The sequence below is a fragment of the Melozone crissalis genome, unplaced genomic scaffold, assembly GCF_028551555.1.
Source record: "Melozone crissalis strain CALT ecotype California unplaced genomic scaffold, PUWL_Pcris_2 ptg000007l_1, whole genome shotgun sequence".
Taxonomy (NCBI): Eukaryota; Metazoa; Chordata; class Aves; order Passeriformes; family Passerellidae; genus Melozone; species Melozone crissalis.
In genome coordinates this window covers 9,439,036-9,511,124 of record NW_026535785.1, presented here as the reverse complement: position 1 = coordinate 9,511,124, position 72,089 = coordinate 9,439,036, and the positions used below count along the sequence as shown (strand labels likewise).

Genomic DNA, 72,089 nt, shown 5'->3' with positions numbered 1-72,089 from the left:
TTGGAAGACACTTTATTCCAATTCTATCTCTATTGTGATTCAAGTGTGTAGAGTAAAACATGCCCCTTGTTCTTGTTTATTTATTTTCTGTGCCCAAGTAATGCCAGCTAGATTGATGCATGTTTCTGCCAAGAGAAAACTCTTATATTAAACCTGGTTATAATAAACTACAAACTCAAATCCATCAATCATAGTTTGTATAATCCCAAAGAGGGCACTTCCATCCTTTCCAGCAGTTTCCACAGCAGCAATAATTTAATTTACTATCAGCCCAAGAAAATGCCCAGATTCAGCTGTATGAGAATACCTGGATTTGTCCTGTGAAGGCATTCAGAGGATCTGCAGAAAATTCCGTTTGGCCATTCCCCAAGCAGCCAATCTGCCCTGAATGGGTCACAGAGATGAATAAGATGAGGGCAAAGGAAATGCAGGAAAACCTCTTGCATGAATATCCATTGGAATTCAACATGCAATTTTGGGCTTCCAAACGTCTGCATACATGAAAGTTGGGAGCTTCGGGCTCAAAGACTGAACAAAGGCCCTGAAGGGAGAATCTCCCTTCTACCAATGGCATATGTTACAGTCCTATAGAATAATTTAGGACCACCAAAGACAAAGCACATATCAACTCCCAGAAAATGTCTCCTGGTCTATACAAGCACCAGGTTATTGACATATAACTGTGTTAAACAAGCAGATGAAATTTTATCAGTTTTTGATAGAGTAATTTATTTCAGTGGGTTTTCCCCCTTTTTCATTTAATCTGGAACAGCACTATTAGAATTTTAAAATAAAGCTTTCCTTTCCCCATCTTAGGAATATTAGACTGCATTCTCTAAGAAGAAAGCCTCAACCATCTATAAATGAGGTTTACGATGGGCAATGCAATATATTTTCTACAAATAGTCCTTTTCTTGTCAAATATGTATCAAGATTTATTACCTAAACATTATTAATTGTTCCCAAGTCAACCGATGAAGATGTTTAAAGGGTTTAGAAACAGAAAGAAAATTTACTCCTGCTATACATGGGCAAAGAATTTCAAGCCTCTGACCTGGCAGGCAAATCTGAAGCCCAAGAACAACTGAAACCTGTAAAAGTGACCAATCTCTTCTGGATAAACTAAACTTGTAATCAGATATGAAGACAACTGAACCACTAAGGGTTGCCCTGAGCTGCAGAATGGAATTACAGCCCCAAAAAGGAGCACTGGCAGTAATCCTGCCTTGGAAATCAGATGCTGTCACAAGCCCTTGTGGGGCACAGCTGGCATGGCAAGGAGGAAGAAAAGCAAAAACTTGGGGTGCTGCTAAACCCAGCTCACAACTCTTTATCACTTGATGTGCAAGGTACACAGACTGTGACTTCTGCCTCCTGAGACAGCATCACAGCTGTGTAAGAAACATCCACATGGCAAAAATAACACCAGACACAGCCCTGCTTGAGCTCATGCATCTTTTTCTCCATGTTTTGCCAGGCTACACGTTATTTCTTACACAGCAAGTTATTTTTAAAAGTTGCAGCTGCACCACAGAGCAGGATTCCCAAAAGAAAAATCATTGCTGAAAAGTTGGTGTTTGTGCTAGGGGTAAAGCTGTTAGGCACATGCTTCTGGTGCATAACATGACAACAAACAAAGCCTGCTCTATATATTTTCTGGCTCACAGACAAATACCATGCAATTAAATGTCAAATTAACTTGTGCAGCAGCTGCTAATAGTTTTCACATATTTGGAAAATAGAACATTGGTTGTCTACTACAAATTATTTAAGGCTGACTCATTTTCAAGATTCCTAAGCACCATAGGGTTCCACAGCTTTTTGTGACACTGGCTGGCTTTCATGAAAATAACAACCACGAAATTTTAGGAGTAATGATAATAAACAAGCCTGACATGACCTACTGGGGCTTTTTATTACAGAAACTATTTAGACAATATCTCGAGGCAAAGAGATTTTGAGCAACAAAATTTAAGTACTTTTACCCTTAGTCCACTCCTTTCTAACATATCCAAGCCATACCAAAATCAGGTGGTAAATAAAACTCAAATACCTAACAGTAAAAAGATTTTTGATTTTTTTTAACATGACGTAAGTATTATGCAATTTTTAGTCCACATCATCACAGTCCAACATGTTACTAGAAGGAACATTCAGGCTCATGGTATAGCTTTAGGCAATCCTGCCATGTCTTGTTCTTCACCTATAAATCAAAAGTTGTGATATTTAATTTCTTAACAGAAATCAGCATATTCATAGAAGTTCTATGAAACCTCCAAAGCAAAAAAAAAACCAAAAAAACAGTGAATTTAACACAATTTCTTAGCTTTTCTGATAAATATACTGTACATTGCTGCTATTCTTGATTCATTTCTGTTGCACCCTTCTACTTGGGTAACACTGCCCTTCTCTCACATACAATTGAAGGTTACAAACTTAGATTTGCAAATATATGGAAAATATTATTAACCTACATAACAAGTTTAAGCCCATTCAAACTCTGAATATTAAAAAGGAAAAGGATGTACACACTTGATATCTCTGAACTGAGAGGTGTTTAGCCAAGAATCAGTGTACATCACCCCACCCAGGTCTAACATTCCCACAGCACAGCTTCCCCTTGTGTGCACAAGTCTCAATTGCTTGGTATGGTCCCTTGGTGGGCCTGAAACAGGGGAGAGTAATTTATTTAAAAGATACCTCTATAAATAATTTTTTCCCAGTGATTCAGAGATCTCACTAAAGGTATAAATGAGGTACAAAAAGTATGTGTACAAATAAATAATTCTTTTTTTGAAAATTACCATAGAGACACACAGCTTACTGTTGACCAGAATGACAGCTCCTGTGGAAGTAAACAGAGCTGAGAAGACAAGAATATAATAGACCACTGGATTTAAAAACTAAAGTCATGTTAATCTACCTCCTTAATAAAACTCATTAGTGACACCGACATTAATTTTGTGCTGAATGTTCCTGCAGACTGTTGTAATTCAATGAAGTCACCTCATGGGTGAATTTGCCTCTCAGTCACACTGAGCTTCTCAATCCCTGATAAAGCTTATCTGCCAGTGTGGAGCTCACCAGGAGGACTGGCTCAATAAGGAGATATCTCCCAACTTAAACTATGGGAACAACTTTCCTGGCCTCAGAACATGTCCCCACAAACCTCATTGTCAGAGCGCTGAAAAATTAAGTGGGTGTCAGAGCTCCCATGAGTTCTGACATTTTAAGTGCCCCTTGCAATTCAGCAGATAATTTTGTGTTCAAACACAAAAAGTTTTTTACAAGCTTCAACTCCTACCTTCCAGTTCTTCACTATGCCTTTTCTGCCAACTCTGATGGTCACCTATACATCTGTGTGCTCAAGATTATTCTTATATTTTACTAGTGCCTTTCTCTTGGTGGATTACTCAAAAACCCTCCTCTACCCAGCACTACTGACATCCTTAACAGGCTGGGAACAGTGAATCTTCAGGAAAATAGACCAGGATCATCCTATTCAAAGTTAAAATTGACACCTCTAATAATGCAAAATGTAAAATCCCAAAGCACCAGGAAGACATTTTACCATCATCTCAGAAGTTTAATGTGGTTGGCTTTAGACCAGTTAAGTTCCTCATATTTAAGGAAGGTTTGTGACTGGCTTCCAAGACAAGACCTCATTCAGGTGGGAAAGCTTCCACTTCAGTCTATTTTAAAACTATTAGAGCAAAAGGAACATTTTCTAAAAGCAAAACCATAGGTATTCCTGCTGGCTCCAGGTGAAATGATTCCCCAAACAAACGTGACTTCAAAACAATGTTTTGATTAACTCTGGCAATTAGTACCAAACAGATCACAACTGGGCTGCCTGCTCACTCAACCACTGCCCACTGCCAGGGCAGAGAGTGTTTAGACAAACACCAGACACCCAGCAGTGCAGTCAGCAGAAGATGGTGATGAGAGGACATCGGCACGCAATGAGATCTTTTCAGATTTCTGAGATCTTGCTAAGGGAATTTCCTCCCATCTCCCAAGATATTGAAGTCTTCACAACTAAATACGTATTTCATATGAGACAAATTCTCATATGTTGCAGTATCAAGAAAAGAAGCCACAGCATCAGTCACAAAAATAAAATAATTCATTTTGAAAAGAACTTGAACAATATATCCATAAAGGCAAACAAAATCTAATCAAGTGATTTGCAGACCCATAATGTTTTTAAATGGAAAGTCTGTATCCTTCAAATATTTTATAATATTTTTTGAATGAAGAAAGGATTTTAAAACAAACAAGGCTAATTTTAATGTGGAGATAAGCACTCTGCACCAAACAAATTAGATGGCTATAAAAATGCACATAAAACTAAGCAAAAACCTTCCTACTTCAGACTGATTATATTCAAACCGAAGTAAAAAAATTAATAATGCAAAAAGATGTGGCTTTAAAGAAGACAGAAGTGTGCTGAAAATGAAAATGCCTTTTCAATATTCAGTTCCTTCATACCAAAATCTCCTCAGTTCTATGAGTCTTTATGAGCAGAACTTTGGCTCCAGAGGGCTTGGTCTGATTCAGGCTTTTTGAAAATGTAAGAGGAGTCCATTACAGCTGCTGTGCTCACTTTCTGGCTGAAGGATTAAGCTGGCTCTCCCTTTTCCCTGTCATCAGTAGGTTATGTTGCTGTTAATGCCACCAGGAACTTTGCTTCAAGAAGATCTTGTTGCTCTCCTAGATTTTATAACCAAAGACAAAAAGGATCCACCATAGCAGTAGCAATAATCTTCCAACACTGAGTCCCTACTGAAAAGTGCCTCACATTGAAGACATGGCCATAAAAGGACACCCTTTGAGCCCCTCTGCATTGCTGAGAAGTCACTGCTCTATTTGCAGCATCCTGCAGGAAGATAATTGCTCATTAAAAACAAGAAAGCTGGAGAGCAAGTTTATCTACCAATTCCAAAAGTCATCATGGGGCACACAAGGCCAGTTTATACTCTTATGTCATGAGTCTCACAGCATTAATCTCTCCATGACACAGACTGGAGCTGCTGGGAAAACCTGCAGGCACCACAGTGTCCCCAGCAGCATTTCAAGGCCACTCACAGCTCAATCACTCAGTGTGTGCAAAAGCTCCACAGAAGTTATTTAAGTCCATGTATATCTGTTCCCTTTATAAGCACAAACTCACACCTACAGTGCATCACAGCTTCCCAGCAGCTTGGAAAGGTGAGAATAGCATCAGCAAGGGGGAACAGAAGGAATAGGCTCAGTTACAGCTTTTTCCTGGGGAGATGGTTGTGAATGACCCTCCTCTCCTGACATTGCACCCACAGACAGCCCCTTGCTCATCCCTGAGTGTCTCTGCCAGCTCCTCTTCCCCTGAGCTGTGTGCAGGGGCCATGTCACAAGCTCTTATTTTGCTTTAAGAAAGAGGCAGACTAATTGAGTTTGCCAGAAAGACACACACAAGTTACACAGCTTTCACTTCAGGGATCTTATGGCCAGTTTCATACCCCTTCAAACAGAACTAGAATTATGACATGGCACGAGAATGTATCTATAGACTTCTGAGATAATTTTAGAGCCAGAGGCCATCATGTTTACAGTTGCATGGAAGGAAAGAGAAGGAACAAACCCTGCTTCCCTTCTCTTCTGAAGAAATTAAAGGATGGATGTCAAGACTTACGCTGATTTCACTTGGGGAGGTAACTCCCCTTCAGTGTGATTCTCCCCTGCACATCCAGCTGGCCACATCACTCACTGACACTCATCTAATGCCCACACAGATCTTCCCAACAATATCTCCTCTGAACATGAGACATTGGTGCCCCACTTCAGTTCTCACCTCACTTTCCTCAGCCCTTTCAATATCTGTGTGTAAACACCAGCTATTTGTCTACTGCTGTACTAATCTTGCTTTCCCATTCAGATCTCCCCATTACATTTTTCTTCCCATCCACCATACTCTATCACACACAAACCCTTCTGTTTGGCCAATCACTTTTAGCACCCTTGTGATGCAAAGCCCTGAAACATTCAGCTTCCATAGGTGCAGCTTCTACTTCCTCTGCCTCCAGACAACAATTCAGGAAACAGAACACATCTCCAATGAGATCATTTAGCAGGACCTACAGGAAATATCTCATTTTGATCCCAGTTATGTAAATGGGAATGCTATATAAATGTTCCTTTGGTGACCAAAACCCCCAAATGTTTAGAGATGTGAACATGTTTCATAACGAACTATTTATATCAGAGGGTTGTAAATTCTTTTTTATTATAAGTATTGGGAATCAGCTACATGCCCATTTCTAACAGTACTCCCTATCCCAACAACAGCAAAGAAACTATGCCAAGACAAAGGATTTTAAACTCCTATCTTGTAACTTACCAGACAAAACCAAGAAGTCTTGAGGACACAGATATTCATCTATGCATCAAAGTTGGGTAAATGCTGCTTTAAATTCATCATCACAGCTGAGTCAGAGATAATAGCCTTTCATGTGGTGTCTTAACTCACAAAAGATTATTTGAAGAACTATGCCCATAAATGTGCACATATATCTTATTAATGCCAACTGAAATTATACTTGTGGAATACAGATCTTTGAATCCTTAACCTTGAATCAAAACTACAAGTCATATCATTTATAAGATCAGTTTTTATAAAATATGAATGCACTTAATTTGGCAGAACAGGAAAAAAAGAAATAAAACACCAAACTGAGTTTTGGCAATGTCTTTCATTGTACATAACAGCTCTCTACATCAGGATAAGACCACAGTAAAGTAAGGCAAATTATTTCTTGCCCTCTTCATACATAATCCTCTCATATTGCACCTGGTATTTTACAGGGGCAAAATCATCAATCATTATTAATTTTATTACCTTTATTAATTTTATTACCTTTATTAATTTTATTTTATTCTGCCATAGCCAATGAATTTAGATTCAGTAGAATGTTTGGCCCTGATGATAGGAAAGAAATAAAGATCTCAAAACAAATGGTTGGTACTGCTCAGACCAGCCCAGCCTTCAGAAGCACATTGCTCCCATTTTCCTTAGAGCTCCTCTAGCTGGAAGTGGCAGAAGAGGAACCAGGCTTCCATGGCACTGAATGGAATGTTCAACATTTTGGGTTACAAGAGGTTATCTTGGGTCTGAGTAGGAAAACACACACAGCTGCTGCCCCTCAGTGTCTCCTCCCATTTGCTTGCAGCACCCAAAAGTAAAATTGAAATGTTTATTTCATCATTCACACACCTTTTCTTTCAAGTCATTTGTGCAATGTTTAAGATATGCAGTAAAAGGACACCCAGGGAATAGAAACCAGAACAAATCCTTCTGTCCATGGAAACAGAGACAGGTTTGGCACAGGCCCCTGAGTGAATAGTTTTCACCTCATGGGGTAAAACATCACCTTAAATTTCATGAGGGATTTCCTTCTAAAGACTGAAATACTGCAAGATCCAATATAAACCTATTTGTTGAGCATAGCTAAAGAACCTTACTCATCTCTGCAGGTACAGAAGCCAGAAAACCCCCACCACATATTTCACTTTAGTGAAGCAAATGAGGTCATTTGACAGTGTCCCAGTAAGGACTCCCAACGCCTTAGCAAGCTCTGAATAAAACTCTAAATTATAACAAAAGTGATAGAATCTCCAGAAAAACTTTTTTTTTTAAAGTCACATTTAAGAAAAACCACAAATGCTTAAACTTAAATTTAGCATTCTGGAAGTTATGAGTGGAATCTAATTGGCATTTTATACTAGTTCTACATCAATGGACTTTAATAGGAACTCTTAAATTAAAGACAGATTTGCCATTATCAGCTTTTGTCCTGCTGCAATGATAAATTTTTGGATTAAAAACCCCTCAACACTATAGCATAGGGTCACAAAACACTTTTATAAATAGCAGTAATAGCTTATGTTGTTTCTTTCATGAAGAAAGCCAAGAATAGCAACACCCAAAATATACCATGCATCCACAGAAATTCCTCATCCTACAGAAAAAGCTGCAAGCCAGCAGAATTTCATGGAGAATAAGTATATTTTGGCAAGCCATGCTATGCAGTTTTCTTCAGCCAAAAGGCATTCACATGTACTTGTTTCACTTCACCCTGTGAAACTGGGGATGGGGATTCCTTTTACTGTGCACATGGTGCAGATGTGAAACTTTGTCAATGGATCCTCACACCAGACATTTCACTTAGTTCAGCTAAAACAAGCACACAGGAAATACTGCAGAAGCTGTAGTAGAAGTATATGCAAACCCAGCATATGCATTGGAAGTGAGACTGGCACCAAATTAATTATTTTTGTCTCCCTAACAGAAGGATTATCTAATACAAGATCATAATACAGAAAAACTTTCAACATGAGCCCTTCATTAGTGCTCATAAAACACTGAACATCTGAGTATAGATTAAATTCTCAACAGGGAAACCACAACTGCCATCTTTTAAAATAGTTTGAGAGGACTCTACAGTCTCAATAAGCATCATTAATTTCTCCCTATTACTGATGTCAAGATGCATTTTAAAGATCATTAAAAAAAGGTTTTCATCCCCATTACATTTTCAGGGAGGAAAAAAAATTTTAAAAAATTACCTCTTGCTCAGGAGTCCTATCTGCCCAGAACAAAAAGCAAATGCAAGCAGTAGGAAATAAGTGCCCATCATTGGCTGAACTCATCTCACAGAGTATAACCAAAAATTAAGAGCTCTGTTTCCCCAATAGCTCTAGTCCTAAAAGAGGATGCCACTTCTCAGAGATGACCAGATTACCAATAATTTGCTAGAAGAATTTAAGTGAGGCATTTACAACAAATAAAGCTCAAATGGTCACTATTAAAATGTCAGAACTTCTTCAGTAAACAACAAAGCCATTGACATTTTAAATGCCAACTATTTTGTATTTTCAACCCTATAAGCAAAGCCCTTTATAATTTCAAAGGCATTGTCCATTTTATAAAATTTATTTCTGGAGTTTCTTTTTAATTTTCATCAGTTCATTCAGCACAACATTATGTCCTACTTAATTCAGGCACGTATGTCCCAAACATAGATTATTTCATTTCACTTTTATGGTAGGCAGAACAAATCACTGCAAAGCCTTTTTGGTACCTTTTCTTACACTGTCACTGGCTGCCTTCCTTCTATGTAGACCACATCATTGCTAATGCAGAGCATTCCAACTGTGCATGACTAACACCAGGATGCTAATAATCACACCAATTCCTGCTGCAGTGATATTTCCAAAGGATTCATTCCAAACTCAGCCTCTGTTTTCCTTCAGATTGTTTTAATGAGGAACAGAGGACAATGCTGATTATGCTGGGATGGAATGAACAGGACTAGTAAAGAAGCTTGTTATCTCTGCATCCTTGCTCAGTCTTCATAGACCACATTGTTAAATACCTTAAAATACCCTAAAAAGTGACAGTGACTGTAGTTGGTCACTACTAAAAAAACAGATGTTCTCCTATTGGCTGCATTGGCTTTGATTTTAGCTGTCACTTCTGTAATCATCCAAGTGTGGAGCTTAAATACTAAAATTATTTAAACAGCTTAAAAATTTGATGTTTTAAGAATTTTGTTTCTGCAACAGGGAAAGTTTTGTAGTGGCTTTGTTACAGTTGAATCAATGTTGCTGTTAAGAGCCTTCCTTCATAGAGAATACTTTATCAGAAGATGAACATTTCCATGGAGCCAAACATGAAGTACTCATGTTCACCACCTAGGCTTCACCCACAGTAGGAGGACAACTGTTTGAAACTTTTAAACTCACAATGCTGACTAGCAGCAGAAAACTGAGAATTTATCAGTTCATTGATATTTCAAGGCCTTCCCAGAAGCAGAACTTCAATCCCACCCTTGATTTTAATGCCCAGTGAGCAGAGTCCACATTAACATACTGAGACTGAGTCCCAAAGAGGTCAGCATATATTGCTAATGAATAAAACCTCCAATTTTAGCAATCCACCCTACACCTCATGTACATTTTCACATCCTGTTATTTTCTGAAGCATATGCTCATTTCCAGTCTTTTGTAATAGTGCTGGATTGTATTCAATGTGTGGAAGGCCATAAATTATGCTTCAAATGTTTCACCTCTCGGAGCTGAGAGATCTCCAGCTGGAAGAAGGAAAACTCACAAACTTTTTGTGGTCACCAGAAACAGACCTGCTGTGTTTCGGCAGACTGCATTCAAAAGACCGCAGAATCACAGAATGCTTTGGGTTAGAAGGGACCTTTGAAGCTCATCTGGTTCCAAGACCCCTGCAATGAGCAGGAATATCTTCAACTACATCAGGTTCCTCAGAGCCCCATGCAACCTGACTTTGAGTTTTCCCAACTACAGCTTCTCTTAATCTATAGAGACCCCTTGATACAGGTCAGCAAGCATCCATATCTCCCTCCTGTGACATGCAGCAATGATTAATTCCCACAGAGCCTTCTCTAGAAAGATTTTGTCCTGTTGTAGATTTTGATGTCAATTTTACATCTTCTGAAAAGTCTCCAAGGAATTATCATTGAATCTCTTTAGGGCCAACTGATTCCCATTTCAGAGAAATGTAGAGACACACAGAGGATTCTGTAACTTTTTTTCATGATCCTTTAGACAAAACTTGAACTTCAGTTATCTGGAAGAACCTCATTAGCATCTTGTGTTATATGTCAAGCAAGGGACCAGTAGGGACACCTTCATTAATTGCAACAAAAACCATCCCAGTTGCCACCACCCCTGGTTATCGTGCAAATCTGGAGTTCCAAATTAAATACAACACAAATCTCAAATGGAGACCAAACATGCACAGCCTGACCACATTTGGAACTGCATCTGACAAGGTCTGAAGTGAGTGAAAGGGTAAGTTCTCCAGCTTACAGTGCTGGACTGGCACCAAAGCCAGGAAACCCTTCCAGATCTCACCATCCCCTTGTGACCTTCACAGGACCATACAAGGAGAGCTTTCCAGTAGGCCAGACTCCATAGAGGAGCTCCCATTGTAAGAGGACAGATTTTCAAGGGATGATAAATACTATTAAATGCTGGCTCAAAATCTCTGGTGGTTCATCTGCATGCATAAAATGAAATATCATCTCCCTGTTAAAATATGATCTCCCTGCCAGGCCTAGTTTGTCAGATTGCTTCATGCTGTAAACTTTAGATGTTCTCATTATGCATTTGGAGCTTTGCATAGCACAGTGGAACTAAGATTTATTAGGGCTTCTGGCCATAATACACAGAATGATTCCAAATAAACTCCCTTTCCCCCTTCTAGTGGTTCTCTTACTTCACTCGCTGACAATACAACCCCAGGAGAGAGGTAACAGACAAAGGAGAACAAACACAAAAATATTTGCCTTACTCTTTCAAAGCAGTAACCAGTGTCCCACTGTTTTCATAATCTTTGCTATGTCAAAGGCCACTTATGTTTAACTAATTAAAAATAAAGCCAAGAAAGAGCAAACCAGCAGGGTAAAAGAAAAAGAGAAAAATAAAATAGATTTAGGAAGTACAAATAAAAAGGACTAAATGTGAAAAAGAAAGGGCTAACATGACTCAACAGCAGAACTCCCAGATGGTCTAAAGAGACATTTTTGGATAGAAACATATGAATGAAATCACATTAAACAAATATTACCCTTGACATTTTTCACTCATCATTTTACACCTTTTCCTGGAATTTTCCATAGCAGCTGCAATTCAGTCAGTAGCTCAAGCATACCAGCAATTTGAAAAAAAGCTTAAATTTTTTTTGGAAGTAAAATATATTCCTAGTAAGAGTAACTAATTACCCAATTTATTGTTTTTAGCAATGTTATTTCTAAGCAAACATTACTTCAAGGTGCCCAGATATGAATTTCAAATAAGAATTTAAAACAAAACCTCAGAAAACTCAAAAAAGTTTGATATTTAAAGAACAACCAATTCCTTAGCTGGACCATGATGAGTATTAGAAAATCTATTGCTGCCAACAAAAACTTCTGATACCACTTGAGAGAGAGCAGAGAATGCAAGAGATTCATTTATTCCAATAGACAAACTGCTTTCCAGTGAAATGTTGCAAGTGAAGTCAGCAAAGCAAATAATGTCATAGACCAGTGCAAGGGCCTGCAATAGGAATACATAAAGAGAACTAACACTACTTGAAAGAACACTCTGCAGCAAAAGATGCCCACACTTCTCCTAAATCAAGATATCCCAGCAGTACGAGCTGTGGCAAAAGCTGCCACAGACATCACACAGACAGTCAGCGGATTTTTTTTCTTCCCACTAACTTCTGTCACCTTTTTTTTTTTTTCTGTAATAGGATTTCTGTTTTCTTGTAACCATGTAATTCACATGATCCCTGACCACACTGCAGTTCAGACACGGACTTTCCTCTAAACCAGACTTCTGCACCGAGCTCCACAGACAGGAAAAACTTTAACTCCACTTCCACAGGGAGTTAAAGCATTTGCTTGGACTGAGAGCACAAGCGCCACCCTTTGGAGGCTTTGCTGTGCTTTCTTGCTGTCGCTGCAGCCACAACAAGGATAACCTTATTCAGTGCCTCGGAGCAAATGAAGAACTGCCCTGTGGGCGTTTCCGTCAGTGCCCAGCAGGGACCCCAGGCCACGTTCCAGCGTTTGTTACTCCTGCCGAGGCAGTTGCAGGCCATTGTCTCACACATCCTCCACAGATGCAGCTACCCGGCAATTTCAGGGGTTTTAACTCTGATGACTTTACTAATCTGGCTTCAAGGGTGCTTCCAGAAAACAAGCCTCAGTGGAAAACTACAGCAGCAGGGACATGGAGGGTGGGAAACTGCAGCCCGTGAGGGGGATGGAACCACAGCAGCATTTCACAATCTGCTCTTCTAAATTATCGAAGTTACCACATCAACACAGCAGGAATTTAGGAAAAAATTAATCCAAGCCACTAAAAGCAGCTTCCACAATACTTCTGATTCATCTGGTTGCTGCATCACATATCACAGTTGAGACGGCCACAACACATAGAATATCACCACACAATTTCAGAGGGCCTTAAGCATTCCAACAAACAGAGCAACACCTTACCTCATCAGAAGACTTCAGGCATCTGCCCACACAGAGTAACAACAGGTCACTTCAAAAAGCTGCAAACATCCACCATTCTTGTCCTTTAGCCCAACCTTTTATCCCCTCATGTTAATGTGCCACACCTGTGTGCCCCTCATGGTTCATGCAGTGCACCTGTGTGCCCCTCACTGTTAATGCCCTGCACCTGTGTGCCCCTCACTGTTCATGCATTTCACCTGTGTGCCCCTCACAGTTCATGCCCTGCCCCTGTGTGCCCCTCACAGTTCATGCCCTGCCCCTGTGTGCCCTCTGCTCCCTTTGGTGGTTGCTCAGTGCCCCTGGGCACTCCATGGCTCATTGCTGTCAGTGCTGCTCACCTGCTGCTCACAGCTGGAACCCATTACCAATTACCACTCCCAATTACCACCTACATCTGGTCACTCCAGAAATCACTTTAAAGCACCGACAATAGCACATTGCCATGTAGACTAACTATTTAATGTAAGTTTTTCACAGCTTGTGTTTGAAGCCACAAAATATTTGAAATATTTTCAAAATATTTGAAATTAGCATATCTGGAATTCTTCTGCCATAATAAGATAGGTAAAGGTTTTAGGCTCAATTATTCAAATGTGGTGAAACTTCCAAACACTAGTATTGTAGGGGGACATAGTATGGGTAAATAAAGGTAATGTAGAATGTAATCTTATCCCCCAATGAGTTGCAGCTGGGCCCTATTACTAAAGATTAGGAGCAGGCCAGATGATAACAGGCAACACCTGTAGCAAATAAGAACAACTGATGTGAAAAGAGTGGATTGATGGGAACTGAAGTTAGAGGAGTCAGAAAGCTGCTGCAAGGACCAGAAGCAGTCACTGCTCAGAGGAACTGCCTATGAGAAACATTGAGGAGGTATGAAACTCTGAGGACATGGAATCCTTGCACCATAATGATAATAGAACTCTTGAGATATATGTATAAGACAACATAGTATTAGCCAAATAAAGATCTGATGACATAAGTCTGTGCATTGTCACAACACAGAACACATGGGGGCACCCATGTACAACGTGACACAAAATGTTCTCCTCAAAGGAGCTGCTTTGGTAACAGGACTTGAGTCCTTCCATCTCCCTTCCTGAGAAAAACACAATTGCTTTGTTCCATTTTATAATTTTATGCTCTCTTCAAAGGCTTTATGGTTAAGTAGAGCCACTACAAGAAGTTTTTCTATAAGCCATAATATTGTCACAATGTCATACTCAAAAGTTTTTAGATCCAGGTTTAAAAGCAACTTAAATAGTCAAGAAAAAAAGAGCTAAGACTGTCAATAGCAATGCCTTTAAATTCATCTGTTCACCTGTTTTCATAGCTGTAGCCCATTCCCAATTACTACAAACTATGTGTACCTACACATGTGAACAACTGAAACTGGGAAAAGTCTGCATTTGCTGGGGGCTTTTGTGTTTAGTCTCAAAACATATTTTGTGATAAAATATGACAAGTGTTCTCAAAGAATGAACACTGCAATAAAAATTGAGGTTGCATTTATTCCCACACAGATACCTTTCATTTGGTTGTTCTTTGGAAAAGCTTTTTAAGAAAGTCTGCAGCCAGCAGAGCCACAGCTACACACGAGCTGTCAGAGAAATTAAATCTCTGTGTTCAAGGGGCACCATGTAGCACCTACACATGGATAATCCTTTCTACAGTGTCACGAGGATATTTGCACTGACTTGCTCAAGCAAGCTACACCCAAACTCAAACATTGCTGACATGCTGGCAACTCCTTCCTCTCTTCTGAAACCATGGAACGGTTTTGCTTTCACCTGTCACAGAAGGAAATACTTTGTCTGTCCAATAAGCAGCAGAAACAACATGAGCACTCTGGGCAAGGCCTGTAGACATGCACCACATTCAGGAGTGCATGGTTTACCACTTTTATTAACCTTGAGATTAGCTTTCTAATTGCTGGGAAATTTCACAGAGGAAGTGTAGCTTTGTTGGGTTCCTCTAGAATTTACATTCAATTCACAAGATCTAGTCCATAGAAGTGTTTTCAATAGAGATTAAATTCCCTTTAGCTCACCCTGAATAGAGAATATGACATTGTAAGAGGAAGCAATACCAAATCATAACTGATACATTCTGCCGTTTCCCCTTTTCTTGCAGGCACATTGAAAAGCTGAGTCTTCTACTTCTGAAGCAGATCTTCCCCTGTGCTTTTCATCTGCTCTGCTTCAGCTGAAGGAATTGAGCTCCATTTTCTTTTAATCACATGCACAAAGGACAAACAAGACTGTTTATACAGTTTACTCACTGTTTGAAAAGCAATTGAAGCTTGTTTGTTGTTGTAGTGGGGTTTTTTTGTTTTGTTTTTTTAGTTTGTTGTTTGTAGTTTTTGTTTTTTAAGACAAACCAGAACTTGAGTATTTAACCAGAAGTTGCTGCCTTTTACTTCCTAAGTGTGCACGTGGTCTAACAAGGGAACAGATTATGCAATAACTGTTTGGAAGTCAGTCAAGCAAAGGACTGCTGGTTACTACATTATCAAATGATAGGGCCTGTTGTAGGAATTGAAAGCAGCAATTTCCTGTTCTAGATTTCTTTCCTTCTAGATGTGCTTTGTGAGTTAAATCATCTTTAACTCAGCAGATACTTCTTGTGATCCTGGCTGCTCGAGAAGTCACAAAAGAGTCAACTGGGATAGCACATCTCTAAGCAGCAGCTGTCAGCTGAAGGCGCTGTTAGCAGCATCCACAGGTGTTTTTGTTTGAAAGACAGGTGTCTGCCAAGGAAGGGAGGAACTTCCCTTGCAGAAGAAAATATGACCCCCCCCCCCCCCCCCTTCCCTCTGCATTATTATAACTTCAAAATTACAGGGCTTTCAGGAAAAGATATGGGAAAAAGAAGCACAGTTTTTGCTTGTGTATATGTATATATGTATATATGTATATGTATAACAAGGCAAACAAACAGAACCAGAAACCCAGTAACAGCCTTCTCTGGGCCCCTGGCACCTGCCCCTTTGGTGTAATAATATAAAATATAAGATGGACTCATAGACTGTTACTGCCTGCTTTGTTTTCAGTTGTAAAACAAGCAGTATCAAGTAACAAGCAAGATCATGTATTTGTGCTGCCAAGTGAAGTTCCTAATCATGGTGAGGAGTTCAAACAAGAAAAACTCCAACGTCTTCCTTTGATTTAACAGTGATACCTGTGTGCTGCTAGTGTTTCTTTTTGTTTGTTTGTTTGTTTGTTTGTTTGTTTTGTGGTACAAATAACCTGTGAAGAATACCCCAGTTTTCATCCAAGTTCCATTTTAGTGTAGTAACTCAGACTCACAGTACTGTATTTGGCATAATTTCTGATTTTAAGCTGATCATCAAGTGTTCATTTTAAAACCCAACATTTAACTGAAAAGTTGACCCAGACCAGGATGATGACACCTGAGTTTTGTATCCTGAGGAGTTCAACAATTTCTGTGAACCATCCCCAGGAAATGTATAGATGCCACAGAGCAGGTACCTGAATGCAGTAGGTTTGCAGTTGGAATCTCCTTGTATGTGTTTGACATGGCTTTGATGATGCCAGCATACCAAATGACTTGGTCATCTGGGGGTGAATTGTGTCTAACTCTTTAGTTACAAAGGTGAGATCAATTTCCTGGCTAATTTTAGTATCTTAAAGCAAAAGAAATGTCAGCATCAATAGAAGGTCAACCTTGCAAAAACATGTGAACTTTTTCCTTTGTGCATCTTATCTGTAGGACTATTGACTTCTAAATTTTTTGTTTTCTAAGTTGCCTTCTCTGCTTCTTAGAAGATTTGTCACTGTATACCAAATTTAAAGACATTATTGAGTTTCCCCAAAAATACTGACAGGCAAGTTGGAGTACCCAGGATTTGATTGTGGGCATATGGTTAGTAATGACATTCTAATTAGATTTTGATACTTAAGCCTGGTGTGAGGAGGGTCAGTCTCTTAATCGTGTTAGACTTTGAAGAGATTATGAGTGACTTTTCCCTCCTTACAGACTCTGCACTAAAAGCTGCCTCTCTTTAACTGGATTGCAGCACTAAATGTAACTTGATAAAACATTGGCACTTTGCTGTATTAGTTAAAAAATCATACAGGAAAATTTAGTCATTTCATAACCCCACAAGACTGAATTCTATATGAAAAGACACCCCACACATAATCCTGCTGAAATAAACTTGGCATAATCACAGATGTCCAGCTGAACAACTGCTGTGAATTCTAACAGGATTTGTTCTCTCTGCAGCCTTCACTGACAGGGGTGGATTAACACAGAAATAAGACTGCCTCTAACTTCAGTCTCCCAACAAGTTTTCTGTAACCTGTTCCTTCTGTGTAGATGAGAAATAATAGTAAAGTAATAGGAAGTAACATCTCTGTTACTTCCACTGTCATTTTTGTTCTCACTTGGTGCAAAACTGGGGCAAAACAAAGGCCAGTTTTCTTATTAGAGGAAAGCTAAAGGGGAGGGGAAAATGGGGAGACATAAATGCAATGCTTTAGAGTGCACATGGTCTAGAACTTATGACTTGGTATTCTTATATAACTTACATCACAATACCTATCCTTCCTCCTTTTCCTCTCCAAAAGTACTCATCTTTGCAGACACATTTCAAGTAACTAGATCTGAAAGTCAGAAGGTTTTGTGCATGAGACAGCAGAAGATGCAAAAATCAGAATTAGACTTCACCACTTAAGGCTGTACTGAGTTCCAAGACAACATTATCCACTCTCAGTGTGCTTTCTTGGGATGTATGGCCTGACTGTACAGACACTGAAGTAAAATACTTCTGTTTTGTCCCATGATGTGAGGCCTATGCCAGTTTTCATTAATTGCTGACACAACAGGTGGCAGAAAGAATAAACTAGTTGAAGGATGGGTTCTGTCTCCAAACACAAGTAAATCAGGCCTGTTTGAAGTAGCTGATTTTAAAATTTGAGAATTATAAAAAAAAAACCAACTGCATTATAGAAATTATGTACTACTGTGGTACTAACATACCTGCTAAGATTTGCTCACAGCAGTCTTACACAGCTTTAACTTTAGTATGCTAAAAACTGGGCATGAGAGATAAATAGAATCACCTGAGACAGGCTAGAAAAAAGCCAGTCTCTCTCTCTCTCTCTGCTTTTTGTTTTCAGTTTTTTCATTTAGTTCACTGACCACATTTTAGTTCACTGACCACTTCAACAGGCTCTTTTGAGGTGAGAAATATCTCCATAAATGCAAGCAATTTGTTGAAAATGGTAACGAGTAGAGCCCAACTAAGCACATTGTTATGAAAAACAGAGCTGAATCCACTCTGACAGGAGTTGTGCTACTTTAAAGTCCATAAACAATAAGCAGGGCCACACTTCACCCCAGCACAGCTGGCCTCTGAGGAGGCTGATTGTACTTGTCCTTGAAAGAAAAAGAGCAGATAAGCAACAAAGAGTTATATTGTGGGGACAGCTTGTGTGGATCCTGGTGAAGGACATGAAAGCAGCCAAATAAAAATACATTCAGTCCTGATTGCAGCCAGCTTAGTTTTACATTTACATATTCCACTTACATCTATAATTTTCAGGTAATAAATTTCTTTTTTTTTAAGCCTCAGCTATTGATTTCTTATTAACCAGTTTGGGGACAGTGGGCTGTTCGTATAAGAGAAAGCAAATCAAAATTTTAATCATAACTGTAAATTTAAAAGCAGGATCAAATTAATTGCTACATTTAGCAAATTGTTTCAGACATGTAACAGGAAAATCCTATGTCTTTGGATAAGTAGAGGAGGCAAGTTTGACAAATATTGCATTTATATGACTTGCTACCTTGTTACCTGTAAAAAGTCTCAAATTTAGAATTTTAAACTGTGATTTTTATAATCCTTGTTGATTGCAGATTGAGAGTGGGTCTTCTGTAGAAGTAAACACATAACCCAAGCAAAACTGAACTCTCAAAAACCAATTATAGGAAACTGAGGAGCAATAACAAAGTTGTCCATAATCTTCTTGACTTTGGATTCTTTCTTATTTCTACAAACTATTTTATATTCACGTGCTCTGCTGGCTACTGGCTTTTCCTCTTGTTTACACACAGTGCAGAGGACTGAGTTGTCAGAGAGGAACTGCTCATCTTTAGCACTGATAACACCAAATACATCATAAGCATTTGTGATATAAAGCACAGTCTGAACAATACAGGCACTCTTGCATGAAGGCACATGGAAATCAGCATTTGTTGAGGGAGGTTGACCTCAACTATTAAATAATAAAAGTTTGCTGAAGAGAAGAGCTTTTCAAATGTACTGCTTTTTGAAACTCAGATGTCTGGGTTGTGTTGGACTTTCAGTCAGATTCACTGCCCTGTCCTCCTGCAGACATACCAAGGACAGGCCAATCCCATCTTACAAAATACAAAGCTGGTGTTTTCCTTGAATCCTCCCTCTGAGCGTGATCCATCCCCTGCACTGTGACAGCTGTGGTTCAAATCTCTCCAATACCTGGCTGTGTTTGAACCATGGAGAGTTCTTTATGTCTGGAGGTGTATGGACAATATTGGCTTCTCCTAGCAGTAGTATTTTATTGGCAAGAGAAGAATTTGCATTAAAAGGACATGCCCCAGCTTGGAGCTGGCAGGCAAAACATGTACTGGATTGTCTCTTTGGTTCTTAAAAAGCATCGGTTTATGAGAACTGACATTGCCAGACATTTAAGTTCTGCCTCACATGCAGTGCTGCAGTTTAAATAGGCAAAACTTGACCCTGGAGCCAAGAAGCATGGCCTCACACATTGCTACATGGCTGGAGAGCTGCTTGTGCCAGCACAAAACAGGCAGGGATTTAGAGGAAGAGATGTGCCCTCAATGATGCTGTTCCCAGCAGCAAGAGCCCTACCTGCACTATTGCAAGAGTGGAGAGGGAATTTTGGACAGATGTTGCAGGCTCCATTTTAGTCAGCTGTCCACTAGCAGGGTGTATTCTGTTCTGAGAGCTTGGAGTACAGACTGTCACTCCGATGGGGAATTTTCTCCCAAAACCCACCACCCGCTGTGGGTCTGCCTGTGCTGTCTGACACGGGAAATCCAGAGAAAAGGGAGCCACTCCCCAGGGAAAGGCAGCACTTGTTGTTAGCAGCATCTCCCTGTAGAGGCCCTACCTGACCCGAGCCAGCGGCTCTGCAGGGGGATCATTACTCCAGGACGGAATGAGAACCTGCGACATCCCGAGCACAGCACGAGGCACTTTTCCCTTCCCAGGGGAACCACCGAAGAAGCAAACACTGTTACGGATGACGCAGATGAGAAAATGGGAAACGGGGACGGGGGAGGAGGAAAGTGGAAGTGGAACTTTTTTAACCTCGCACGTTTCGTTTGCTATCAGCGCACGAGAGCGCAGGGGGGCTATCCGCACACGCGGGGGATCCGCACACGGGGCTATCCGCACACGCGGGGGATCCGCACACGCGGGGATTCGCACACGGAGGGATCCGCACACGCGGGGCTATGTCCACACACGGGGGGCTACATCCGCACACGGGGGTAATCCGCACACGGGGGGCTATATCCGCACCCCGGGTTTATCCGCACACGGGGGACTGTATGCGCACCCCGGGTTTATCCGCACACACGGGGCTATACCCGCACCCCGGGTTTATCCGCACACGGGGGGAATCCGCACACGGGGAACTGTATGCGCACCCCGGGGATCCGCACACGGGGGGTCCCGGCCGGAGCCGCTCCGGGGAGCGCCACGGGTGGCGGCCAGCGCCCCCTGGCGGGCACGGCGGGCACGGCAGAGCCGCTCCCCGGGGAAAGCGCGGGGAAAGCGCTGGAAAGGGATTCCTGACACTGCAATGAGATCTGTCACACTGCAAAGGGACCTCTGACACTGCAATGGGATCCCTGACACTGCAGTGGGATCTGTCACACTGTGAAGAGATCTCTCACACTGCACAGCGATCTGTCACACTGTAAAGGGACCTCTGACACTGCAATGGGATCCCTGACACTGCAGTGGGATCTGTCACTCTGCAAAGGGATCCCTGATACTGCAGTGGGATCTCTGACACTGCAATGGGATCCCTGACACTGCAATGGAATCTGTCACACTGCACAGCAATCTCTCCCACTGCAGAGCGATCTCTGACACTGCACAGCGATCTCTCACACTGCACAGTGATCTCTCACACCACAGTGATCTCACACTACAAAGGGATCTCTCACACTGCACAGTGATCTCCGTGCTTCCACAGGAATGTCTGTAATGACTCACTAACTATTAAAGCTGCACCCTTCATGTTTTAAGTACAACTCCCTATACCAAAGGGTGAAGAGTTTAAATCAGCTCTGTCACACAGTATTTTAGTTGCTATATTCTCATCTCCTTAACAGAAAAGGTCCTAGCATAGGAACAAAAATGGAAGATGACCATTCAGGTGTCCTCACAGACAATGACTCAGACAGAAATTACCTTTTTTCCAGGGATCTCTTCTTACACAAACTTTTCCATGCTGTTTTGTTTCCAGCGCTGTGAACAAAGTCTCAGAGGAGCTTATTATGAACCTGCTGGATGTAATGAAGGCTTACGTAACTGGAACCTATAAAATCCTTAGGGTCCCTACACTGCTGAATTAGTGTGGAGGTTTTTAGTCCCCAACAGGGACTAATCACCTCTGAAAATCCAATCTACTGTATTTGTAAAGAGATTCACTTGGTTGCTTTGATGTTAAAACACAATGAGCCACAAACAGATTACTTGGGTCAGGTAACAGATGGCACTGAAATCCTTTTGTGAGGTGAAGTCATCATCCAATTGCATAAAATTTCATAAGGAAAAGGTGTATGTATTTCTCAGAGTGCTTGAATGAGATCACATTTGGTAAAAGTCTGAGGGACAAAAGATTTTCTATTATTACTCCTATTAAAAAATGTTTGCAAATAGGTATTAACTCAAAATTGCTGTACACTTGCACTCCATTACTCAGTGCTCTGAAGAGATAAAAATAATCTGTATAAATAGCACAGTAGTTGCAAATAAGAAAGTTTTATTCTTTTCATCAGTTTGAAGGCATGATATTAATTTTGGCTTTCAAAATCAAAAAGCAAAGACCTGTTAAAATAAGAAACTAGCCAACAGAGAGCACACCCCAGAGGTATTTCCTGGCTGTTGTCTCAAAGGGATCCTAGCACAGATGAATACCATCCTGATCCCTTCAGGTATATTTACAGAGAGAACAAACAGGCTTTAACTATTAAACTCCTATGAACAGCATTTTTATGAAGTTATTCAAGATAAAAGCCTCAATGGTTTCTCAGATTTGCATCTCTCAGACAAATGGTGATGCTGTGATCAGTGGAACACCCAGGAGTGCCACCACAGCAGAACAGCACACCACCTAGCCAGAGCCCATGGGACAGAACTGGCTCAATCCCTTCCTTTTATTCCAGTTCTCTGGGATGTCAGCTCACACCTGGCCCTGGTTTGGATCACCACTCTCCCAGACACAGAAATCTGGAGGGTACAGCAGTTTGTGTGTGTTCAATAGCTTACAGGAGCAGAGCTCTGTGTGGCTGGGGGTGCTGGCAATGACCCAGAGGTTTCACTCCTCACACACACACACCCAACTGCTCTCAAGGCTGAGCTGGCAGCTCCCCCATGCAGGATTTGTGCCATCTGGGTGAGCACCCAGCCCCCTGGCCCTCACCTGCTGGGTGCAGCAGTGCCAGTGTCGGACCAGGGCAGGGCAGGGGCTCCTACTGCACACCCCACCCCACCCCACACACAGAAAAGAGAGCAGCTTCAAAGTGTATGCAACATTTTATTGAAAAAATACGAATGTTCTGTACATAAAGTACAACTTAATGGGCTTGATAAAATCTCCAGAGACTTATTGGTTAATATAGATCTTCTTTTCTTCTTTTCCCTCTAAGGGCATAAAGCATACAATGAAGCAGCAGGTCCCTGTACTTGTGCAAGTGCAATCCCATGGCTGTGTGTGCAGCTCAGCACCTGGCTCTACACGGGACTCCAACATGCCCAAAGTACTTTTGATGGATGGTCTGCAAGGAATTTAAAGCATGGAAGAACTGCACAGGACTGGTCCTTCAATCCACTGGTGATTCAGAATTTATTGTGAGAACTCTGTTCTCCTAAACAGTCTGCATCTGCATATCCAATATTTCTGACAAATAAATACAAAAATAAATAGGGATCTGGCCTCACAGAACCTGAAGTCTCAGAAGCAACAAAACTTTTAGCAAGCTACATACATCATTTCAACTATGTCAACATAATTTATTTAAATCTCTATCAATAAATGTATTAAAAGTATAAATTCTTACCCAATACTGAGAGTTTAGTTCTGGAAATAAACCCAGAAAAGGAAAGCTTTTTCAGTCCTCTCTTACTTCAGTGTGCTCTTAGAAAATGCTTTATAGCTGAACTTCAGCAGAAACTAGCTGCTATATAATGCACTTCTATCCCCCAAACCTAATATAAAAAGCTTTTTAAATCTTTTTACAGTAACTGGCTTTCATGTCCTAACTTTACATACAGTTACTAAAAATACTGCACATAGCTGTGCTGACTAAAAATAGGTTTAGTGTTAAAACTACATGCACAAATGCTGGGGTACCAAAGCAGAAACTGAACAATGTGGCAGCTTCACAATTTATGTTGCTAATTGGATGGTGTAACAAATACTGCAATCCCAAAAGATATGTATGTTGCAAATGGAAAAACAATGAACAGGTCTGGACGAGGAGAAAGTTAGGCAAAAAAACCTTTTTTCTTCTCTGTTTAAAACTGGAATGTCCGAAATGGCCAAGAAGGAAAATGTAGCCCAGGGGTAGAAGCTTCTAAATCAGGAGTAAATGGTGATGACTTCTCTGCCACCACCTCTCACAAGCAGTACCCTCTCCAGACCCTCAGTCAAGACCTCGAGAAACTCCATGTCTGTTTCAGTAAAGTCAAGGACAAAAAGCACCAAAACCAAAATACACAGGATTTAGACCAGGGCCAGCTCACAGCCCTCAGCTCTGGTCTCACTTAGTGCAGGTACCCCTCTAAGGACCAAAATACTGTGAGTTTCTGGCACTTTTTCCTATAAGCAATTACTACCTTACAGCCACAAGCCAGTGCCCTCCACTCAGGGAAAGCTTTGTCACATATCCCAGCTCAACAGCACTGGTGGCCAAATTAATTCAAGAGAACAGATTAAAGAAAAACCTTCTGTGTGGCCTAGGCCTTGTCTGAAAGGATACAATTTTCATCTCCATCAGTATTCTTTGGAGGACCAGGCATGTTGAGGAGCACAAGTCTGGCATCATGGGATCTATTTACAATGACTTCATTGAGCTTCACTGCTGTGTGCATCCTTCGGACATTGGACTGGTTCCTGTAGGAGAAGCACATTCAGACTCACTGTTAGAAACATGCCTCTGAGCACTGAATTATTAAAAAGGTCCTTTAAAAGCATACTCAAATCTCCTAAATACCCTATTAAATGCCAGCTCAACACAGTGATTTCCTTCCAAGTTTATGATCAAGATACATAAGACATTTCCCAGACCTACTAAGGTACAGCGAGTCCGCTGGTTTTAAGATCTCTGGAGTCAAATCCAGTTTAGAAAATTACACTGCTCTTCAAAAAGCATTCTTGATAAAGATGATTTAGTGTTGCATAAGAAATTAGAACACAGTTGCACAAGGGGATGTGCTCTTCAACCAGGCACAGTCGTGACTGCAGGGCCTTCCATGTGGGCAGCACTGCAAGGAGCCCTCACCCTGGCAGCACAGGCACCTCTCCAGCCCCAGCAGCACCAAACTCTGTCAAGGGCCTGCAAACCAGCACCAAACTCTCTCAGTGACCTGGGAACCAGCACCAAACTCTCTCAGGGGCTTAGGAGCCAGCACCAAGCTCCCTCAGGGGCCTGGGAGCCAGCACCAAACTCTCTCAGGGGCCTGGGAGCCAGCACCAAACTCTCTCAATGGCCTGGGAGCCAGCACCAAATTCTCTCAGGGGCCTGGGAGCCAGCACCAAACTCTCTCAGGGGCCTGGGAGCCAGCACCAAACTCTCTCAATGGCCTGGGAGCCAGCACCAAGCTCTCTCAGGGGCCTGGGAGCCAGCACCAAACTCTCTCAATGGCCTGGGAGCCAGCACCAAACTCTCTCAATGGCCTGGGAGCCAGCACCAAACTCTCTCAGGGGCCTGGGAGCCAGCACCAAACTCTCTCAGGGGCCTGGGAGCCAGCACCAAACTCTCAGGGGACTGGGAGCCAGCACCAAACTCTCTCAATGGCTTGGGAGCCAGCACCAAACTCTCTCAGGGGCCTGGGAGCCAGCACCAAACTCTCTCAGGGGCCTGGGAGCCAGCACCAAACTCTCAGGGGACTGGGAGCCAGCACCAAGCTCCCTCAGGGGTCTGGAATCAAGCAGGAGCCTGGCACCACTGTGCTCAGCCACACTTGCCAGGAGCACTTCCCTCCTGGTGTTAACAGCAGTTGGCATCTCCAGAGAAAGGCTGGGCCACTACAGACTGCAGTCACAGAATGGGGAAACACAGGATGGCAGCCCAGAGCAGGCTGGGTGTAAGGGGCTTTTCTGGAGGGTTACAGGGATATTAAGCTCTCCTTCAGGACACTAATCAGTCTCTCTGCCTGGTTGTTTACAGGAAACACTTCTACCCAGGTGTCTCTAAAACCTCTATCACACTATCAAACTTGAGTGGCCACTTAGTTCAAAAGGTAGGGGAGAAAAGGGAAATAGGTGCAGCATAATCTCACACACGTCCACTCCATAAGAATCCAGGCTAAGAGAGGTAAAAGCATTAATTATTTGGAATATATTACCACAAAATAACATCAATTCATGCAGGAACTAAACTCAAAAGTAACCTTTAGGGATTTCAAGCCTTCTTACAGGAAATCAACCATTATTTTGGTAACATAAAAGGAATACAGAAATAAACAAACTTGTCCAAGTTTATATGTTAGAATATATTTATACTTTTGAGGCTTTTCCACTTGAGTTTTTGTCTTCATTTTAATGTAATAAAAATAAGTATTAGTAAAGACAAATGAAATATGCATCTCTGCTTTCATTGATTCAGCTTTGCATGATGAGTGAAACTCTTTAGTAACCTTGCTGCTCTTCTGAATATTCACATTTGCAAAGAAATAATTCATATGCACAGAAAGAAGATGTGGTGGGAAGAACCATGTTTATTATGCTAACAGAATAATTTACCCACTGTGAATTACCTCTCTGTTACTTCATGTTCTTATTAAATTTGGATCAAGAACACCCTCTGTCTTCACCACATCAGCTTCAGAAAGCCAGGGACAACACTGAGGCCAGATTAGGTTTACAGGAAGTGAGGAAAAAGCCAGCAGCAGGAACGTAGCAGTTGTTAGCTATGTATAGTTTTGGAAAGGAAACTGAAAACTAAACGTGTGGTTTTCTCTAAGGTGGTATTTCAAACTGGCATCTCCCCAGTGATCTGAAGGTGTAGGCTACAAGAAAGGGCTTGTTTAGTGCCCAGAAAGTGCCAGAACTAACATCCTAGCAGTGTTGTGCAATGAGAGCTTCTCTAAATGAGTAATGTTTCCTCCTGCTTGTGTCATAACTCTGCTTAGGAAAATAGGTTCAGACTGGAATTGTTTTCTATCCTTAGTTCTCGTCAGGACAACTCTTGTAGTTTGTTACATCCTACTTATAATGATACTTAGCTTAAGTAGCTAATCCTGCTCCCTTTAAAACACTGCTAAGACTGCTCAACTCTAGTGCCTTTTCTTCCATTAGTACACACAGTTTTCCTGCTTTTATCTGAGAAAATTAAGTCTTTCCTCTCAACCATCTTAATGTACTTCTAATTTAAATAACAAACTTACACGATTTCCCACCCTCTGAAAGCATGGAAGAGGAAAAAGTACAGGTAGTTAACACCAAATTCAGCAGAATTTCTACAGTAGGATTCAGCCTAAAACAGATTTGAATTCTGATTTATGAGGGAAAAAAACATCTGGAACTTTGCCAAGTATGCAAAACTGAGCTCTTCATGTGAGATGAAGGAAATCAAAGAAGTCACAGGAGATTCACACAGTTTTACACAAAGCCAAAATAGACCTTTACTTCTCACTCTTCAGTGGTAGCACCCCAGCTGTTGTTACATGCCACTGCTCCTGCAGCAGCAACTCTCAGAGGGTTTATCACACACAGATGCTGCTCCAAGTCATTCATCACCATCTCCACAGCTTCTTCCTTTATGGGTTAAACATCCACACTATACACTAGACAGTGAAATTATCATCTTTTCTTTTAAATTCTGATTGGATCAGTAAAATCATCAGTCTGTTTCATTAAGGGATTTGGGAGACAGCAGGGAAGTTGCCACAGGATTTAACAGTTCCAATTTAGCATTTGGCTATACCAAGTGAAATATTGAGGGATGTGTGCACATTTGATTGGTTAGAGGTTTCTGCTGTCTTTTCATAGCCAGGTCTCAATGTTTATAGCACAAGTCCACACCAAGGATTAGGAAACAAAATAAAATTAAAAGCACAGCACGTGTAGAGCTTCAAGAGGTGCAAAGTGTAGACTTAGACAAGACTCACGGCTTAATGGTGATGAGATCTCTGAAGCTGCCCACAGCACTGCCCCGGTTCCGCTTCTCAGCATCACATTTCTCCTTTGTCCAGGTCATCTGGATATTCTCAGGAACAGGGTCTGCCTCATCTTCCTCATCTGAGTAGAGGCTCTCCAGACGTGCTATTGAATGTCTGTCCTTGACAAGCTGAGCCTGGAGGGCACATGAGTGACCAGGTGAATTCAGAGGCTTTATTTTATGTTCTCTGGTGCTCTTTAAATAATTATAGATGTTTTGTTCCATTGTATCTTCTAGCCTTCAGGAGAGTTCTGATACCAGGCATCTGCCCTAGCCAAAAGTCTTACATACCAAACTGATTTTTAACAGTTTTGATTAGCCAAGCAAATTTGGACTGACATAAGCCTGTATCTATACAAGAAAAAAATGTCAGTCCGGCTCACATCATGACATGGTCAGGAACAACAGACAAAATCAGCCCAAAAAAAAGTTTTTTAGTTTTGAAAACTAAAAAAAAAAAGCTTAAGAAACCCATGCAGAAAAGATGGATCATCCTTCATAGCTACATGATATAGACATCATAGTCACCTCCTATAAGTCCAAACTGGAAAGACATCTTCAGTAGGAAAACAGGATATGCTATAAATTGACACAAATACCGGATATAAAGAAAAAAACCAAGAACTACATGCAATTTTGGGAGACAAAAAAAGCTACACTAAAAGTATTTCCTTACATCTTTAGAGCACAGGAGTTAAATTTAAGCAGCAGCTACATAACACACTGCTAGAAAGGCACTTTGTGTCATCACCCTCAGCAGCCCATAGAAAACAACCACAAATGACATACCTCCCTTTCCCTCTCAGTTTTTGTCAGCCTCATCTGCCTCAGCATCTGAGATCTCTGCTCCATCATAAGAGTTCTCTCATAAGTATATGCTGAGATATCACTATTGTGCTGCAGAAATAAGGACAAATATTGTGTTTGTATTCAAGTCATAACAAAACATCATCATGTGCATAATAAAGTGGAAAATGGGCTCAATTCCCTTACCATTTCTACCACTTCTACTTCTGCCTCTATTCGGAGCTGATAGAGGAAAGTAGCCAAATCTTTCTTCATCTGGATGCTGTTATCATCCATCTGAGCAACAGTAAAAATTCTCATTTTGCATTTTCTCCAAACCTGGTGAGGGAAAACCAACTCTCAGTTATTTGAACCAATAACACTTTGCTCTACAAAACAGAAACTTAGCAACATGTCCACTCTTATTTATCAATACAGGCTCTACAACTGGACCACGTTTCTTTAAACTAAAGAAAGCAGAAATAGGTGAGGGACATTCTCTGTGTAGCTGCTTACTTTGTGCTGTTTGAGAAGAAAAGGAAGCAACATCAGCATGCCTCCATCATGCACAATCCACCACACATCAATGTTGCCTTCATTGTAACGCTCGTGGTTGCTGGGGTAGAAAGAGACATTTTTGGGAACCAGCAGAGCCAGGTGAGCTGCAGTTGTGCAGCGAACAGTACCTGCCCAGGAGGGGGAGAAAACAGTCACTTCCAATTCTGCAAGAGTCATTTATGGCTAGAAAAACACTACTCACTGAGCAAGTGTCAGCAAACCATAGAAGTCATCACTATATAAATAAAGAAAAGTATGTACAGCAAGGCTTGCACAGACAGGTCAGCCCCAGTGACAAAGCCAGGATAAAGCAGACTCACAGGAACACAAACCTTATTTCATACTGCAAAGTAAAGAAGCAACCTTCAAAGCTAAGAATGAGGAGACAGCATCTGCTCTGTTCTAATTTGATTAAGTAGCTGGACCACAGTAGAAGGAGAGAGATAGAGGCAAGGAGAGTGTTATCCACTACAGTGGGATAGGTTAGAACCACTGACAAAACAGAGATTATCTAGGAAACAAATTATAGTTTGGCACAAAACCAGCATGTCTCAAGCCCATAATTTTTTAACCATTCACTAGACACGAGTTTTAGCTGCTGGATTAATCTTTGAAGGTCTTTCTTAGGTCTTTTACCTAAAGGAAATGGTATTTCAAACAGAGCATAATTTTTTAACCATTCATTAGACACGAGTTTTAGCTGCTGGATTAATCTTTGAAGGTCTTTCTTAGGTCTTTTACCTAAAGGAAATGGTATTTCAAACAGAGCAGTGTCGTGAGAAAATACCTGCTTCTCCATCAATACTAGAAAAAAAGGCAAACTCAAAACCAATCTTACAAAGATTCTGTTAAGATCCCATGTGTGTAATAAACATCTCTACTCACAACATCTGATCATACCAAACCTTTAAAGCTCACCTATAAATGTCTTCCAAGACCTTGGATCTTCACTCTGTCTCCAGCCATAAGGCCACCCCAAAACCACAGTGTTGTGCTTCATGCCACCGAGTCCACAGGACTGGATCAAGTGAGCAATTCCTTCTCGAACTTTATTGGCTACAACCACTTGACAAAATCCTTTAACCTTCTCAATTTCCATCATATTCTTAATAGTCTGAAAGAGAGACAAGGAAAAAAAATCTCAGTTTTCCTTCCGAAAAGGAACTCCTTTATAGACAGAATATTTCTTTGTCATGAGATCGTAATGTAAATGCCTGGTTCACATGTCCATAGGTAAAGCATATTACAATGCAAAGTTCTGCTCATCAGATTTCCTTCATAAAACAAAAGAGAAAACATCCACTTGTTTAAAACACAGTTTCTTTCCAAACATCAGCATTTCTAACAGATTAAAAGATTGGTTTGTGGTATCATCTCTTATTCATAGTAGTAGAAAGTGATATCTGTGTTACTATTTTACTTTCCATTTTCTAATACTACAACATTCACCTTTTTAAACCCAAGGCCAACTGACTTCATTTGGATTTCCAGTTTCAGATTCCCATGTAACATGCTGTATTATATTAAATTTACAAATATAAGCACCAAATCCCACACACTAGCAAGTATACCTTTTATTTGTTTAAAAACTAAAACTCAATCAACACATAAGCCATTAATTAGCTTTCCTTTTGTAGCAATTTTCCTACAGAAAAAGCCTCTGGGGAAAAAAAGCAAATACACTGAAGCTGTACAGATGTAAACAGGGCTATGATGTCATGCTTAGATAATGAGGAAAATTAAGTTAATTTATTTAAAAAATTTCAGGACCATCCTTCAATGTTTTTTGTAATAAATTAACCAATACACTGAAAAAGAACACATTTGCTAAGTTTAAGAGTTACTGCAATCACTAGGTTGGAAGAGACCTTTAAGATCATTGAGTCCAACCCATGCCCTAACACCTCAACTAAACCATGGCACTGAGTGCCACATCTAGGGATGGTGACTCCACCACCTCTCCAGGCAGACCATTCCCCTACTTTATCACTTTTTCCATAAAAAACTTTTTACTTGGAATATTCAGAAAGCTAAACAGTCCCCTTCCCTCCATTAAGCAGTCCACAGAAACTTCTACAGTCATTATTTCCTATAAATGAAGGCAGTTTTATGCAGTAAGGCTGTTTACAATGGTGAGCATTGATCTGCATTCCCAAAGGCACAACTGGCAGCTGAAACATTTCTGCAAGTCCCTTCCTGAACAGCTGCAGCACTGCTGAACTTGTTCTGTGTTTCATGGAAGCCTTATCAAGATGCTTTTTTCCACGTATGATTACGAAAGAAAATTTTGCATTACCTGCCCACTCACCCCTTTCTACTGCAGGATTTAGGACACTGACCTGCTCAGCAGCCTGGGCTTCTCCATAAGTTTCCAAGAAATTCCCTTGGATGACTGATCCTATGATAGTCAAACCTTTACCAGCTTTCAGCTGGGATGCAAATGTTAACAGTCTTGGGTATTTTACATGCAAATCTTCATCAAGTTTCAGAAGCACCAGCAACTGAGGCCTGGAGAAAATAAAAGACAGTGTATTTTTTAACTTAAGTTTTAACAATAACACTTGTAAAAACCTGCCTCTAATCATTTATATTGTGCTTAAATTTTAACTCTGAAACATTCTTTCTGTCTCTCACACATTCAAGGGACTTTACTTAATATTTTGTTTCTCTTGGTTTAAAGCAGATGTGAAACTGTGGGAATTCAGCTGCTGCATTGTGCTGAGAGTAATAAAACCTGCTGATATACTCAGCTTGAGAGGCTTGCATTAGTGTTTACAGGCATGTTTTTCATGGCTCTTTTAAGTACTATTGGAGCACACATAGTTTTCATACTGTAGGGCTGTTCTCCCAGATCTCCCTGGATACTTGTGCCAAGAAAATATCTGTATTCTGTATCCAGAAACCTGGCACATGGAAAACAGAAATATTTTCATCTAAACACAGATCCCACCTGCCTGCTGTTCCTTAAGGTATTGCTATACAATCAATGAAGTCACTTTCTGTCTGAACACGTACAAAAAGATTTATAAAACTCTGTCCTTGACAGATTCCTCTCGCTCTTGTTAAGAGTCCAAGGGTTGTGCAATGCCCAAGCAAGAAGAGGGTTCTTGCCCACTCTGTTTTCAACACCAAAAGGGATGACATCAGAAGGAATAATGCTGGCCACTGCTCATTTCCTGGCCTCTACACCTCTGTACTCACAGACCTCCAGTTTCCCCAGGTTCCACTTCTGAATTCACCAATTTGGAGTCCAGTTAAAGATCCAAGGGGCACTAAAGGTCTGCCCATACAGGGTCCACACAGTGACAGGACAGCTTACTGCAAACTCAACACTTTTTATAATATCCTGGGCACTTTAATTCTTTCACACTCTTATTTAGAGTCCAGTTTAATTCCTTGAGAGTAAGCAGACAACCATGCCAGCCATTTCACCAGTCCAGGGTGAGTACCTCCAGTTCTTGGTGTGTGGAGGGCCCTCCTCCAGCCTGAGCAGGGCGTATCTGGCAGCGCTGAGCGACAGGCCCCGGATGCCATCACCCCACTCCTTCTCTGCCCTGTGAAGAACAAACATTTCAGCGACACATGGCTCCAGGAGCACTCACCTGCACACTTACATCAGGCTACAGAGTGCTGAGCACCTTACAGTGGGTTTAATAACATGACATATATGGCATCTACATTTATAATTTGTATAATTAAATATGTCTGCGATATCACAGATCACGTAAGAAAAGTGAAAATGTTTCAGTGAAGTATATATGATGGACCACCATTCTGAGCTCAATTTGTAATCAACACTACAGAGAAGGCTTCCCAAGCATATACAAACATCTGGCATTTCAACACCCAACTTAGTTAATAGGCCAAATTAAATTAGAAAGTCACATTACAGCCTGACTCCATCCAGTGCTGATCTCCAGCAACCCAAGCAGCCAATTCAACTTTTCAAGGACTGATCTAGACAGACCTTTGCACCAGATAAATTGGTTGGCATCAGCTGCTCTAGGCCTGAAGTAATCATCTGCAGTACACAGCAGATAGATCCCAACAAGCTTTCTACTTCCTGTGATTCATGTTTCACCTAACACCTTTAAAGGCATAACAGCAAAGTATTTCAGGGACTTTTGCTTAACAGTGACACAGTAAAATAATGAGAACAAAAATTAATTAATAAGGAAAGCCCTCCAAGTTACCTCTGGACAGTTCCTTTTCCAAATGTGAAGACTCTAGAGATAATTCATTAAAGAGATCCAGCCTCCCTCTTACCCATTCTTATCCAGGTAATACTTACCCTTGGTACTCAATGTACTTGTAAATCATGCCTGCAATAAGCATAGCTACCAAAGCATAATACCAGGATGAAATGAACATCAGTGCCAGGCAAATGCTCATGCCTAAAAACGAGAGGGCCCTAAAATGAAAAGCAAAGGTATTAATAAGTAGTGGGGCAGAAAAGCTTAAAAAACAAGTCAAATACATTCTTGCTCTTTTTTCTTTGAACTGTCTATGCTGAACTGGCAGTGAAAGCAAAGCCTCCACTGGATGTCCCCAGTCCCATCAGTTTTAGTTAAATGTTGTTAAATGCTGTTAAAATGAAACTCTTGTGCCATGACGTATGTGAGTCTGGCTCTCCTGCACAACTGATATCCAGAGTAATAAAAGATGCTCCCTGCCCTCCTGGAGAAGGTTCCCAGGTGCAGACTGCAGGCTCAGAGAGGTGCCAGCCCTGCACTCACCAGTGGTAGTATTTAAAGCGGGGCCGCCAGTTCGGGGTTCGCAGAAGTGTCTGCACTGCACATGCAAGATTAACAAAGAGGTAACACATCAAGAAAAACCTGCAAAACAAAGTGCAAAACCTTTTAGCATGCACATTTATAGATCCTGGTATATATTATGATTACATGATTGATTTCAAGCAAAAATCCCACTGCCCTGTCCCATGCCCTGTACCCCAACCCCTCTGATTTTTATAAACCTGAACTATCAGCATAAAGTAGCTGGAACAATTTTTTAATTGGATCAAGTTAGATCTGTTCACAACATAATGCTGTAATTGTTCTGTGATTAAAATGTTTTTTCAAACCAAACAAAAACATAATAAAAACTTGCTTATTCACAGAATTCTCCGGAGCAGAAACAAATAGATTTATATGTCGAGCCTGAAGTCAGAGGATTCATAGAAATTACAGAAGTGGAACCCAGGCTCTGGGAATTTGCTTTACTGGTTTAAGATATAGTTCTGAAAGACAATCAAACTAGCAAAACTCAAGAGCATTTCTATTCCCCCCCTGAGACAGCAACCAGGCTGTTTCTTACATTGAGAGAATTGGAGCCACCATGTCAAGTGAAGCAATAAGGATTCCCAGCTCAGCAATTAATGCTGTTAACAGAAGAGCCCATGTTGGTTCACCATTTGCTTTTCCATGACCAAAGATCTGAAGAAACAGAAACATTAAGCAAATCTTCCTGGTATTTCATAAGGTTGTAGTGGGAAAAAAGGAAATTATAATCAACAGTAATTTTTATAATTATTTAATCAACAGTAATTCTCTTATGTAATGCAAGGGTCAGGTATATATGGGAAAATATATGTCCAACTGTGTCAGGAACCCACGCCTTAATGAGGAAACCATGGGCCGCGGCAGTTACGTCCAGATATGGACAACACTGGACAAACCAGACCAGTGAAGAGCTTTTTTTTTATTTTCAGCACATCAGTCTCAGGACATTGTTTATTAACTTTATGGATTCCAACACATACTTCCTTCTCTAGAGCAAGGAGTCAAATAATTCTAATGGCTTGCCATGCTTTACAAAATTAGATATTCAACTTTTAGATAAATTTACCCCATAAGTTTAGTTAAAAATTCTTCAAAGTATTCTTTGTTTCCAACAAAAGCAAAAAACCCATCAAAATAAAAAACACTGCCCCTCCCTTCAGCGCTGGGCAAACTGGTGAGACTAAATCTGATTTTAGGGGCACGAGGTGAGTCAGGCGAGGCAGCAGGAGCAGGCAGCCCGTGCAGGTACCCACCCAGAGGAAGGGGATGATGTTGTCCTTGGCGATGGCCTGCAGCAGCCGGGGGGCCCCAGTGAGGCTCTGCAGCCCCGCCCCGCAGGTGGAGAAGAAGGAGCCGATGACGATGACCCAGGGCGAGGGCCAGGACAGCGTCCCCACCACCAGGTTCCTGTTCACCGCGTCACCGAACCTGAGCAGCAACACAACCACTCTGAGACTGCTTTGGGACTCAGCTTTGGGGTTTTCAGGGCACTTTTAGCATGTCATTTAAATACTACTATTAATACTATAATATTTAATTGATTTTTTAATATTTAATGTAATACATAATTAATATTTTAATGTAATATTTTAATATGTTATAGAGTATTATCAATAACACCATATAATTTTCTTAACTAGAGAACATAAAATAACAAATAATCTCATATCTAATCAAATAAATATCTCATATCTAAGCAAATAATCAAATATCTCTGATATGCAGATTGGAAGTGTCTGCAGCTTGATTTCAACATTTCATTACACGTATTCTAAAATTCTCTTATTATTATCACAACATTATTTTTTACAATTACAAAAAAACCCAGAAGAACTAAGACACAGAATCAAAAATCTGAGGGTACCATGCCAGAAAATATCAAATGGAATACAAGAAGATTCCAAAAGCTGTGCTTACAATTTACATACAAATATGATTTAGAAGGCACCCAGAAGTAATTTTTTTTTAATTAAAAATACACCTTAAATTCACCTCAAAGAAAAGGCTTTTTTTTTAGAAAAAGGAACTGAAAATTATGAACTCTCCCATTAAAGTCTCCCTTCATCTTAATGTTTCCCTGCAACCTAAAAAACAAAAAATCTCAAAGTACACCACCATTAATTAAAAAGAAAAAAACAACAAGGAGAGGAGTGGGGCACACACAGAAAACAGACAAGAACACACCTACACCGTAAAAAAAATAAAACAAAGGAGAGCATTAAGGCAGTAACACTTACTTATCTCTCAGGACAACACCTTCTATGCAGGCTCCAAATAATAACACACAACTGAAGTCTGGAGGACACAATGTGCTAAGGAAGCAGAATTTATTTAGACATGGCAGATGAAAGTATTGTGGAAAGGACAGCATGTGCCTCCATCCTGTGGCACTTGCACTCCAGCTTCTCCACAAGTACATGGTAAAGCTGGCAAGGAAATTAATGCCTCACTGCTCACATGCACCTCCTAATGTTACAGAGAAAGAATTTTCTAAGTTTCAGTTTTTAAAAAGGACAGGTTTAAATGCCATGATAAAGGAGAAAAAAATCAAATGAAGCATTTTTATACTAAAATGTCAACTTAATCTTCTGGTACTACAGAAGTTGATACTAAAATATTGCTTTTCTCTCTCCTTCTCCTGAGTCTGATATTTGGAACATACAGCTAACCATTACCTTGCACATTCTTTTTTTGTATCTCTGCTGGCACTTACATCACCAATAAGTCTTTGGCTATCAGGTTTGTTTGTTTGTTATTAACTGTACTGCTTCTGCAATGGGGAGTACAAAATACCTCAGGCTTTTTGGATCTGACATTCCAGTAAAGTTTTTGACCTTGTGAATAAAGTTCACACAAATGATTAAATCTTGAATTTTACCTCTGAAATGTAACTATAAGTTACAAACTGCAATCCCAGGAGAATCATTGCTCCTGAAAATGGCAGTGTCACCCTGGTGTGGCACAAACAGGGACACATCCAGATCCAGTCACCCACTGGGTGAGGCCAGCAGAGCTGGGGGTTAAGGCTGTGACCTCTTTTAATATTTATTACATCCACAGGAAATGCTGACTTCTTGGTACAGGGTCAGTTCCCAAAGTGACTGCAGGGAAATGCTGCATTCCTTAAGAGCTGGGACAAGCAAGCTGCATCCTGATTTACAGCTTGGCAAAAAAACAGGAATGAAACAGCAGAATTTCCAAGAGAGTCACCATCTCAGCCAGCTGCCCTTTGGGTGAAACTGATTCAGAAAGCTCTTGAATTTTTTTTTTTTTCTATGTTGATAAATTGTCCTTTAGGACACCAAGAGCTAGATAAAGCTGTAAGATCTTGGCTCATCTCTTCTTGAGCAGGAGAGCAGAGATGAAGACAGTCTTTTCTAAGCAAAGCTCCTGTTGTCCTAAGCCCTGGAGAGCTGAAAAAACACTTGGGAACATTGTCTAACTTCTGACTCCAGTATATCTTGTTCTAAAATGTTCAAGAAAACCTATACTCCTTAAAGTCACTCCAAAGAAAAGGCTTTTTTTTTTTTAGAGAAAGGAACTGAAGTTTATGAACTCTCCCATTAAAGGCTCCCCTCACCTTAATGTTTCACTGCAACCTAAAAAACAAAAAAATCTCAAAGTACACCACCAGCATGAAAAGCTGGAGATCACTGTGTGGCAAAGAACAGCAACGGGAATGCAAAAGAAAAGAACCCACCACAAAAAGGGGATGGAAAGTTACAGGATAATAATTACAATTCTTTCAGCTCAAGGATTAATGTTCTGTTGTTTGGGGTTTTTTCCCCCACTGGACAATCATACTTGCACAGACAATTTGGTAAACTGAAAGCAGTTCCAGAAATCAGATCCAACGTCCCAGCAGTCCAGTAATTTGAAAAGGATACAGACTAGTGATGTGGTGACAATGGCAAGAATTGTTCCAACAGGGATGGACTTCTGTGCATCCTTGAGGTCCCCCGATCTGTTTGAACCAGCCATGATCCCTGAAAGCACATTTTGGTGAGATCTCAGGGCAGGAAGAAGCTCAGAGCCCCAGCAGCCCCCTGATGCCAGCAATTCTCACCAGTCACTGAAGGGAAGAAGATGCCAACGAGCACCATGAAGGACGTGGTGATATCTGAGAGCACGTACAGGTGCAGGTTGTTCTTCTGGCCTGCCACATCCACAGAGGGCTGATGTGCCCTCTCCAGTATCTCTCCTTTCTCCAAATAATTGCTCCATAAGTTGTCTTCAAGGTTATTATCAGACCACAGGAAAGAAAAGCATGTTTCAGTTCAAACTTGTTCTCATTGAAATGGGTTTCCAACTGTATTTACAACTCAGTGATCAACACAGGAAAACCACAAACATGTATCAATAATCTACAGAAGTCTAAGCAACTTAAACTTTATTATTACTAAATGTAACATTCTTTTAACCTCATACCTACTTCAACCCAAGGAAATACACTGAATATTTTTATGAGCCACCACACAACACAATAGCTCAGAGAATACAAAGCAATATCAAGCAGTTTTCTAGGCAGAAATGGGTTTGTTCACCAGTCAGTGGAAGAATTACAGAATTATATGTTTGGCATTTGAAATTTCACTAACAAATAATGAGTCTTCTTGTAAACTTAGAAACTGCTGGGTTCTGTGGAAATGGGAACCTTTGGCACTCAGCTCTTGCTCTCTGGTGTTCATTGCAATAATGAACACTTTTCAATTACACTTTATTCAGGAGTGGGCAAAGAAGAAGACACATTATTTCTATACAAATACTCTTATCTTTCAGGGCATAATCTTAACCTGTCTAAATAAAAGAGCTGGCACTATAGAGTTCTGAAAAATTTTAATAACTTATTCATGATAGTATAAGTTAAAATTACAGCTGACTTCATGCTGAAATTATGAGATGAACAAGGGAAATTTAATCAATTTTACAGGAAACAAGTACTGTATCAGCACAAAAGTTCCATCTCCTCTTTTTAAAGGTTATAATACTTTCTTTATTGAAGATCATTTTCTTCACTGTAATTACATTTCTTCATTCCTTTTTTCTTAACCAGCAGGGAAGAGTTTGACCCATTTCAGCTGCTCAGCATGCCTCCTTTTTAAGGGGAAAAAAAAAGTTTCTACCATACCTATTAAAATGCCACTAGCAGCTCCTGGAATTCCTGCTATCTCCGAGACATTGTTCATTAGGAAATATTCATCACAGTGCTCCGTGGTTAAGTTTGTGCTATGGCAGAAGAGTTCCCAAAGCTTGGAGGCCACAGTCATGTTATCCTTAACTACAGTTTTGGCACAAACATCAAATTGATCTCTTGACAGAGTCCTGTTGCCCAACATGCAAATCCTGGAAGGGAAACAAAAACACCAGAGTTATTGAATGTAAATGAGAAAATGAAATCCACACTCAGCCATAGTTATTCTTGCATATCATGTGGAAACTTCCAGTGGCTCTACTGTGCTACATCATTTCTCACCTCCAAAATGATGGTTGTAGCACAACAAAGACTGTATCTGTCCCTTTATGGGCCAGAAATATAAAGCTATTTTTCACATTTATGGAATTTGATTGATTTATGTTAAACAATAAAAGGGAACAATTAGGACAACTTTTGGTTTTTTGTTGTTTGGCCTTGGTTTCTTTTTTTTTATTAAACAGAACTACTGGAGTGGAAGAAATGTGAAGAGTACTAGAAATCAAATTACTAGATATTTAGAATATCTAAAGATATTTGGAATCTCATTAGCCCAGTTTCTAAATTGCAATACTCGAATTGCAATATAGACATTTTAGATTCAGAATTAGGAACCCATATTAAAATCACAATAAGCAAAGGTTCTTCTTGTCAGCAAACACTGTCCTTAATTGCTAAAATCCTACACTGCCTGTTGTTTCATTTAACCACAAACACCATTTGTTTCAGCACTGAAAATTTTTAATCCCCTTGTCTAAAGACAATTCCACCAAACAGTGATGTAATGTAACAGCTTCCTGCTCCTAAAAGCTTATTTAGCTTTTCTTCCCACTGCCAGAAAACACCCCCAGGAAAATAAAGCTTCTTTAATTTTAATTTTAATTAATTTCAATTCCATTGTAATTGTTTCACAGGTCCTATTTATCACTGATGACAGGAAAATGGAAAACACAAAAACAAGGGCTGTTCTTGCACAGTTTGCAGGCCTGTGAACTGTAACTTCCAAGAAGCCTTCCCCTACAAAATTAAAAATAAATACACTATCTTGTTACTTCAGGGGGAAAAAAAAGGATTACACTCCAAGAAGAAAGATAGGGAAAACATTCAAGAACAATCTAAGAGATAATGAGAGGGATGTAGAGACATTGTTTTACTTTTACTGCTGTAAACTTTCACTGTTGTAAAACACTATAATCATTGGGCCTTATATATCCAGAGGGAACACTTGAGGGCTGCAAGCACTGAGTTATGGTCAAAGCATTTCAAAATGTGAGTAATTATGCAGATCCAACTCCCCTATTTCCATTCCACTCATCTCTTGTCAGCAGCATCAGAAAACACAGTTTGCATTCCTGGTAAAACACATACATCCACATTACTGCTGCCCCAGCTCTGAGCTGAAGAAGTTGATTCCATGTTGAGCTGATTCCATGTTGAGCTGCCAACATGCCAAGGAGCTCCTGCTGGGTGCAGGGCAGGCTCCTCGCAGGCAGGGAAAGCTTTTGTGGAGCTCACACAGCCCCACATCACACTCCCAGGGGTGCCCAGTTTCTCAGCAAGGAGCTGACCACACCACAAATTTCCAGCCACAAAAGCAGTGTGTGGTGTCTGACTGGCTGGGGGAAAGGGAGCTGCCAAACTGCTCCCTAAGAACTCACAAATAACCCAGCAACACCATCACTCCAACCCCAACAGCTGCAGGCCAAGAGACTGGATTGGCTTTGCAGGAAGCAGAGCAGTGTCAGCCTCCATCAGCCTCACCACAAGACTTCCTTCTACCAAAACAATTAAAAGTGTAATAACATGTTCATTTTAGCCTAAGAAACTTCAGTTCCATGAGCTCTGCACACTGTCATTAAACACAGCTAAAAATATTGGAAGTAATTCACAAAAAAACAATGTATCAGGCACAAGCTTTAAGTAACCAAAGGGAAAGCCCAACTTCCAGACCCATCCAGCAACGGTACTCACGGGAATTCAGGTGGATCAAAGATGGACTTGATAGCTCCAGCATAAATGGACAGGATGGATATTACTACACAGGCCAAGAAGAGGGAAGCAAATTTGTTGACATATTTCACACCTACAAACACCACCACTGCCATGAGGATGAGGAACACGGTGCCATAGACCCTCATGTTGTTCAGCATGGCACTGGATGCATCGTGGGCATCAGAGGGATGAAAAATTGCTGCTTGTGGCACAATATATGTCTGGAACAAAGAGAAAGCAAAAGTGAGCTGGAGGAGCACCAGCACAGAACTCCATGTTATAACTGTGTTTGTTATAACAATTAACTATTAACTAGTTATTAATTGTTTAAATAACTTTAGTAATTAAGCTCCACAGGTGGAAGATTACAGAAGTGACAGCTAAAATCAAAGGCAATACAGCCAACTGGAAAACATCTGCTTTTTTAGTAGTGGCCAACTACAGTCACTGCCACTTTTTAGGGTATTTTAAGGTATTTAACAATGCATATGTAGATTGGGATTGTGTACTGTACTAGAAATGTAAATCACTTTGCATTCTTCAGCATGCTCTTTACTGGGAATCTTTTAAAGGAAGAGTCAAGAGATAACAGCCCTTTCTATGTCAGCAATACAACTGAGCCACCTTTATCAAAGGTGAGCATGAGTCCTGGATTAAGTCACACTTTCATCAGTTCTCTTTACCTCTGGTGCTTCCCCTTTGTCAGTCTGCAGACTCAAAGTGTGCAGCTTCCAAAGGGAAGCACCAGAGGTAAAGAACTGGACACCAAGGAACTGGAAGAGACCTTCCAGTCTCTTCCTGTTAATGTGTATGCAAATATGGGACAAGAGTACTGGGGCACTTTCTACATGTTATTTGTCTTTAAAGCAGGATTGCTCTGGTACTACTCACCAATAAAATCTCAATGGCACCAAGGATATACATGGCTCCGGCAAATGTTGTTCCCAAATAAAAACAGAGCCCTACAGCTCCACCAAACTCTGGGCCCAAAGACCTAGATATCATGAAATAGGAGCCACCAGCTGTGAAATAAGAAAAGTGAGTAAAATTATAATTTATTGCTATATATGTTGAAATATTCACAAAAAGAATACAACAGAATTATATACATTGTATCTGCTATTTTGAGGTTTAACTGAAGTATCTTTTTTGCTAGCACATGGGTAAAAAACAAATAAATTGATCTTTAGCCTGACTGATAACAAGAAGAAATATTAGATATTAATGGAGGCTTTGTATTTTGGATTAAGCAAATTTCTCTAGAATAAAACCATGTTAACAGCTTAGAGCAACTTAGGTTTTGGGGTTTTTTTTACCTTTTTAACACAACTGAGACTTGCTAACTACACTTACCTGGAACAACACCATTCGTGGCAATTGCACTCATTGATATGGTTGTCAACATAGTCTGGGGAAAACAGGGAAAAGGAAGCAATTGTGTCAACAACATTTTTTAAAACATAACTTATTTCTTGATAAAATAAAGCTGCCTCTGCATACATGATACAGCATTTCTATTTATTCTGCCTCTCACTATCTAAAAGAAAACAAGGGCAGCAGGAATTTAATCAGTGAGCTGTTGAGACTTCTGTTTGAGAGATGGCCCCTGCTTTATCAGGTCCAGCAGTGGGTGTCTGCAGACAAAGCACGATAAGGGAATGCAGGTGTTCCTCCATCTGCAGAGCTGTGATTCCAACCAAGGCTGGTCCAGCAAAGCAGGCAGCCCACACCTGGGGCAGGCATGGAAAACAGCTATTTGCTGAACAAACACTATTTTTGAGATTGTATTTACACTACAGTTAGCCAGATTAGAAGTAACAGTAAAAAAAAAAAAAAAAAAATTAAAAATCCTGCAGCTACAAACATGGCAAAGGTTCCTGACTTAAATCTGACTTTTCTTTACATGAGTACCTACAATGCTGCCTCCCCAAGTTTCTCAGTAGTTTCACAGAGGTTTTGTCACATGCATTACTGTAGCTAAGTACTTACACAACAGCAGCAAAGCAATACAATCAGGAAGGACTGAAGAACTCCAGCCATTCCCACCATCCAAGTCAGCCGAAGGAAGAGAATGACCCCAAAGATATTCTGCATGCATGGCAGATACACCCCCATCAGGGTGCCCATGCTGGGTGACTGGAAAAAAAATTGATATTCATTAACTGAAATTATTCAAAGCAGAGGTAACCAAAAAGGCCTTGAAGTTCATTTTTTTTAAAGGGTAGAAACCTGGGAAACCTAAGGTAGACACACTCAATAGTGTCATGCAGGACTTCAACAAAACACAACATAAACTCCAAAATCTTGAATTTCTGAACAAAATGCTGTCCCTGTCACATACTTAACTAATTAACCTCAATATTTAACACTGACTAGTAACAACAGGAGACACATTTATTTGGTTTTTTGTAAACCCATAGAATTTTCACTATGAAATATGTCAAGTGCTGCAGACCACAAGACAGATCCTTATGCTACTGCCCAGAGTTCACAAATTAGTTTCAAGGAAAACATACTTTTGTCATGTTACAACTAGAAAATATTTGGAAGTAATCTGGAGACATGGATAATGTATTTTCTTCCATTTTATATATTTCATATAAAACTAATGGTTCTACCCTTTCTTAAGTTGAATGTCAGCATCAGAATCTGAATTGCTTTTGTCAGTGACTGAGAAAACACAAGTTACATGACTTCACAGGAACTGCACATGACTGGCCTTCAACACAGCATCCTGCAGAAAAATCATCCAAAATCATGGCATCAAAATGCCCCTGGTGAGGATTTTATTCCAAGGAATATAAAAATGTTTGTTGCATTGGTACACCTGGCACCAGCAGCATTTCAGAGTCCCAAATCTCTGTGGTTTCCTGCCAAGATATTCCATTGCTTCTGCTTTTTAAAGGTTTCCTTTTGCACTTAAAATTAAACTGAATTCTAAAACACAGAGGGAATAGAGTGTCACTTCTAAAAGGCTCATCCTTTTTCATCCCTTCTATAAATAAACATGACTTCCAAAACACATTAGATACACAACATTTAAAGAAGCCCTTGAACCATCATTCAAATGAGAAGGATATTAAAGGGAGATGACAAAACTTGTTCAAATTTGACTCCACACAGGATTAACTAGGTGCAAAAATAAATAGCACCTTTATAGATAAATGAAGTCATGAACCCAAAGCAACAGTATGTAAGAAAAGCAATAAAATGTGTGCCAAAAACTTTACATAAGGTAATTCAAGAGTGTATCGCATTACACAAGGCAAAACTCTTAAAGAATCACATGTTTAAGATCACCAGGTCAAAAGCAACCAGGGAATTTAGTGCTTCAACTTGCAATTACATGTTACAATCCAGAATTTCCTCATCTGCACTAGAAACCTGCCCTGCCAGACATGAAACAAAACCGTGCCCAGGAACATGATCTGAACTGTTCCCCATTACAAGGAGCTGCTGGCTGAATTTTTTGAAGTCAGCTATGAATTCCTTGACGAAAACTGAAACAGATCAACCAGACACACCACAGCTCAGGTGAACCTCCTGAAGGAAAGTGGATGACAGAATCATGTGCTGAGGATGTGCAGGGGAGTTACCCTATGAGACCTGCAAGCACAGGCCCAGAGCTGTTCCTCAGCTGTTCCAGTGCCACAGTACCAAAACAAATTAATTCCCTAAACCACCACCCGCCATTTTATACAAATTACCATCCTAAATATCTAACCTGATCAGCTTTGCCAGGACTACGTATGAGGACAAAATGAATTGTTGTCAGAAATGACATGTGTTACATAAGTGTCCTGATCAAGGTAAGGTAAGGATTTTTACTGAGTTATTCCACTGATATAACTGAGGAGGATCTTCATGGAGTATTATTTACAGTGTACTTGTTTCCTCAAGGAAGGGAAGGTGTAGATACTTACGCTTCCAACACTTTCATCTGATTTCCACTGTGTCTTTAACCCCATAAACATAAACTCAGAAAGGACTAAACAGACATTGCCCAGCACAGGGGCTTCCCATTGTCACATTAATGCACACTTTGCCTCTCAGGGACAGATTCCAGATTGATGATGATAAAATTATCTGTCTATTCATACATCAGTCCCTCCCTCACAACATCTCTGAGCCCATCAAGTGAATTTACCAGATATGTGGGTATCCCAGGATAAAGGAGTTAAAGAGTTTGTCAAAACTGGCATCTGGGAAAAGAAGCCCATCCTGTTGTTCCTACACAGGAGATGTAAATGAACGATGGTTTTTGTGTTTTCTATGTGACAGTCCTCCACACACCAGGAAAGCAGCTGAGATTTCAGCCTGCCCTTGCACACCTCCTTGCACACCTGCTTCCTTTGCACAAGGATCCACTTCAGCTCAGCTCCTTCCTACCTTCTGCCCTATGTGGTCCCTGCAGCTTTGCTCCACTGTTCCATTATCGCCTCCCCCACCCTCCCAAATGGCCTCTCAAGCCTATCAAGTTACAAGCTCACTTTGACCACAGAGGAAGAGAAATTGTGCATTAGTTGTACACTTGAGACCACTGCAGAGCAGAGCAGCCTAGGAAATGCCCAAGTGTCTGCTCAAGCAAGTATTACTGAGTGCATCTCAGGCATAACAGTTTAGTCTGGATTATCTTACCCTGTGGAAAAAAAAACTACTCATAAGAAAGAATGATTTACAAATATTATTTGAAGCAGCTTGCTCACAGAAATATTTAACACCAGTAATCTGCAGTGACTTGATACTTTTTTTCATCACTAAGTGATACTAAACCAGTGCTGAAGTTTCAACAGAATGTGACCTTAAACAAGGGTTATGTTCAGCCTCACCAGCAACCACATGAAAAAATGTAACACCCCATGCTGCATAAAGGAAATAAAAGAAAGACAATTTGAACATTTTAGAACAAGCCAGAAGGGACAGAAAAATCTCGAAAACAGTCTCAAATTCAGTGATGTAGATCATGTTTCTGCTCACTCTCATCAGCTGCAGACACATAATTTATGTAAATATTGATCTGAGTCTGAAGGACACTATTTCCATTGTGCCAGTGTGATGGGTTATTAAAGCACTTGGCTGCAGGGGCTGAGGGACATTGATCAGCAATGACAGCTCTCATGGTGCTCTCTAGCATGAGGACAGACAGCAGCACTGCCTTGAAATTAACTGCCTTGTTAAAGATACAGGAACAAAAACAGTTTGGCTAATTTTTTCCATCATGAGAAGGGGATATTTCTATAGCACAAGTGCTTTATTGCAATACTGTGTTTAGAAAAGAAAAAGCAACCCAATTTCCACCTTATTACATTGGAGCTATGTCAATTTTACCTGATGTGTGCCTAAGAGGGAATGCTACTACCAAAAGTATTTAGTGGGGTTGCTGAAACAAGATAAATGTTCATATCAAGATGTCTTGCACTGAAATGAGTTTGAAAGGATGTGATATGGCAGGCAGGGCTGTGCTAGGTCCCAAAAGGTGCTCACTGAGAGAGCTGTCTTACCTGCTCAGAGAACTACAGTCACTTACTGAAAGGATTGCTTTCCTCAGTTCATTTTTAAATATCAGATCTGGAGCCTGCTCACCTGCCTTGCTCCAGCTCTTGCCTTTGAGATGCCAATCCCAGCAAGTGACAGGCAGGTCACTGTTTGTCACACCAGCTGGGCATACCCAGTGCAGCCCCCACCAAGGGAGGGTTAACAGGGGTTTATCCACCTAAAACAGACCTGCTGGGGCTGGAATGGACTGCCTGACTTCCCATGCTCAAATGGGAAGGACAAGGTAACAGCAGCACAGTGATTTATACTTCAAAGATGACTAAAAAGATGTAGAAGAATCCTGTTTGCACTGTTTCTGAATACCTTCAATCCATACCCTTGTCCAGTTACTGCTTTTAAATTTCCTGTGTTTAATGATTATAATTATTGGCCAAGGTTTTCGGTCATCTTATATTCTGCATGATGGTTAAAATTTTATATTGCTCATGGCAAGAGAGGGAGAAGAAATTCAAGCTGCAGTTATGATATTGCAGCTGATGTAATTTATCCCAGAGACAGACATGCAGACAAAGGTTTGCCTAAGGAAACTGCAGTGTTTACACAGAAAACACTGAGATATTAATACAGCTTGTTACTGTCACTTTTGGAAAGGTCACCAAGCCCATCCCACAAAAACATCTGAGAAGTCTGTGAACACACATTTCTGGGACATGGGAAAGCATAATTCAGGAAAACAGTTATTAAACCTGAACTCCATTTTGCCATAGAAGCAAAGCTTTAATAAAGATAATAGTCCTTTTTAATGGCAGTAAACAGCTTGAAAACATGCAAGCATGAATCATACCCAAATGCAGAAATATTAACACCATACCATGCATGGTACTCCACCAGGGACTGAAAACAAGTTCTCAGTTTTCTGGTATTTGCCCCATTTTTACCCTGTGAAGTTTTACATACATTTGCTTTAACCAACTGTATACTGCAGTCCCATTGCCAAATTCTCCCAATTCTTTTTCCATCAGGGAAGCAAGGGACTAGATTCCAGATTGCTCTGCAGCTTACCCTGGTACTCTGGTCAGGCAATTAATAAGGAAATAAAGAGGAAAAGTGATCACAACTTCCTCAAAATCTCAACAACTGTATCTCTTGTGTCCTCCACCATTCTACTTTTGTCAGGGAAATAATCAATCTGCTTCTGATAGCAAGAGGATGAAAATTATTTTAGATTATGCAATAACACCATATTAGCAGCTGATGCCTGACATTATTCCCACCAAAAGTATGCTAAAACAGAGATGCAGCTGACATTCCTTATTAGTACTGTGAAGGTAAAAACTTTGGACAAGACTCAGCCATTAGTACAATAGCAAGTACCACACAAAAGAAAATCATAATTAAAATGTTTAAATTACTTTTTTAATGTCAGCTTATAGGACCAGAATGCAGCTACTTCACCCAGGTGACCTTAGCTCCGTCCTGTCATGATGTAAAATTAACCACAATATTGCAACACTTTCAGTGGATGTGGCCTAATAAAATTGAATTTTAAGACTTACAATGACAAAACAATTTTGTTATCCCCAGTGTAAAACTGCAGAGTAAGGAGCTGGAGTGTGAGTAAGGGCATTCAGCATGGAGTAACATGCTCACTCCTTGAGAGCACTCTTAGTTTGCAACATTATCACTGCCATCTCTTTCTGAAACGGCTCAAGCTTTGTAGGGCAGTGCCAGAAAACCTGCAGAATTCAAGTGCTATCTTAGCTTTTCTGGAAACCTTTCTTTTGACAGAACTTGTAAACAGTCTGACAGGCCTGCAAGCCATAAAATGCAAGCACACCACTTGCAGGTGCAGCAGTAACCAAAGCACCTGCAGCTCTGCCAGAGGGGACAGGAGCAGTTAAACACTGCCCTGCTGATAGAAATCAGCTACCAACAACCCAGCCTCACCTGCTGCAGCCATTCCAGGGCCAAACATCTAAATGCAGATGCTTTGGGGCAGAATTCAGCTGCCTAAGTGCCTGACACCAGAATGACTCCTGAGCTGCCCCAGGGTGTCCAATCTGAGCTCCACCCTCCACTCCAGACAGGTGTTGTCTCCTGCAAACCCTGTGTCATTGCCTTGCAGAGATGTGTCAGATACCACTGGGCAGCTAAAACAGCACTAGGAAATAGCTGGGGGGTTGTTGAGTTTTTATTTGTGGCCCACTGAAAGCCTTCTTATCTAAAGGCATACCAAGCACAGGGAATTGCAATGCAGTGCAGTTTTACCCACCACATCTGCCCCAGCTCTCTGTTACAGCTGTATCCCTACAGCTTCTGTGGCATTTCTTTGCAACATTGTCATGGCTCCTGAGAGAGGTTAAGAACAAGCACAAGGGAGGCCAGTTCCCCCAAAATCCCACAGGGAATCATCCCATTCATCAGTCTTGGCCATGGAGAGAATCTTTACTTACTTTTGATACCTTCTTCTTCGATCCATCAGTACTTTCTGCTTCTTCATGCTCCTTGACACCTTGAGTAAGATTTGTGTAGTTGACCAACTTGCCAAGCAGAGATGACACCTTTGGTCGTATATCAAGCTCCTCCTGTGGAAGAAGGCAACAAGTCAGCTTCTGCAGTTCACAGCAGTTCTGAAGAGTGGCTGGGATCACACCTTCCTGGGCAGCCCTGAGGCTACCAGGGAACACACCAGAAAAATCACCCAGGAAATGACAGAGTATTATTTCACTGTGCCTCAACCACTGGTGAGAGGTTTTAATTTTCTGAAAGGAAAAGGCCAAAATGTCTGCACCATGTGAATCATTCTCCTCAGGTGCTGAAAAGCATAATTACAGCAATGAATTACTGTGAGCCTTAGAACTGTGAGAAAATGAATGCGTAGCTTGCATGTATCTCTAATGTCAACTTACATCAACAGATATACTTTTAAAAAGGTCAAGCTGCCAAACAAATCAGAGATTTAGTGATTAAACTCTGCTTATTGTAGACATCTATGCACTCTGATGATTTTATTACATTTTCAAAACTATTTTATCTAATTCCTGTGGATCTAGACAAAATTCCCAAGAGACACATGTATGGAGGGCCTCCCACCTTCATACTCATCCCATCCAATTTTGTTTCTGGTTTGGGGCAGGGGGGGAGGAAAAAGCCCCAGACCAAAATCATCCCCTTTCCTTTTCTCTTTAATTTTAACATCTTGCATGTCTGATAGCACAATAAGGAATTGCATGGTAAAGAGAAACAACTTTCTACACAGGAAATAAAAACCAATTGAGAAAGATTTCACTGTCTGCAGCTTTATCATATCTTTGGGGATCACCTTGAACAGCTTCTGGTGGCATCAGTAGCATGATGTGCTTTGTGTATGATGCAGAAATGGACCCCAAATGGGGTCATCCCTAAAGGGATGACATGAGCCAAGCACCCCTTTTCTTACTCCTTCCTGTGATCTGACCTGCAGTTGACATGTTGAAAAATCTGATCATAATTCCTTCCAGAAGGGGCTGAGACAAGATGTACCTCCTGTTCAGGAGAGCAGCATGGCCTGTGGGATCCTGGTGGATCCTCCTTTCACTTAGTGCCACAGGAGAGCCTGCACACCTGGTGTGGTCCTGTGCTTATGGAAAAGGCCTCCAGCAGGAGAGCCTACCTCTCCTTAATTCCAGACATTTACAGTTAAACAGAGTTTTAGCTCTGCCTCACAGACCCAGCTGTCCCCACACCTGAGCTCTGTCACCACACAGGACCTCCCTGCCTGCTGGTGCCCTGACAACAGATGCCCTGACAACAAAAAGGCACGTGAGGGAGAAAGATGTGCTCAATCCCTCCCATCATGGAAGATCACAAATCACATTAGAAGTACAAAATCCAGCCAGAAATTACCTCAAACAAGGCCAGATTTCTGTCATAGTAATCGCCTCCCTTGCTAGCTTCTGAACTGTTCAGGAAAGGACTGTTTTCTTTATGGTTGCCATGACCTGCGAAGAAAAAAAAAGCAAGTTTTGATAAGCAGAGAATGATGCTGTAACCTTGAAGAATCCCTAGGGAAAAAACTCATTTGGTTAATTGAATTTGTTTCTTTTTAGTACCTTAAGTCATACAATGTTAACAGTATCAAAGGTGTTACTCCCAAGGTAGAGTTATTTCTATTTCTACTCCTCTGTTTCATTAAAATGGAATAAAAAGTCACCTCAAAGTAAAATTCACAAGTGGGGTCACAGCTACAGTGCTATATGTGCCTGGTGTGTGCTCACTTCTGTAACTGTGTCTGTACAGAACAGGGGCAAGCACTGGGACAGCTCCTGTGCATTTAGGAATGGCTGCTAATGGTAACAGCAGCCTCTGAGCTGTGTGCCCAACCCAGTCAGATACATTTAGTAAAACTGAACACTTCAAAGGCAGATTCTGTAATGATAATACAAAACAGCTCCCAAAGCAGCTTTTTAGTTCTTAAATGCTGTTGGTTATTCACTATGCCCACTAATCCCCAGACATTCAACACCCTTACTGTGTTCTGAACATTTAAGCTGTGCATTCTTCAGGCTCCTCTTACACTCCTGTACTAAAACCTGATATAATATACACTAAAATCAGAGCATTCCCATATGCAATGAACAATGTTTTAAAAAGAAAAGAACATGGAAGATGAGTAGAGTTTTCTGTAGCAAGTAGTAAAAAAAAAAAAAAAAAGCAAAAAAAAACCCAACCAAGGGCACTACAGTTTAAAACAACCTCTGAGGGGGAAAAAAATTAAATTGATTTCCATCTTCAAAATAAGTTCTTGGACCTATGTCTCCCATTACCCTCTGCTCAGCAAACAAAAATTATTCTCTTTTGTCTGTACCTCTTCACTCCCTGCTCTACCAGCCAATACAAATGAATTATTTCCAAGAGCATCTCCTTAAGAAAGGATTAATCCAAGGAATACCTTTTACTATTTACAAAAGATGTAACCACTACAGAAATTAAAAATGAAAGAAAAAGACATTATTTTCTCAAATGAAAACACTACAAGTTAAAATACTCTACATTGAATACACCAAAAGTGAGAGATTAAATATCTGGATTTTTGGGTGCATCCTTTAAACGATTACAGTAATCAATTCAACAAGGCTACACTAAATTATTGTAATACAATTCAAGTGAAAATCTCTCTGCATTTTGAAATTTGAATCAACTTAGAAAATTAACCTAACAGCAAAGAGGAGACTCCTCCCCTACACATAGTGATCAGCACAAACCACACTGTTACAAAAGTTATTGTTTTAAGCCAAGAAATTATGAGAACACTCAGTCCTATTCTTACTGAGGGGAAGGCATGCATGGAAAGCAGCACAATTTTCTGGAAATTGCTAACAGGTACTTTGAACAAAACTGTTGGTAAAACAATATTCACAAAGAACAGAGGGATTTTAAAGCTTCTGTAAGTAAATACTTAGCTGACCAAAAATATATGAAAAGAGCAGCCTATTGTGTTTATGTGCCCAGTGCCCTTCTCACAGCTCTGACAACTGACACCAAAATGCTGATGAGCAGCTGCCTTGAACAAGGGGGCTCAGCTTATTTGCTGACCCCACCTACACATAAGAGATGCTCACTTTGCTGTAATTGTAGAATTTTTTACATTACTACAAAAACATCAGTAAGCTTATCAACACAGCATCAAAATCAAACAGTTATCAACTTAAGCAAAGGTTAAAATCTGCAAAAACTGCTTGCTTGCTGTATTTGTTATGCCTATACTGGAATATAGCAGATCAATTTTGCTGCAGTGTGCTGCAGTCCTCCCATCCTGTTGTGGTTAAAGTACATTTACAATTTTTGCTGAGGAAATGGAGTTATCTGCCATACACCTTTCACTCATTAAATTGGACACAAATGATGGCGCAAATTATGACATCAACAGAAATACTGCTGTCTGTTTGATTCTTCAAGACTCTGGTCTCTGCAGTATCTTCTCCATTACACTTATTAAACACAGCAAGGTCATGGCAACTTTGGTTTGTTTCCTTAATTCCTGTATTATAGTCCTATATTATATAGGAAATCCTATATACTGGTTCTGGTGACAATGTTTGAAATATCAGCCTGGTTTCTTTTATCACTGAGTGATTTTTAAAGCAATTCTTTGCTGCCTTAGTTTTCCTCCTTCCATTGGGAACCCTACCTTATCACTGTCTCAAGTCAGCATAATGGGTGTTCTTTTACTTATAACACTTGGAGAAACTCTCAACAATTTTATGTACAAAATCCTGCTATTGCCAAGGTACATTCATACATTCAATCTCACTTTTTTAAACAAGACTATAATACTTTTGCTCCTTCTAAATGCCCTTGTTACCATAATCCACATAACCTCTCCTTAGTTAAGAAAGATTACTTCATACCACTCCTTGAGCCTGACAAAGACCAGTGACTTTAAATGAATCTTCAGCTTGACTGTTATTATTTTTTAGATGCATCTTCATTTTACCACCAGTGAATTTTTCACAATTGATCTGTTCAGAAGACCTCTCTCTCTATATATATAAAGAGCTTCCATCTTCTCTCTCATTCTCCATTTATACTCAGTTATCATTCAGACCCTTCCCATTAGACTGTCCTTCCAAATGTGACCCCTTGGCATGCTGGCTTTATACACCATCCTGCACACAGGAAGCTCAAACTGAATAGAAAATTCAGTAGAACTAGTGACTGGAAATACAGTATTGATTTTGCAATTGCTAGGGCACATTTTCTTCCAGATGGTTCAGATAGAGATGTACTACAGGCTTTTTACCACATTCACAGCAGCAGCTCCATTGTCCTGAAATAACATACCTATGAATTACTGCAGACAATGCAAAAATAAAAGTGAACTTTCCTCCTGATATACTGAAGTGCCACCTTAAAGTCCCTCTCAAACACTGTACACTTTCCACAGAAGTGAAGGAGTGTAAGTTTATATGCAAGTTCTTTACAGTGACATTCTAGTTCCACAAGGATGGAATAAGCAGAACTGGAGCTGCAGAGATGTGTGCTAATTCAAGACTACTACATTGCTAACTTCAATACAGCTAATTAAATGACAGCCAAAACTCACCTTCACCACAGCTGCATGTTTCAATGCAATCCCTTCTTTACAGACATGTTCTAAATCAAAGCATTCCTCTCAGTTTCTCTCTTCTCACATTGTGCTTCCATTTCAGGAGTAAAACCTCCAGCAAACGACCATTTCCACAACAGCAATCACAATTGTACTTTGACAAAACACACCAGAGACTGCAGCACAGTGCAGAAAAAACTTTCTCCAGTACATTCCCTGTGCCAGTGAGCAAGAGCAGCAGCTTCAGAGAGACTTACTTGTGACTGGAAATGTACTATTAATTTCATTCCCTGTACCAGTGAGCAAGAGCAGCAGCTTCAGAGAGACTTACTTGCATGGGCTGAGCGCGTTATCTCCATCAGCTTGGGGAGGGAGCGGATGTGACCTCGGAAAGCCACCCTGGGGAATTCCTGCCCCAGCTGCACCCGGGGACACTTGACATCCTGAGGCACCAAGTCTCCTGGGCAAGCACCATCCTGTGACATGGGCACGGTGCTCCACATCCTTAGTTATCAAGCCTTTGGTCCTGGCCAGTAGCTATGGTGTTAGATTTTTCATCATGCAAGATTGATTTGCAAGGGACATTGCTCAAAGAGAGAGCTAAATACTCTGCAACAGAGAATAATTTATTTGCCTTAGTCCCTAATTAATCTCAAATTTTGAGGTATTCAAGCTGTATTCCAAGTAGGTTAATGTTTCCTCTTCACTTGTTTCATTGCTTCTCAGTCTTCATTATCTTTCAATAATTAAGCCATTTTATTTCTGAACCCTACCAGTTCTCTTCCAAACCAGATAATTCTATTTGCAAACACCATGTCTACTATACAATTTATCTAAACATCTCCAGCAGAGTTCCCTGAACATTCTACTCCCCTACTCAGATACGGGCACAGGTCCAGAGAACAAGCTCCTCATCCTGTGGATCACCTGAATTCCCTAAAACATCAGAGATGATCCACGGAACAAAACCTAAAACCCTCAAGTGTGCACGCTCCCACACACAAACACACAAGATCAGGAAACAGAATAAAAGCAATAAATGGATGTTCAAACTTCTGCGTCACAGCCAAGCAAAAACACTGTGACTAAACTGTAGCAGATATTCTACTGACTGGTTTTACTTTGTTCTCCTCCAAAAGGTTAATGGTGTCTTTGCTAAAAAAAAAATTCAAAAGTATTAAGAACATGGAGGACACTATTCATGCTACTGCTTTCCTTCTGGAAGAGGATTAGGCCAGACACAGTTTCACTGCTTGAGCATGCTGAATGCAAGCCTTTTGTGCAAGCCATTGTGCTTTCTTAAGTAACCGAGGGATGAAATGCAGAATTTAGAGAGAATGACAAACAAAAGACATACATGAAAGGAACTAAAAGATTAGTGGGGACAAATGAAAACTGAACAATTAAGCACAGTGATACATACTTTACACAATATTGTAAAGAAAAGACCAGGAAGCTTCACAATGATAAGGACTGCTCTGCCAGACTAAAATAATCATTGAGAAGGTGGCAAGAGCAGTTGCATGACTTGACCTGTCAAGGTTTTTTTTCCTCTACTGCCAGTTTCTAAACTCCCTTACGAAAAACCACCCCTCCCCTACTTCATCACACTCAGATAAAGAAGCGGAAATTAGTACATCTTTAAAAAACTAGAGATTGTTCCATCAGGCCATGACTAACCCAGAGATGCTCACCTACTCTTGGAAACTTCATCTACCTGGCAAGTTAAGACCTGCTGAAGGCACAGATGGACAGAGCCTGACCAGCTTTAGTCTGACCCACACAGACAACCAAGTGAACAGAGCAATGCCAATCAAGCTACAGCAAGATTAAAACATTAAAGAAAAAGCAAATTCTGAAGAGGGCTGAACTTTGATAAAAAACTTCTGCCACTTTGCTTCTCCAGGCACATCAGAGCTGAGCTGACGGCAGCAGGCAGAGGCACACACAGAGCCTGTTTCCAGCAGCTCAGGAGGACAGAGCCTCCAACACAGCCCCCAACACAGCCCAGAGGCAGGAGAGCTGCACAGAGCTCCAGACACTGCTGGGACAGGTGAGGGTGGCATGCAGGGCTGCCACAACCCTCCCTGCTTCAAGTACCAAATCCTAAGTGAAGGACTAAATTTCTTCCGATAATTTCAGTGAGAATCAGAGCTCAAGTCAGAGCTGGAACTGAAATGCTCAGCTTGACCAAGAAACATGTTGGTTTATTCACCCTCTTATAACCAACAAACAGCAGGTATTTCCTAGAAAACCAGCTCAAAGGACAGCCCAACACAGCTGCCCTCAATGTAACTTAATTTCTGGAGCAGTGTAGAGTTAGTATCTCACTTGTAATTGTACTATGCATGTACAGGCTCCTTTGTGTCCACCACAGTAACAAACACTGTGATGAAATAGCCTGTCTAGCAGCTAACACCACATTTTGCAGTTATTCAGACACTATTTCACAAATATTACTGGCCACAAAACCTGTGATAGTTAAGGGCACAAACTGAGCCATTTTCATGCACAGGGAACACTACTTGATTTTTTTTTTTTTTAATTACAACAAAAAAATATTCATACTTCTAATATTTCATCTACCAGTAACACTGGAATCTAAGATTAAAATCAGAGCTGATACCCAAGTAGCTGCTGCAGGTTTCCCTTAATGTGAGCAATCTAACAGCAGGCTGTTAAAGCCAACTAATCACACAGGCTCACTCCTCACTCAGAAGGAGAGGCTCAATTAGCTGACCCCTGGAGTGCCTCTCTGTGCATGCACCCTGACATGCTGCAAATTACCTCTAAAGAGAGCCTAACCTAAATAAAACCCTGATTTACAGATATTGTAAGACAGGCAAAATGTATCCCACTTTGGAAAGCAAGTCAGCCCTGTTCTGATTTATTTATGTTTTCTCAGATGTTCATGTGTCAGTATGTTCTGCAAATTTCTACACAAGTGGCAATTAATTTACTTTGATTTTTGACCACAAAATCAAAATAGGTTTGCTACACTTAACTGTTCTCACAAGACCTAGAAGCAAATGAATAAACCCAAGGTAGGTATTCTACTGGGAAAAAAAATGGAGAAACAATGGGATTGCTCCAAAAAGATATTATTGCATAATCAGGTTTTATTAGTCAGATTATTTAGAGGGCATTTGTTCACAGCCTTATGGATAAAGTTTTAATATAAAAATCTGCCCATGTCCATTTTTATCACACTTTGGGGGTTTGGTTTGTTTTTAACAGCTCCTGAGACACCATTGCCCAGATATCAGTGAGGATCATGCTCACACTGTTCCTCCCAAAGGCTGTGTGATGCTCACAGTGCTCTGCTCATCATTCAAGACCTGCAGGTCTGGGAATTGCTGAGAAACAGAAAACCCTCAACAAGGTGTCCAAGAACCCTGGTATCTCCAATCCCAGCAGCCAAGCACTCAGGAGTGCTGCAAAGTAAACCAAGAGACTGTAATTCTAGAATAACCCAAGAAACATGCAGACAACAATTTGTTTTCAAATACATTCCAAGTCTGCTTCTATTCGAGTGGTTCCTCACATGTGGCTGGAACTAAACAAAACTCATTCATTCTCAGAACTGCTATGGAATATTTTTCTTGGTTCATTCCTGAGATTATACCAAATAATTCGATGCACAATTATGCTTTTGCAGATATCACTACCTTGACATTTCATTAAGAGAAATCAGACATTGCTTCTTTTCTTAAATTGCTTTCAGCAATTTAGCAAAAATCTTAACCCAACATCAGCAGCAGTCCCAAATAAAGATAACTTCAAGCAATAATAAAAAAGACAGCCTATTAGAAATACTTGTTTCTCCATGGACAACACACAACTAGCCAGAAACACAAAGAATTTCTAAAATGAAAATTCTGGTTACAAACTCATTTATGGCAGTAGAACAGGCTGCTGACATTACAGGATCTGATAACAAGGAATACTTATTTTCCCTTTAGCTACAAAGTAGTCAGCAGTACCCAAAGCAATTTTTTTTCATGAAAAACAGAAAGTTGTGATTTAACTTTCATATTTTTAAAAACTGAAAACAATCATTCCTTTATTTAGCAGTAAGAAAAAGACAAAAGTAGCAAAGTGACATTCCAAGCTCAGAAAAAAACGTTTCTCAAAATGTTTTGAAAAGTCCACTAAGTTCTTGTTTTGAGGCTGGGCTGGTTTAAGTGGTGGGGGGGGGTTAAATAGGATTATTGTATTTACACCAGAAATAGGAGAAACAGGAAATAACCACTATTGCATCTAGTTAGACAAAACTCATTCAAACTACAAACTAGGCATTGCTAATGAAATAATGAATTGAAATCTGTTAATGTCAGTTCACACAAGACCTTGGGCTACCAGGTCATTTCCACTGAAGGTGGAGGGAAGCACAAGCTGTAAAATCCCAGCTGACCCAGTATTTTATCAAAATAAAGGCCAAAGTCACTCTAGATAAGAACCCACGCAACAATGAGGCTGATGAGAGGAAAGCACAGCAGAATAAAAGGACAGATCTTTCCCTGGAGAGCTCTGAGATCCTCTGTACTTGAAATACAGGCTCAAAAAAATCAGTTTCACTGGCAACACTGAACACTCACATGCCTGCTCCAGACACACATTTCCATCAGAAACTGCAGCTTCAACACCAAACTACTGACATCCATGCCCATGTTAATAGTATATGTTGTTCATTCATTATTATAACATTATTTTGCTATGTAATAACATTATTTACTTCACTGTTAATTGACACTGTCAATATAGTTTTGAGTTTACTGGATTTTACCCAACTAGTAAAGCTGTGATTCCTAAGACTTATTACATACTACACTGCAGTTCCCATTTATCATCAGCAACAGTGATGGCACCTATGAAAGTGACACAAACAAAGCATAACTGTACCCAAAAACTAAAATAAAAAGCTGTATTACTGATATTACAGTCATTCCTCTGAACCAGTTCAGAGTTCAAAAGATGGCACTTGTTTGTGCTCTGCTTGAAAGGAACAGCCAAAACCTTCCCAGACAACATCCTATGCAACAGATAAGCTGGAGCAGAGTACAAAATTAAGTACACAATTAAGCACAGATCTTGGATTTATCCCTAGATAAACACCTGTGAAGACTTCTACTGTACTCTTCAAAACTGGATTAGAGAACAGCCTTACCCATCAAGTTGTCTGACCCTACAGAACTCAAAGGATTTAGCAATTTAATAACCCTGTGTTTCCGAAAGCATTATTACTATTTTTCAGTTAATACACTGATAGTTTCAGAACAATTATAAATCTTTGTAAGTGCTAATATCAGCATAAAATACCTACCCTTTAGCAACAGTTCTTTGACATTTTCAGTAACTTGATTTACCATTATTCTTCTTCCAGCTCTTAGCACATGCTTTAGTAAACGCTTCCTCTGTGGAGTCTTGAAGATTGGAGAACTTTAATAATATTCTATTTCCAAAAGAACTGCTTCTACCTGCTCTGCCAAAGTGCTGGCTGCAACGCTGAATTGGACTGATCTCTTCCAAGAAGCAAAAGATCCTTACAGAAAGTTAAGCTGACACTGATATAATCCTGGCATTATAATCCTTTCAACACCGAGAAAATACACAAATATCACGATCTTAGAGAAAACGCTGTTTCTGAAATCCCAGCCACATTTAAGAGGCACATTGCAGTTGTTTGCACACTTACTCAGAAAAGTGTGCCACAAATCTGCTGCTGGCTGAGTGTGGAACCAGAGAGGGTTTTAAACCTGCTAGTGCCATGAAAAGTGTAGCTCTGTGACGTTAGCCCTGCAGGCATTTCAGCTTTCAAGTGAAAACAGTGATCTGTTTCTTTCCATCTTCAATACATTACAATAGGGTGACCCATTAATGGATGAACCACATGTGAGATCACCAAAAAAAAAAAAAAAATAGAAACAGCAGGATGAAATGGGAGGTTTATATAAGATACACAAGAAATACTAACTTAGAGATTCTCAGCACTTCATAATTACCAGAGTCCCCACCATTCTGCCCATGCACAAGGAGATCCTCTGCACACCAGCACACACCTCACTAAGGCTTAGCTACATGATGGGGTAGGGGCAGTCACCAGGAATACCTGTGTCAATAAAGATGCCAAGGCACTTTTGAGAAATTAGATTTAGGAACTCACATCACTTGGGAGTTTTCATAATATAACCTGTCACTGCCAGATGAAACAAAAATCCCACTATAAAAACAACCTTTATTTCACTGTAATCCACTTCAGAGGTTCTTTCATGTGGAACGGCTCCAGAACCATTTCTCACGATTATCCTCCCCGAAACTCCATCCCTTCACATGCATGAGGACACCTCAGATACAGCACACCTTCTATCTAAATACAGGGAGCAGCATTCTGGTATTTCCCCTGCCTCAGGAAAAGCCTCTTGTCTCGCTACAAAATGTTCTCACTTTCTCTGAAAGACTGCAACACACATCTATGAGACCAGTATGCAGATTCCATGCAATATTCAATTCAAACTCACATTTCTTTCTGAGACCAAATACAGAAGATTCTTTTCAGCCCTATATATGTGCAACTGACCAGGGCTTCACAGCACAAAAGAGAAGACGACAAAAAAAATGCCCAAAAAACCACACACCACTATTTTGGATGTACCTGTTGCCACCTCCAGCTGAACACAGGGCAAAGAAACAATTGTACAGGCACAAACCTTGGAGTGAGAGAAAGCAGATGGGAACAGTGACCCCTAAAAGCCAGTATTGCCACCAGCTCACAAAACTTCCTACAGGGAGCAAGTGGAAAGAAATAAGGTAAGAGCCAGGATGCTAAATATGCTCCAGAGATACAGAAAATGACAGAAAAAAGGAGATTTAATTACTTTGAACATTTCCATGTATGTACATTCTGTGTATTGCATATTACACAATGTACATTTACAGACATCTATCTACTATCATCCATTCCTGGAAGACAGCAGGAAGACATTGGTAACCACTTCCAAGCTGATTGTGAAATCCTGAAAGTCATTGGTTTTCAGTCAGTTAACTCATGCAGAAAGTGCTGAACATCAGATATTTCTTACATTTGAGAAGTACTGTGTTCCATGTGGAAACAAAGTTCATGAGAGTTTGGGTTTTTTTTAAAGCCAAGGAAAAAGGAAAGGGGGAGGGTGTTTCAATGAGGAGGGGAAAAAAAAGAAAAAAAAAGTTAAGCAAATCCAAGGATGACTTTTCAGTGTGAAGTGCTACAAACAGCCAAAACTCACTATAACTCTGGTCATAATACTTACAAGAAATTACAAATCAGCATGATACTTCTCCAAGAAAAGGGAGTCACTCCTTCCCACTGGACATCTCAGAGGGTGGAAGGAGCTCTGACATTGCACATGATAAAGAGAAAACCACTGTTCTTCTTAAATACAGATATTTTGACACACATTTACAAAGAACCCACAAATCTCACAAAACAGCACCACACATTTCCCACAGTGCAGCACAGCACAGATGTCAGATATCTGGAGAAGCCACAGTGGCTTTTACCATCATTTTATAGAAAGTTCATCTGTTTGCAAGAGCATCAGAGCAAAGTGAGTATACCAGAATAGCTTAGAGAAACTCTTCAAAGAGCAATCAGCAACATGAGATCACTTTTCTGCTTCACCAGTCAGAAATTAGGTAGCTGCACACAATCTAAGTCAGAAAACACTCCAAGATGTATAATAGTGAATTTGCTCCAGCTAAATATGAGCTTCTACTAAAAAGTCCACAATACAGCGTCTTAAAAAGGCAAAGGCAAAATACTGCAAAATTAAATACTTCTCTCTGTGTTGCCTTGAGTCACAGCTTTAAAGCTCCTTGCATGTGTGCTAAAAGGCATCTTAGCACAAGGCAGATCATCATCCCACGGTCTGGTTACACAGAATTGGGATTTACCAAACATGGCTCAACTATACCTCCTCTCATGATTGGCCACCACATGTCAGAAATTAACCCCTGACATCGTCACCAGATTTCCTGGAACTCAGAAACACATCAAGAGTGAGTGCTGTGTGCTGGCCTAGACAAAGAGGACAAGGTAAAAGTTCCATGCAGAAGCTGAAGCAAGGGTTGGCTTGTGATGCTCTCAAAGCAGCCATGCCCCAGCACAGGGTGCAGAACACAAACAGGAATCAAAGAAAGGAAGGGATGCTGTTGAGGGGATGGGAGTGGCCAAGTGGCACTACTGCCAAACACTTGACATTGTGAAATCACAGGCTGGACAGGTAAAACCTTAGCAGAACAAAGCCCAAAAGATACAAGAGCAGCAGATGCTAAAATCAGATCTGCAAGACAATTAATGAACTTGTACCTTTGTGTCAGCTCTAGATACAAATACATACACTACAGCAAGTAGTAGAAAAAGTAAGATCATTTGTACTATTTAGGAGAGGATCAGCAAGACAAAGCTCCTGAATGCAAAGGGAAGGCAGAAGAGGAACAGTAATGTGCTGTCCTCCATCAGAGGCAGCAGCAGCTCTGCCATCCTCTAGAATTACTCCCAGTCCTGACTCAGATCTGACCAGAGCTGGACTTTGCACACAGTAACTAAGCTCAGGGCTACTCAGCTTGCAAACAGAGACAGAGTCATAAAACAAAGTAGCATTGCTATAGATAATTTTATGGAAAACAATTATACTGCAGGGCATAAAAACTTGTGTTTAACTGCAGCAATCAGCAATGTAAAGTATGCAAGAGCAAGTCTCAACAAATTTGCCCTTCTTAACTCAGCAAATGAGCAGCTTCTAATGGCACACCATAAAAATCCTTTTTTCCCTTTGACATGGAAGTGAAAGTCAGAAGGTTGTATGGTCTGCTTCATGATAACAGGGTAAATGCAGTGACTGAATGATGTTCCTAATCCCTCAGATAAACAGAAGAAATTGCTGGCTACTAGTAGGAGATGAAACTGAAGGTTGGTAATTAGACTTGAGGGAAAAAATCCCATGTAGCCTTGTTGAGGCATAATTACCTTGAACCTCTCCACAGCACAGAGTGCCTCGGCCCTACACACAGCTCTGCCAGGATGTGGTTACACAATCCCTGCAAGGCAGCCCCCAGCAGCAGCTCACAGCTTTGATTCTCCTTCTAAAGCAATCGATGGATGGCATCCTCATGACAGGACAGGCCATGTGCCAATCAATGACAGAGCTGGGCTTCTAGGACAATGCAGGTCACTTGGGGGGAGAGAAAGGAGCTAATTAAGCATTCTGCATTCAAGAGGATGGGCCTGTGGGCCAAAAACCCAGGAGACATGAGGCAAGCCCAAGATGTGAATACCTGTGGAAATACCATGCCTTACCCAGAGGAGCTTCCTGGAGCAGCACTGTGACCATCACACACAGGTGGGATGATGATCACCCTTTCTGCACCCCCAGCAGAACCTCATCCCTCTCCCCTTGTCCAGCCCTGCCTGGCACTGGCCTCTCATCTTCTGCTCAGCAAAATGCCATTTCATTTACATTTCCAATAAGTCTAAAGCTGCATCCAGTCAGCAAAGCATAAGTGCCAAGTTATCAAACTTCCCCATTCATCCATCAGCTAATTGAGTAAGAGCTTTTTGGGGGCAATTAGCACTTTATTCTGCACATCAAATTCCATCTCTCTGTCCTACAGAGCACAAAGAAGATCAAAAGATGATTAAGAAAGAACTCCACCTGGTGCCTTTAACAGCAACAAAAATTTGAGAAAATGTATTCCCAGATCTGTTCTGACCTGCACCTCTGCTGCTCAGACATGATTTAGCACTGCTGGAAAGTAAACAACTTTCTTTTCCAAGCCATACCTAGAACCCACCACAAAATCTAAAGCCCTATTAAAAGCCTGCTAGGAAAAAAAATCCTACTAATTCACTCCAGGAACTTCTTTTTATGGTTCAGAAGTGACAGTTGTGAAATAGTGTTTAAAATAAAAGCTATAGGGAACAAATAGGCAGTAAACAGGTTACAAAATAACCTCCAGACACAGTTACATATTTATATTTATATTTATATATATACACAGTTACAGTATACAAAATGTTGGCATATTCAAATTCCAGAGGTTTACATGCATTCTAAGGTCTGTATTTTTGTGTAGACCTATTAAATTTAAACACAGTCACATTAACTGTCATGTATTTGAGTCTGTGAAAAGACTAATTTTTTGTGTATGTATTTTATGTTGCCTGCTTAAAACAAAGATATTGTTTGCTTGGCAATTGCTACAGCAGCCACTGTGAAAGATGCTCAGTCCTCCATGCATGACAAAATCCAAGTACGCTGAAAGAAATCATCCAAAGCAGCTGAACTGAAAGAACAAGAACAGTACTACCCATTGCTAAGGGATCACTTGGCAGCATTTAAATAGCTGCCTATTGAAAACTAATAATTAAGAAAGAGGTTTTACTAAATCAAACAAAAAAACACCCTGAAACTTTATTATCTGAGCATAAAAATCAGCTTAGTACAATTAAGAGATGCAAAATTTCCAATTCAGAGGTTACTGAAGACAAAGGAAACACCCTTAAATTGTAATTCAAATAGGCTTTAAACCATGTCTTAAAAGGGTGCATTTTTCTTCTCCGTAATTCACGTCACAGAACAAAGTATTTAAAGAACAACCTTGAACCAACAAGTTGCAGACATGGACCTTTTGAGCAAAGAAATCTTTCTTCCACGTGTTGGTGCTAATAGCAATTTTTCTGTAATTTAAAGCAATCTGCACATTATTTGTTGCATCACAAACAAAAACAGATGTAAATCCTTAACTTGGTCTTGGAAGGGGAAAGTCACCAAATGCAGCTTTGCTCTCCCTGTGGCACTGGGTATCCCCCATCCTGTTACCTGCACCTCAAAACAAGGCAGTGGTCACCAACTCTTGAGTTTTCTCAAGGTGGTTGTGCCAACCTCAGCCAACAGCATTTATTAGGCTACATTTTTAGGTTTGGCTACATTTACAAGGCTAAATTTATTAGGTTTGGCTACATTTCCTAGTCAATGAGACTGCAAACTGCCTTAGTCCTCATTCTACACAGAACTTGAGAGCAAAAGCCAAAATTAAATTTTACATTAAAAAGCACACAAAAACTTATGTTTTAATCTTGTCACAGCAGGGAAAAGAAAGCAGATGTCACTATTTTCTTTGAGGAAGTGAAACACTGAAGAAATTTGTAAGGAGAAATTGAATGACACACACAGATCAATTTTATACATGAGAGAGAGATGTAAGACAAACAACACCCAAAATTGTACTTAAAATTCTTTAGAAAAGTTCAGAGACTGTATAGGAGATATCACTTCAGCATTATTAAAATATTCCCAAACTTAGACTCAAGTTTGGAATGGCAGCTTAGCAAGCACAGGCAGAGAGAATTAGTTAAAAACTCCACATCTTTTCATGGATTTTTTTTTTTCTTTTCTACAACTGCTTAGCCTTCTAATGCAGGTGTTCTCCAAAACGCCAAATATCTGCAGCTGCAAAAGACCAACAGAGGCTTGTTTGGGTTTTTTCAACAATCTTCCCTTAGGTTTTTGCACCATGCAGAACCACACACACACGGGTACGGGAGCTGCTTTCACATCTCTCAGACATATCACAGAGATTCCTCCCAGAGCTTTTTCAAATAACTGGAATACCAGAGAACCCACAAAAAGGCCCATGTTTTCCTATATTTAGCCGGGTCTCCTGCTCACCAGCAGCTGGCACCACCATCCCCTTGGTACTGGACAGCTGCAGCCTCTCAGCTCAGCCCCAATCACTGCACAAATCAGAAGATGCAGGAGACATGCTCAGCAAAAGCAGTAGTTTGTGCAGCAACAAGAAGTTTTTTGTTTTCCTGGACAAGCATTTTAACAAGTTAAACCTTCCTACACTACAAGCCAATAAAATAAAATAGAGGTATCGACCACGGGCTCCAGGAAAATGAGCTCCTCAGAAGAATTCCTTTGATTACAGGGTATAAAGAAGTATGTACCACCTCCTTCACCCACCCAGCTATTATAAACAACTAATTATGTCACAAAGCACTTTTCCACTCTCATTTTTCACATGCCAAACTCTTATCTTGCCTTATCTGAAGCAAGAGTCCACTTCTCTATGCACCTGTATTGCTGAGGAAAGCATTGTGGAATTTAGCACTGCAATCATTGCTGGGCTAATTGCTGATTGCTCAAACAGAAAGCAAAATAATTGAAAAAAAAAAAAAAAAGAAAAAAGGAAAGAAAAGGAAAGAAAAGGAAAAAAGCCCTAACAACAAAAAAAACCTTCCAGGACTTCTAAAGTATGACCCTGCTGCTAAGACCCCTTTCAGGATTTGCACTGAAAACCAAAACTATTGCAGTGGATCCCACAAGTACTCTTTCTGAAAAGAAATAAATATTGCCATATTTAGCACTGACAGGACACCTCTACTATCTCCAAATTTATATATCATACTTTTCACAGAAGGGAAATCAGACACCAGCAGAACAGGGGAAAAAAACTCTTCCCATCAAAATGCCACTACACTGAAAAAGATGCAGTCTCCATTCCATTTTCAGTAAGAGAACAATTAACAAACCACCAGAAAAGACAGTTCACTGACATCAGTACTGCTATTCTCAGGTTACTTTCTTTTCTCTGAAACAATTCAGAGGTTCTGCCTCAACTCCACCCCAGGCTGCCTCCTCTATGACCTTTCTGCAGCTTTTAGGCAACACAAAAAATGCTGAAGACGCCTGTGCTAAGAGGTTATGCAAAAATATTCCACTATGACCACCATAACAGTGCCATTTAGCCACACTGCTGCCAGCAGAAGTTCTTAAGATAACTTAAATGAAATTTAGACATGTTTCTGTTGTCCTATTTAGCCCTACTGTCTAATTTATTACATGACTGATTTTATCTTATCTCTGAACTTGGCCAAAACACCTACATGTAAGAATTAGGCACTTTGAAGAAGAATTTTTGAATGATTTATGTGTCCCCATTAAAAGTATCTTCAGACACGTCTCATGTGAGCTTGCAAAAGTCTTGCAAAAGACTGAGAATCTTTACAGTAAGTTACCAGAGATTAAAGCAGTGAACCAGGAAGTTTAAAGCAAAAGCACACTGCTATCTCACCAGAACTTGACCCACATTTTCCAAAGCAGCTCACTGCAAATGAGCAGCACAACCTGCTGCTGCACAACAACACTGAGCACACTGACACAGAATGCAAGCTCGAGGTAAAGGTCCCAAGTGTAGTTAGAGAACTCGGGGCTTGGAGGAAGCCATGTGATAACTGGAACAAGAGCAGAGCAATTCCTTGGCAAAACCAAGGGTGGCAGCTGACCAAAGCTAGTTAGTGACACCAAGCTGATTAGTGTCTCATTTCCACACAAAAGTCAAGGGAAGATAAATAACTTCCCACAGGACACATGACATTGCCACACTTTGGTTAACTGGGTGCACAATGACTGTGGAGCTGAGATTTCTATTAAAGCAAAGTGTATTTGGTTTTTTAAACACTATTCAGACCCCACTGTCCCTCTTTTTGCCCTGTGTACCCAGCCTAATATGCTGGCTTTATTTCAAAGACAGAGGGGATGCCAAATTCACATTTCTCATCCCTGACGATCCATAAAGAAGGGCTCACGTGTTTATCATAGGATCACAGGATAATTCTTTGTACTTCTTTTTCTAAATGAAAGATGTCAAAGTCTATTACAAGCAGTGGCAGTCAGTGGCACCTACTTAGAAATAAAAGGCTGATTTTATTCATAAGCACTGGAACTATCTGACAAGGCTAAATTATTGCACACTGACTAATGCCTTCTTATGGAAATGGTTGACAAGAAATTCGGTTGCAGAACAGTTACACATCTGCAGATGTGAAACTTGATGTCCTAAAAAAGCAAAATTCAGGAAAAAAAAAAAAAAGCCTTCAAAACCAGAGATATGACAAATGAAGGCAGCAGTAAAAAGATCAAACCAAAAAAGAATCCACCAGAATCATAAGCAACAGCCTAAGATATTGTGCAAGGAGCACTGCACAGCACAGCCTGCAGACTGTTAGAGAGCAGCATAAACAGCTGCAGTGCCATGGCCACACTCTGCAAGGGCCATGTCCTTACTGAGTCACCTCAACCAATCCAACCAAACTGAGCAGTCCAAACAAGTCCTGGAATCAGGTTCTGAATAGCAAGCTGACAAAATAAAATCTTCCCAGCAGAAGGTCCACCAGAACAACTGCAACCAGTTTCTCACACTGCCTGTGGTGGGGCTATGTAAGGGCACAGACAGCTGGACATGGGCACTGCTCTGTGTGCATCCATGTGCCAGGAACAGCTGTGGGCACTTGGGTAAGACCACAAGCTACAACCTGAACTCTGCACTCAAGTCACACAGTTTATCTTATCTCCAATCAGGGGCATCCCCAACACCAACAAACCCCTCCATGAGCGCTGTAATCAGCTGCCACAGAAGGCTCTGCAGGCTCCAGCCAGTGCTGAACAGCTCAGAGATATTCTGCCTTCAACAGGAGCTGCCACCTCTGCTGTGTCACATCATCAACATCCCCTGTGTGAGAGGCCAGGGTAACTGCACAGGATGTAGAAACCAGCACCAAAACCAAAAGGAATAACACAAGATTGAGCTCAGATTCCCCTCTACAGAGCTACAAACCCAAGAAACCCAGGGAAAAACAGAAAAGGCTACTGAGGAAGAACATGCTTGTCAGGACAGGTAGGAAAGACACATATCTTCATACACACACCCCGAGGATATGAAACAATACTTAATTACTGTGAAAGTAAATTAAAAAATGGAAGGCAGTTAGAGTTCAAACAAAAACAGAACTAGCTACCATATATTAGTAGAGAAATTACTAGATATTTATCAGCTTTAAAACAGAGAGACTCAGCTAACTTCCAGCAGCATGGCTGTGCACTGCAGCTGGGACAGCAGCACGTTAGAGGCCACAGCCTGCCAGTCACTGATGGACTGTGACAGGAGCTGAGTGGGAATCCTCAAGTGGGTTGGTTGCACACATCCTACAGGCAGCCTCATACCTAAATAAGAGGTGGTTTGAGTTGGCCTTCCTTTATCCACCATGGCAGCAGCTTCCACAAGCCACACTTACCAACCCATGGCCAAAGCTAGCTACTGGAAAAAGCATTCCAGGAGGTGTCCACCTGCTGAGACGGGTAAAAAACACCTGTTACTTTCAAACACACAGGGACTGCATGGTAAGCAGCCTGAGAGTAAAACAGTCCTATTTTACAAAACAAATTAAGGGCCCTGCACAGCCTTTAGGGTTAGTGCCTCAAACTGTCTGTAGTAACAGACAGCTTGGGAAAAGCACCTCCCTTTCACCACCCTAAAACACCCACACTAGGCATGGAAAGAACAGGCATTAGGGCTATGTCAGCTACTTGGTCTTCAAAATCTAAAATGTCCTTGAAAATGATACAAAGTAAGAAAGAAACTCCCAGTGCACACATATTGGAGATTGAAAAGCGTATTCTCAGAGAAATTAACAAGTTAACAAGGCAGAACTGAACTTTGTTCTTATGGCAGTTGAGTATCACTCAGCAAAATAACCCTGTTGCCTTCCTTAAGCACAGGCCTGAGGCGTGCAGCTCCCTTCAGGGATTACTGTACATTCATTACATTTGCAGTCAGAGAAGTTTGACTGCACAGGCAAGGAAGATCAGGTCAGGTGTTTACTGCTTTGTCTTTTGTTGCCTAGAGTCACTCATGATTCACAGAGGGTAAGTCAGATTCACCAGATGAACCCATGGGCAGATCCTCTTCCTAAAGGTTACAGAAAGCTAAACATAACCAAGGCAGAAAAAAAAAAAACAAAAGGAACAGATTGCACAAAGAGCTAAAACAACCTTGTACCAGGACTATACTGCTGCCCAAATCTAAGTGTCCTTCACGTGCCCAATAGAAACACTCGCTGTATTTAAAGTGATTTATATCTAAAAGTCACAGCAAAACCCCAAGACAGGCTGAGCACTCCCATCAGCTGCCTAGTTAAAGAATGTAGTTCTCACCACCCAAAATCCCCTCCTACTTACGTGATCTTCTTCTGAAATTGGAATAAATTAACCCCCAAGAAAAAGCAGCAGCTCTGCCTGGCAGGAGCAGTTGAGAGAGCCACAGAGGCACAAAGCACCTGCTGTAGTATTCAAGGGCCCGGTTTGCAGGAGAGAGACCTCGCAGGGCAGCCGCGTTTTTTAAGATGATATAAACAACTAAAGCAGACACCGTTAAATTCGGCTAATTTAACTGCATTCTCTATCACCCGTTTATTTTCGCAGTGGAGCACTGAAAACATCTGAGCCTATCTCCACGTTCTCTTATCACCTCCGGAGAGGGGAGCCTGTGGGAGCACCGATAAGAGCCATACCCCGGGCCAGCCCCGCTCCCCCCGCACCCCGGGCTATCACCCAGCGCCGGGGGGGCGGAGGGAACCCCGGGCTGGCTCCGGGGAACCCCGCACCAGGGCATCCCCGGCTGCGCCGCCCCCGCTCGGAACGGCACGGCCCGGCCCGGCCCGGCCCGGCCCGGGGCTGGCACGGGCGGCAGCGCTGTCCCGGCGCGCCGGGCTCCGCGTCCCGGCCGTGGCAACAGCGGAGCCGCCGCCGCCCGGCGCTCCCGGGGGGCTCCTCCCCAGGGCGCGGCGCCCCGAGCAGCCCGGCAGGCACCGCCAGCGCCCCCGCCTTTGTGTCCGCCGCAGCCGGCGGCGGCGGGGCGGGAGCCGCGCTCCCCGAGCCCCGGAGCGTGGGCACCGCCGCCCCCCGCCCGGCCGTGCCCGCTCACCGTCGGAGCTGACGGTGTCGTAGGAATCGCCGGGGGCGGGCGCCGCGGCCGGCTCCCGGTAGTCCACCCAGCTGAGCCCTTCTACGCTGTCGTACTCGGCGCGGGGCTTGTCCTCCACCGGCACCACGGTGAAGTGCGGCATGGCTGGCGGGGCGGAGAGGGCTCCCCGCGGCACCGCGGCGAGGCAGGCGGGACGCGGCGCGGAGCCGGCGGCGCATTCCTGCCCCGTGCGGTCACTTCCTCTCAGGAAACCGCGCTCCTCAACTCCACCCATTCCAGAGCGAGCGCCGGGGCGGTGCGGATCCCGCCGCCCCCGGGGCCGCCGCGCCAGCACCGGGCGCGGGGGCGGGGGTCGCTCCGCCGGGCGGCCGCGCTCGGCGGCGGGGGCGCGGAGGAGGGGCCGGAGGCGGCGAGGCCGGCGAGGGGAAGGGGGAGCCTTCCTCCCGCATTCATCGTGACAGGAGCCGGGCCCGGGGGCGGCGGGAGCGGGGCGGAGCGGAGCGGGCGCCCTCCGCCGCCGCCCTCCCTTGCGGGCGCTGCCGGGCCGCCTCGGGGAGGAAATTTCCCCTCCATCGTGGCCCGGGCTCCCTCCCCTGCCGCCGCCGCCATTTGCTAGGCGGGAGAGATGCGCGGAGAGCGGCGGCGGGGATGGAGCCGGGTGGTCCAGGAGCGCCTGGAGGAACGGGGTGGTGCGGGCGAGCATCACCAAGTGAGCCGCGGGCAGCGGACCCGGGACCCCGCCGGGCCGGGCAGTGAGAGTACTAGTTAGGGATATCACCGCTTGTTATCCTTAGTTAGGGATATCACAGCTGGTTATCCCTAGTTAGGGATATCACGGCTTCCAGCAGCCAGTTCCAGCCCGGCGTGGGGCTGGAGCCGGGTGTGTGCAGGATGCCGGTACTGGGTGTGTGCAGGGTGCCGGTACCGGGTGTGTGCAGGGTGCCGGTACCAGGCGATGTGCAGGATGCCGGTACCGAGCCATGTGCCGCTGTCCCCGCTTCCTGTGCCTGCGGTGGCAGCACCGCGCTTTCCCGTGCGCTCGCTCCGGCGACACGAAGCCTCGGGCAGGGACGTGGCAAGCGGAGCAGCCCACGGGAAATGGGGAAGATGGCAGCGCTGAGGGCTGCGGGGAGATCGGGCAGGGCAGATTTGCATGCGGGCCGGGCCCGGGGTGTCGGTAGCCGGATGCAAAGCAGGCACAGTTGCTAAGGCAGCAGACGGATGCAGTGTGGCCTTGCCGCTCACACGGGCTGAGGAGCAGGGGGACACCATTGTTCGGTGCCACTCTGGAGGCAGAGCGGTGACATCCCCTCCGTACAGCCCAGGGCACGCAGCCACCCCACCCCCCGAGTGAGCAAAATGAGATATTGCCTTCACATTTGTAGAAGCTGGCACCAACAGCGGGTCTCTTGGCCTTCACGTGGAGTTTGAACTTGAATTAATAGGGGATAATGCCATTTATTGTCTGCATTTGAAAGCTGGCCTTGACAGGCGAAGGATCTCTTTTTAATGTGTTGTGTAATCATCAGGACAAAACTCTGGAAAACAGTTTGTGTGTTTTACTGGCGACTGTCAATTCAAACTAATTCTGTAGATTTCTGTAAACTAAAATATTCCCTAATGAAGAAATGTACAGTGTGTACAGTGTACAGTGACAAGATGTCCCAGCACAG

At 41.5% G+C, this 72,089-nt stretch overlaps 1 protein-coding gene across 2 annotated transcripts; it reads right to left on the bottom strand.

The window, feature by feature from the left end:
* Nucleotides 1-22,859: 22,859 nt before the first annotated feature.
* Nucleotides 22,860-70,652, bottom strand: SLC12A4 (solute carrier family 12 member 4). 2 transcript variants are annotated; one of them, XM_054296274.1, is made up of 25 exons: nucleotides 70,417-70,652; nucleotides 50,415-50,509; nucleotides 48,983-49,114; nucleotides 43,023-43,169; nucleotides 42,387-42,441; nucleotides 41,925-42,055; nucleotides 41,013-41,254; nucleotides 38,979-39,193; nucleotides 37,917-38,081; nucleotides 37,738-37,836; nucleotides 36,088-36,145; nucleotides 35,104-35,278; nucleotides 34,386-34,504; nucleotides 33,806-33,904; nucleotides 33,361-33,480; nucleotides 32,519-32,623; nucleotides 31,409-31,577; nucleotides 29,988-30,183; nucleotides 29,028-29,197; nucleotides 28,719-28,850; nucleotides 28,515-28,622; nucleotides 27,676-27,860; nucleotides 26,953-26,967; nucleotides 24,324-24,457; nucleotides 22,860-24,015 (listed from the first exon to the last, which is right to left on the bottom strand). In XM_054296274.1, exons 1-25 carry the CDS (start codon nucleotides 70,556-70,558, stop codon nucleotides 23,924-23,926), a joined length of 3,300 nt encoding a protein of 1,099 aa, XP_054152249.1. In that variant the 5' UTR covers nucleotides 70,559-70,652; the 3' UTR covers nucleotides 22,860-23,923. The 2 variants fall into 2 exon arrangements, with proteins under 2 accessions (XP_054152249.1, XP_054152250.1); XM_054296275.1 differs by lacking the exon at nucleotides 26,953-26,967.
* Nucleotides 70,653-72,089: the final 1,437 nt, after the last annotated feature.

Bases quoted from the DNA above. Each gene is read 5' to 3' on its own strand.
- SLC12A4 (XM_054296274.1), bottom strand. From the start codon at position 70,558: ATGCCGCACTTCACCGTGGTGCCGGTGGAGGACAAGCCCCGCGCCGAG. The intron at 42,056-42,386 runs GTAAGTGTAGTT...CTTATTTCACAG, and splicing joins CACGAATGGTGTTGTTCCAG to CTGGTGGCTCCTATTTCATG. The intron at 28,851-29,027 runs GTAAGCAGCTAC...TTCCCTCACCAG, and splicing joins TTCTTCTCAAACAGCACAAA to GTTTGGAGAAAATGCAAAAT.